Source organism: Apium graveolens, chromosome 1, assembly GCF_009905375.1.
Source record: "Apium graveolens cultivar Ventura chromosome 1, ASM990537v1, whole genome shotgun sequence".
NCBI classification, from domain to species: domain Eukaryota; kingdom Viridiplantae; phylum Streptophyta; class Magnoliopsida; order Apiales; family Apiaceae; genus Apium; species Apium graveolens.
In genome coordinates this window covers 174,662,804-174,734,892 of record NC_133647.1, presented here as the reverse complement: position 1 = coordinate 174,734,892, position 72,089 = coordinate 174,662,804, and the positions used below count along the sequence as shown (strand labels likewise).

The following is a 72,089-nucleotide window of genomic DNA, read 5'->3' as shown; positions in this document are numbered from 1 at the left end:
AATAAAAGTCCTATAATTTTATAAAAATAAAAATATGATTTTTGTGGGGTTTTTAACACCCAATGGGGTCCGAAAAAGTCATTTTTCGCAAAACGAGAAAATTTATAAAATACCTAGATGTTCAAAATAATGGAATGGTAAAAGCCGTTTGATAAAAAATAAGGCCCATTATTTTATTTGAAATACCTTCTTTAAAATCATGGTTCAGGTCGTAAAACGTTTGAAATGAAAGCTATAAATGAAAAATAAAATACCTGGAAAATACCTTAAAAATACGTGGATGACAGAGAATGCACATAACACATGACAATTAGGGTTTGACAGTTAATTCCACATAAATGACACATTAACACACATAATTTATTATAAATATGATATAATACATACGTAAATTTTCCAAACGTTACATCCCCACCCCCTTAATAGGATTCCGTCCTCCGAATCTTGCTACGAAAATAAATGAGGATATTTCTCTAACATTTCACTCTCAAGTTCTCAGGTTGATTCTTCAACCATAGGGTTTCTCCACAATACTCGCACTAAAGATACAGACTTATTTCTCAACACATTCTCTCGCCGATCTAAAATTATTATCTGCTGTTCTACAAAAGACAAATCAGGTTGGATATTTATCGGTTCATACTCTATTACATGCCTAGAATAAGGTTTATATCGCTTAAGCATCGACACGTGAAACACATTGTGAATATGTTGCATATGAGACGGTAAAACTAATTCGTATGCAACTTTTCCTACTTTCTTCAAAATTTCAAATGGTCCGACGTATCGTGACTTCAATTTACCCTTGTTGCCAAATTTGGTCAATCCTTTCCATGGCGATATTTTGAGTAACACGTGCTCTCCTTCCTGGTAGTCCATATCCTTCCTTGCTTGATCTGCATATTTGTGTTGCCTGTTTTGTGCTGCATCCAATCGTTTTCGAATAAGTTCTATCTTTTCTTTAGTCTGTTTCATTAATTTTGGACCCAAAACCTTACGTTCTCCAACTTCATCCCAATATACTGGTGATTTGCATTTTGTTCCGTATAACGCTTCATCTGGTGGCATTCCAATGCTTGCGTGATAACTGTTGTTGTAAGAAAATTCAACCAAAGGTAAATGCTCATCCCAACTGCCTTCGAAATCAATCGCATAAACTCGTAGCATGTCTTCAATTGTTTGGATAGTTCTTTCACTTTGCCCATCGATTTACGGATGATAAGCGGTACTCATGTTTAATTTAGTTCCAATGCATTCTTGAAATTATCTCCAAAATCTTGAATTGAAATGAGGATCTCGATCAGATACGATAGATATTGGAACTCCATGTCGCATCACAATTTCCTTGAGATACAATTGCACTAGCTTGTCGAGTGAAAATCTTTCGTTAATCGGTATAAAATGTGCCGACTTTGTTAATCTGTCAATGATTACCCATATCGCATCATGATTGGCTTTAGTTCTTGGTAGTCCTACCACAAAATCCATCGTTAGATGTTCCCATTTTCATTCTGGAATATCTAATGGTTGTAGTAATCCACTTGGTCGTTGATGTTCCGCTTTAACTCGCTAGCATGTGTAACATTTACTTACCCATTCAGCTATCTCCTTCTTCATATTTGGCCACCAAAAGTTTTCCTTCAGATCATGATACATTTTTGTACTTCCTGGATGAATGGAATATTTCGAACTGTGCGCATCTCGCAATATTTCTTCTTTCAGTTCTGCCACGTTAGGGATCCAGATTCTTGATGCAAAGCGTAGGATTCTTTCGTTATCCTTCTGAGTTGTGATTTCTTCTCCAGTTAATTCATCATCTTAACTCATCACTTTTTCTTGACAGCGGCGAATCTTCTCTAATAACTACGGTTGAAAAGTCATAGCGTAGATAACTTCTGTAGATTCACTGGGAACACGAATTTCAATTTCCAACTTGTCAAATTCCTTGGCTAATTCTTCGCATGAAGTTAACAAATTCAATCTTTCTTTCCGCCTTAGCGCATCCGCCACAACATTTGCTTTCCCTGGATGATAACTGATCGTAACATCGTAATCTTTAATCAATTCCAGCCAATAGCGTTTTCTCATGTTCAGTTCCTTTTGCGTAAAGATGTACTTCATACTTTTATGATCCATGTAGATTTCGTAATTTTCACCGTAGAGATAGTGTCTCCAAAGTTTCAATGCAAATACGATCGCTGCTAATTCCAGGTCATGCGTAGGATATTTCTATTCATGAGGTTTTAGCTGTCTCAGAGCATATGCAATGATATTACCGTGTTGCATCAGTAGACATCCTAATCCGCGGTATGAAGCATCACTGTAAATGACAAAATTCCCATGCTCGTCTGGCAATACGAGTACCGGTGTGGTTACTAATCGATTTTTCAGCTCTTGGAAACTTTCTTCACATTTGTCATCCCATACGAACTTTTCACTTTTTCGAGTTAACTTGGTCAACGGCGTTGCTATTTTCACAAAATCTTTGACAAATCTTCTATAGTATCTTACCAATCCCAAGAAACTTCGAACATCTGTCGGTGTCTTTGGCCTTTCTCAACTCAACACAGCTTCAATCTTCGCTGGATCGACTTGAATGCCTTCTCTACTGATGATGTGCCCTAGAAATTGTACTTCCTTCAACCAGAATTCACATTTTGAGAATTTCGCGTACATTTGCTCTTTCTTTAGAATTTCCAAAGCAATCCTCAAGTGCTCAGCATGCTCTTCTTCCGTATTTGAGTAAATCAAGATGTCATCAATAAATACAATCACGAATTTATCCAAGTATTTCTTGAATACCCTATTCATCAGATCCATGAATGCTGCTGGCGCGTTGGTCAAACCGAATGCCATTACAAGAAACTCGTAATGTCCATATCTAGTACAGAACGCAGTATTGGGAATATCTTTAACTTTAATCTTTAATTGATGATAGCCCGATCGCAAATCTATCTTCGAAAACCATGCGGCTCCTTTTAGCTGATCGAACAAATAGTCGATTCTCGGTAAATGATACTTATTCTTGATAGTGAGCTTATTCAATTCCCGATAGTCAATGCATAGTCACATGCTGCCATCTTTCTTCTTCACGAACAATACCGGTGCACCTCACAGAGATACACTAGGTCTTATGATGCCTCAGTCTAGAAGATCTTGCAGGTGTGTTGACAATTCCTTCATCTCGACTGGAACCATTCTATATGGAGCTTTCGAAACTGGTTCTGTACCTGACGCTAAATTAATCGTAAATTCAATTTCTCCATCTGGCGGTAACCCTGGAAGCTCGTATGGAAAGGCGTCCGAAAATTCACATACAACTGGAATATCTTCTATTTGGGACTTCCTTTCTCAGTATCTAACACGTAAGCTATGTACATATCACATCCCTGTCGAAGCAATCGTTTGGTCTGCATCGTAGTCATAAATTTCTTTTGCTGTTTTCCCCCCTTTAAGATTACCGTTGTATTTTCCGCAGTTCGCAATTTGACTTTCTTGTTCGCGCAATCGATCTGAGCATTATAGCAAGCTAACCAATTCATTCCCTAAATGACGTCAAACTCTCCTAACTTAAAAGGAATCAAGTCTACGGAGAAATGATGTCCGGCTACTTCTATATCGCACGCAGGACATACTCGATCTACTGAACTTTGGTCCTCATTCACTAATTTTATAATTAACATCTCGCCCAACCATTCGAATTCTTCAGAAATAAATGAACGGGTAGCTCCAGAATTAATTAATACTTTTGAATTTACGGAATTCACCAAAAGCTACTTACAATTACACTAGAACTCGATACTGCTTTTTTCATTGTCATGTTGAAAGTTCTTGCTCTGGGTTGATTAGGTGGCGGTGGAGGAGGTAATGCCATCACTTTCGGAATACTAGCTGCCATTGCTAGTCTTTTTTAATTCCTAGCGATATGCCCTTTCTTTTCTCACTGAAAACAAGTAATTTCTGCTATTTTTCATGTTGGAAATTTGTTAGAATAGTGCCCTTTTTGCTTACATTTGAAACATGTCACATCTGCTTTGATACATACGCCGGTGTGTTTTCGTCCACAAGTTCTGCAGTACGGCATTGGGACTCTGACAATTCCCTGTTGACTGGGGGCTTAGAAACGATTACCTGTTTTCTGGATACCTTGTTCCATCCTTTTGAAATTTAAATTTGTTCGGACTTGAAATCCCGGCTTCCTGCTGGAACGGTCTTGGAAACTTCCCTGTCCTCTATCATTTTGAGATCTTTCGCTTTCCCCTTCAATAACCAAGGCTTTCTGGACCACATCGATATACGTCGTTAACTTAAAAACAACAACTTGTCCATGGATCCACGGTCGTAACCCTTCTTGAAACCTTTGGACTCGTTTTTCTTCAGTATCAACTTGTTTTGGAACGAACCTAGCCAATTCAGTAAATTTGGCTTCATACTCTGTCACGGACATACTTCCTGCTTCAGTTCCAAAAACTTAATCTGCATTTGATTTTTCACATAGCGAGGAAAATGTTTCTCTAAGAACAGCTCTTTAAACCTATCCCATGCAATAACATCTTTACCCTCTAAAGCCTTTTTAGATTCCCACCAATAATTTGCTTCTTCTTTCAACAAATAACTAGCAAAGCTAGTCTTCTGGTCTTCACCTACCTTCACTAGCGCAAATGCCTTCTCTATTTCTTTCAACCAAGTGGTAGCCTTAATAGGATCAGTATATCCCTCAAATTCTGGAGGTTTAGCCAACTGAAACTGTTTGAAAGTAACAATAGGTATAGCTGGTGGTATCTGGGGCTCAGGACGAGGTGGCTGTTATAACATTTGATGTTGAATCTGTTGCTACTGTTGCTGCATCTGTTGTTGCATCATTACCATCTGCTGTTGCATCAGATGGAACATTTGGTTCATGGTATCATTGGTCTGTTCTTCAGAATTGCTGTTGGAAGTCTCAATCCTAGTCTTTCTCTTTGGTGCCATTTGCTGATAATAAAACAAGTGATGTTTTTTTAACAGTTTATTAAATAATTGACAGCAGATAAAAAAACAATTTATCATGTATTAACAAAATTTACATAATGGTTCGAAGAAAGAAAACAGTTTGCTTAATATAAAAACAGGAAATGTAAACAGTTAAATGAAATGTTTGTTCTTCTCTCTCTTTTTTTCCCACAGAATTTAAAGTACGAAAAGCTGTAAAATAATAAAGTAAAGGTAAATGCTGTAAAACTGTAAAGACTGGAATTTTAAATGAAAGAAATTTAAAAAAGTTCATTTTATATATATGACACCAACCTCAGGTGTAAGTGTTTGGTACCAAAAAGTCTCGCTCTGCTGGTCATCACTGCGGCTACAAGTCAAACTAACTGCTACCAGTCAAACTGCTACTACAAGTCAAGCTACTACTACACACATACACACTACTCACTATGTCATACTAGGCTGCATCTATATACATCTGTCCTCTGAAGTCAATATCTCAGAATCCTGGCGGAATACGCCTCAACTCATCCCCAAGTATCTGAACCAAAGTTTGCGCCAAACGGAATATCCTGTAAAACTCCGCAAAAGAAGGCGGTCCTTCATGGGTCAAATCATCCAGCTCCCATGTAGCACTCATCAAAGCAGACTGTAACCTCTGCCTCATCATGTAATCTGGCTGTAAGGTGGCTAACGGTCCTCGGTCTCTCTGATCAAATAAATGCATAATCTCCCTACACTGAGCTCTCCAATACTCCACATCATCTCTCATAACCCTGTACTTATGGTATGGTACCATATGTGGCTATGCAACCTGACCCACTGGCTCCTGTGATGGAACCCTCGGTATCCCTGCACCCTGCTGTGGTAACCCCAACTATAAATCCACATCATGCTCGCCCATCCCCTCAACTGGGATCATCTGGAATATGTCAGGCTCTAGGGCATGTACTGGTATAGGAGGCAATACTGGTGGTGGTGGAAGCTCCGGCTCAATCTCCGGTATAAACTGATGCTCTACCGGTAGTGGGATCATCGGCTCAAAGAACTCCAATGGATCAAACATCTCTATAGGGTCATGGACTATCCCCTATACTGGAGGTACTGGCTCCTGTGGCAATGGTGGTGGAGGTGGAAGAGGAGGAAACATGAACTCAGATACTGGTGGCATAACTAGTGCGATTGGCCCGGTGACTGTCCTCTCAGAAGAAGCCGAATAACCTGACGACGCCATCTGATAATATACCAAAGAAATAAAAAGGTCACTAAATCATCCCTAGAACTAATACCTTCCTATCCTAATTTTATCTAAATCCTAACACTACTCTTCCTATTTGACTACTTCTATCCTATGTGATCTCCCTATCTTATCTTAACCCTAATGTTCTTGTTTTCAGGGACCAAACCTACATCTCTGATGCTAAACCTGTAATGCCCTCCAGACCCGGGGTATAAGCCTGGGGGTTACTAGCTAATCACCAAACCTGTACAATCTGATTAATAAATAATAAAGAAATAAACCTAAACCCCTTTAACACTAACCAGGATCTTTTTAGGTTGAAGTATGAAAACAAGAACCACTAACTATTTTATTACAAACCAAATTCAAAATCTTATAAACTCTCTTTATTACAAATCATTGTCTAACCAGTTTTAAACTAAGTTCATATTTTATTCAAACACACACTAACCATCTACACTCCACCTGTTCGGGCAAATCAAAGCTTTCTTCCTGGATTGGGATCAACACATTGGGCATGAGAGGATCCTGAGGCTTGACCCGCTTCTATACCACTCGAGTCCTGATGGGTTTCATATTCCTTCTTAACTGGAAACAATAAGGTGAATAACAACAAAAAGGGTGAGCCGAAAATTGTTTAACAAGTCCGCAAAATATAAGCAGTATTTAAGCAGTTTAAGTGAAACGGTAACCTGAGTATATCTCCAAAGATATAGCCCCGCGAGAATAGAAAGAAGGCCATTACTGGCGAGTACAAACGAACTAAACTAGACACAAGTTCGCATCTATACCCTGCTGATCAGCCAGAATACAGTGCAAATCTATATCCCACTATATAGATCCCGTCGGGCACCCAGGCACTACGGCCCATCTCAAGGATCCGGTTATGTCCCGGTCCTTAGGATTAAGTAAACTTAATCCCCAAAAGTATCACTATCCAGTCCATGGAGTAACAACCGGAACAATCGGTATGCTTTGATATATTCTAATCACCTGAATATATCAATATTTGTGAGTAACAATTGGAATATAAACAATGAATTCAAATGAAAAGGAGAAATCAAGAATCAAAATGAAATATGAATAAGAGAATCAAAAGAGTGCAAGCGTGATAAGAATCTGAAGAAATATCACTATTCTGAAAGTAGAATAGGGGAAAACTTGCCTTATGCGCGACTCACTGCAAATATGTCACCTTCGTCTATCACCGTCTCAACCTGCCTTGCTAGCTTAGCTTCTGTTAGAGAAATAGACTGTTTTAGTCATTTCGTACTTCAATTGCGTCTTGAACCGAATTCACATCATTCCTATTGTCTACCCATGCGCTTATGACTGACTCATATATTACATATTAGCAAGTAAGACTCGATTAACCACATAATACACATAATCACATAAGCACATAATCATTTTTATAGCTAAAAATAATTTTTAGAATCAAAATCGAGTCGCTGATTGCTCAACTGATCATTATCTGACTCGTTTCCTATTTTTCGGACTCGTCTCGGCACGCGACTCGACTGATAATCAAACAAATAACAAAGCCAACTAATTTCTAGAAGAAATTAGGTCTTAATATTATTTTTAATGAAAAGAATTCATTTTTCTGAGTTAGAAGGCTTTCATTTCGTTCGAATCGGACTAACGGTCTAATTAATATCAATTAAATACGGATAATTCAATTTAATATTCAACATAAATAATTATTACTAATTTTTAAACCCTAAAATAATTTTTAAATCATTATTTAAGAAAAATCAGAATTAAAAATGATTTTTTTATAATTTTTAGAATTAAAATGAATTTATTATGATTTATTAAAAATTATTTGATTAATTATCAAAATAATTAATCATTTTTTAAATAATTAATAAATAATGAATAATTAATAAATAATTAATAAATAATTAAATCTGATTTTTAGAAAATATTGCAGAATTATTTATAATATAAATCCATTAATTAATAATTAATTATCTAATTTATAAAATAAATAAAACTGATTTTTATAATTAATAAAAATTAAAATTAAAATTAAATCCAGAAATAATTGTCAGAAAATGAATTCTGACAATAACGGATCAAAGGCAGGTTGAAGTTAGGTCAGAAACCGGGTTGCCAAGAACAATCCGGGTCGGGATGAACACACCAAAAAATTCCCAGATTCCGGTGAGTTCCCCGGACTCCGGCAACCTCGATTCAGGCCAAAATCAGTACCATTTGTACTTATTTTTACAGGGTTTCAACTCAAAACAACATCCCCAATCTGATTCATGCCAAAACAAACCACAAACATCACGAAATCACTATTTCCGGCCACAACCGTCATGAACTCCGGCCAAAATACGAAATCACAAAATCGTACATAAAATCAAACGTTCTATAGTGCAAACTGAAGCCAAGAACACATACAATCGAAGCCCTAACATTTTAATAACCAAATATTCACAGAAATTACAGAGTTGTGATTTGAAAATCGAACATAAACCTTAATAATCGTGAATCACTATCCAGACATCGTTCATTCGATTAAATACCATGAATCGACTGTAAATCATCTAACAAAGCCATATCAATCATCAAAATATCATAATAACCCTAGAATCAAAAAGTCCTAATTCGAGTATAAACCTAGAAATCTAAAATCAAAAACTACGAATCAAAACATGAAATTGATACTAGAAATGGAAAGAACAGATCAAGACCTTCAATTTTAGTACTTGAATCACACGATTTGATGAAGAAATCAGCTGGAAATCTTTGATTGATTCTTCGACCCGACTTGGTTCTAACCGACCCGGTTTGCAGAGAATTTTGATTAATTTCTGATTTTTAATTAATAATTATAGTTAATTAAATAAAAATTAGGCTATTTATAGTAGTAAAATTAATACTCCTAAATAAAACCACGGCCCTAATTCTACACTTTTTAAAATTAATAAGCCCCTAATTTTATAATTTTTGAGTATTAAAATTTAATTTATAAATATTTATATATGCAATATATATAACAAAATTTCCTAAAAATTGTGAATAATGCAAAAATACAAAGAAATGCTATAAATAAAAGTCCTATAATTTTATAAAAATAAAAATGTGATTTTTGTGGGGTCCAATGGGGCCCGGAAAAGTCATTTTTCGCAAAACGAGAAAATTTATAAAATACCTAGATGTTCAGAATAATGGAATGGTAAAAGCCGTTTGATGAAAAATAAGGCCCATTATTTTATTTGAAATACCTGCTTTAAAATCATGGTCCGGGTCGTAAAATGTTTAAAATGAAAGCTATAAATGAAAAATAAAATACCTGGAAAATACCTTAAAAATACCTGGACGACACAGAATTCACATAACACATGGCAATTAGGGTTTGACAGTTAATTCCACATAAATGACACATTAACACACATAATTTATTATAAATATGATATAATACAGACATAAATTTCCAAGACGTTACAGATAATCCACACTGAACTTCAACGGATAATTCCACATTGTACTTCAACGGATATCCATCAACGGATACTAAGTTCTGTGCATCAAAAGATGTTGATTAACAAATCAACTCTGTTATACAGATTCAATATTCATCATAAAACAATATAATAAGTCAATAAATATTTTAATTAAACAATAAGTGAAATTCCTCTTTACTTAATTAATGTGGGACATAACCCACAAACCCATTTTAAACTACTAGTTTCAACTCAATATCTATATGGATTACAGTAAGAAAATGACTTAGATCCACATATAAAAGTTTAAGTCCTCATTGTAAGGAATAACCTCCAACAATTAGTTTTAGGAAATTACATCAAGAACATGTATAAAACATGCCTCAAACTTTCCATTTTCTAACAATCCCCCACAAATCCATACAAAAATGCATTTAAGATTTTATCATGACTTGCTTTTCAGAGTCGGTACTCTCCCGGGTTTGAACCCTCCTAAGTCCCCTACTTCGATGGCTACCAGATATAAATGGATTTTTTCACCTTGAATCTCTATCCGTTTGGTGTAACCACACTCCATAGATGACGACAAGTCAAAAGGCTATGGTGCAGATCTACGGCTTTGAGACGTTATGGTCTTGTCTCGATCCTGTTCGAATGTTTTGAGGAATAACCCTTTCCTCTAATTGTGACCTCACAAGTGCATACGTTTAGCTGGGCATCTCCAAAGATGTACTGCCAACATCTCGTCTTACGACTTGACCCATTCGGAGTTTATAAATCCTGACACAGTATTTGGTCCATCAGGATTTACCAAATCCTGATCCAAAACTGTTTTCATTAGAGTTTATTAAATCTCTTGTTGACTAGCAGTTCAAGTACCTCTTAAGGTTTACAGGGGATAAACTCAGATACATTAGTATCTAAAATTATATGGTAGAGGTACTACCAATTCATCCTTGCAACTTGTTATTACCACATTAAATACACTTCGAGGGAGCTCCTCTCAGGTGTATTGGGTTCCCGTTGTTGATGAATTATGATGGGTTATCAGTCTCATCCCCAACCTCGACTTAAGGACAACAACATGCTCAAACCCCTTAGTAAGCGGATCAACCATATTATCTTGAGTTCATATGAACTCTATAACAATAATCTTATCAGACACAAGACCCCTTATAGACTTCAGTCTAACTTGGATGTGTCTCTTTGTTTTAGCATTATACTTAACACTTCTGATCTTGTCGATAGTTGTACGACTATCACAATGAACAGAAATGGCAGGAAGCGGCTTGCTTACTACATGTAACATTCTCATGAGTCCATGTAACCATTCAGCCTGCATCCTTGTGGCATCAAGTGCACACAACTCAGCCTCAAAAGTAGACCCAGTAATCAAAGTCTGTCTATAAGACTTCCAGGACACTGCTCCACCCACAAGGGTAAACACATATCCAGTCACTCCATTGGAACTGGATTTCTTAGCTATCCAACTTGCATCACTGTACCCCTCGAGTACCCCCGGAAATCCCGGGTAATGCAAGCCAAGGGAAATAGTTTTCTTGAGATATCTTAGAACTCTATCCAGTGCCTCCCAATGAGTCTTATTTGGACAGCTTGTATATCTAGCTAACTTAGACACGGAATAAGAAATATCAGGTCTAGTCACATTAGCAAGATATTGCAAACTCCCAATAATCTAAAAATACCTTAACTGAGACACATGAACTCCTGAACTATTCTTGACTATGGCAACTTTTAAATCATATGGTGTACTAGCGATTCTATAATTTGAATAACTGTACTTCTCAAGTATAGATTTTTCTATGTATTGAGACTGTGACAATGTTATTCCATCAGTTGACTGAGTCAACTTGATCCCAAGAATCACACTAGCCTCACCCATATCCTTCATTTCTAAGTGCCTCTTCAAGAAACTTTTTGTCTCGTTAATAATCTCAATATTGGTTCCAAACAACAGAATATCATCTACATACAAGCACACAATCACACAATCATTACCTCTAACCTTATAGTAGACACACTTGTCACTTTTATTAACTAAAAACTCGAAGTCTAAAACAGTTTCATCAAACTTTTTATGCCAGTCTATTGGTGCTTGTTTAAGGCCATATATGGACTTGACTAGTCTACATACTTTCCTCTCATTACCAGAAGCAAGAAATCCCTCAGGCTAATCCATATAAATCTCTTCCTCAAGGTCACCATGAAGAAAAGCTGTCTTTACATCCATTTGATGGATGATAAGACCATGTACGGAAGTCGATGCAATGAGCATTCTGATTGTTGTCATTCGGGAAACAAGAGAGTATGTGTCAAGATAGTGAATGACTTCCCTTTGCCTAAAGCCCTTAGAAACTAGCCTAGCCTTGTACTTATCTATTGAGCCATCAGGGTTTAGCTTCCTCTTGAAGATTCATTTACATCCAATAGTAGAACACCCAAGAGGGAGATCAACTAACTCCCATGTTCCATTAGAAATAATCGAGTCAATTTCACTCTTCACAGCGCCTTTCGAATGCCTTGACTCCGAAGAATCCATGGCTTGACGGAAAGTTAAAGGCTCATCCTCGACATTGTAAGTGATGAAATCACTTCCAAAGTCCTTGATTACCTTTGCACGCTTACTCCTTCTAGGTTCCTCTACTTTATTAGGAGTAGAGCTACTACAGGATCCACCCCCACATTTGTTATCTTTTCCACATGATCAGGAATACAACTCGATTTGTGAGTGGGATCATCCTTAGAATTATTCACAGATATACCAGTCTTCATAGGGAATACTTCCTCCAAGAAAGTTGCATCATGAAACTCAACTATCGTATTCACCACAATACCATCTATGTCAGGATTTAATACTAAAAATCTCATAGTAGTAGTGGTTTCATGATAGCCTAAAAAGATACAGTCAACAGTTTTTAGACCTAGTTTCTTTCTCTTGTGTTCAGGGACAATTACCTTAGCAAGGCACCCCCACACACGAAGATAACTCAAACTTGTCTCACGCTTTCTCCATAATTTATAAGGTGTCTTGTCCATATATTTAGAGGGACTCTATTCAGAATATGGCAAGCCGTATTCAGAGCCTCTCCCCACTTGTACTTAGGCAACCCATAATTAATTAGCATATTTTTAATCATGTCTTTAAAAGTTCTGTTCTTTCGCTCTGCCATCCCATTAGACTCAGGTGTGTATGGTGGAGTAACCTCATGAACTATACCATTGCTTGCGCAAAATTCAATAAACAAGGTACTCGTATACTCACCACCTCTATCAGACCTCAAACGTTTAAGCACTTTTCCTGTTTGTGTTTCAGCTTCATTTTTATACATAATGAATTTATCTAGTGCTTCATCCTTATGTTTAAGCAAATAAACATAACCGTATCTACTACAATCATCTATAAAAGTAATGAAATATCTATAGTGATCCTTAGTCAACATACCACCGAATTCACATATGTCCGTGTGAACTAAATCTAAAAAGTCTGAATCTCTAACAACATTATAAAAAGGTTTCCTTGTTTGTTTAGCAGTTACACACACTTGACACTTAGATTTCTTATCAATGACATGTTTTGGAATCAACTCTAAATTCATCATATTTTTTAGAGCACCAAAATTTAAATGACCAAGTCGTAAGTGTCACAAGTCAGATAATTCTACACAATTACCAGAAGGTGCAACACTGTAATTAATAAAACCACCCAAAACGGGTTAAACATTTATTAAAAAAAACCATCAGACAAATAATCCTTGCCAAAAAATGTACCAGTATGATTATTAACTATTTTATTACATTTCAAAGAAAGTTCAAAGTCGTTCTTAACTAAACAACTTCCACTTATTATATTTCTACGAATTGAGGGAACATGATGCACTCTAGTGAAAGATAGGATCCGCCCAGAAGCAAACTTCAGGTCCACGTTTCCTATTCCAAGCACTTGTGCTACACTAGCATTTACCATCGTTACTGTCACTCCATGACTCTGTTGATAAGATACAAATAAACTAATATCAGCACAAATATGCACATTAGCTCCAATATTAATCAACCACTCATGTGACAGATAAGTGGAAAGTAGTACAGGGTTGTAGGAAACATACCCGTCATCGGTTCCAGAGGAAACAACCTCACCAATGACCATGTTAGCTACAGGCCCACTCGTGGTTCCAATTCCAAGCACAATATTTGCTTGAGCTACCACTCCAGCTTTTTTAGCTTTCTTACTTTGACAGTCCTTACTCCAATGGCCAACCTGTCCACAAGACCAACATAGTTTGTTCGCCTTTGATTTCTTAGCCTTGTTCTTGTCAGGTTTAGTGTTAGCCTTCTTAGTGACTACCTTTCTTTTCTGTCCTAGAGTCACTTCATTCACCTTCGATCTCCCATGTTTTGCAGGCATCGCATGTCCTTGTTTGGACTTGTGCTGCTCCTACACAGAGATGTCCAACATCAAGTTAGTCCAAGTGATCTCTCATTTATGTCTTTTCAGGGAGGGAGCATACTCTTCCCAAGACTAAGGGAGCTTTTCAATCACAGACATAACTCGAAACTTCTCAGGCAAGACCATACCGGACTCACCCAAAGCATGAACTAACATCTCAAACTCATGAACCTGTTCAGTCATGGATTTTACATCCACCAGCTTGAATTCAAGAAACCTAGCCACAAAATACTTCTCATGTCCTTGATAATCAGTATTATGGGTTTGGTCCAGCTTATTACATAAGACCTTAGCAGTATAGGCATTTGATGAATAAACATCGAATAAGGTGTTCTCCAAGGCTGCCAATATGGCTGCCCTAGCCACCCCATCCTTCTCAGCCCATAAAGCATATGCCTTAATAGATTTAGCCTTCTCTTGATCCAACACATGAGGATCATACTGTACCACTGGACATAAACCCTTAACCGTTAACCATAGCTTCATATTTTTCTGCCAACGAGAAAAAGAAACTCCACCACTGAATTTATCAGGCATACCCGATAAATAAATTGGCTGGGGAAAACGATATGTAGTCTAATCAATGGAAACAGTACCACCAGAACCAGAACCAGTTTCAACAGTCTTAGGAACATCTTCAGTTTCGTTAACCATCTTGATAACTAACAATATAACAAATAATCTCTTCAAGATTGTTGGGTATAATTAACACTACGCGCAATAATGGGACAATTATATATATCATAATTAACAAGAACAAGCAAAATAACCAAGTAACGAAACAAAACACGAAGGCAAAACAACAAGATAAATTAGTAACTGAATTGAAAAAGAGAGGATAGAACACTTAGCTCTAACAGAAGCTTTAACAAAACTGAAATCTGAAAGAACTATGAACAACTGAGGCGCCTAGCCTTCGAGAAGTCTAGACTGTTCTTGAAGAGATTATTGCCTCACTTACGCTGTGTTGGGTTGCAACAATATCACTTCCAGGATACAACAACTCAGAGTAATTCGTCCACAGATACGTAGCACTCAACAGCGACTTGTACCTCATTTTGCCCAGAAACCTAAGCTATATTTTGTATATTGTGGTGGAAAGAAAAAGAGAGAAGTAGCTGCTAGGGTTTCTCACGTATCTCTATTCCCTAATGTTTTGTAATATATATTTGAATATATAACCCAAAAAGTAACTGAATATATTACATTAGTTAAAATAAACATTCATACTTAAATTGCATTTAATGAATATTTCCATAAATGTAACATCCAGCCCATCAGGATTTGCCCATCAATGGATAATGCACAAGATCAATCCATCAACGGATAATCCACACTGAACATCAACGGATACATCCACACTGAAATTTAACGGATAAATCCATCAACATATAATCCACACTGAACTTCAACGGATAAATCCACATTGTACTTCAACGGATATCCATCAACGGATACTGTGTTCTGTGCATCAACGGATGTTGCTTAACAAATCCTTACTGTTATTCAGATTCAATATTCATCATAAAATAGTATAATAAGTTAGTAAATATTATAATTAAACATTAAGTAAAATTCCTCTTTACTTAATTAATGTGGGACATAACCCACAAACCCATTTCAAGCTACTAGCTTCAACTCAATTTCTATATGGATTACACTAAGAAAATGACTTAGATCCATACATGAAAGTTTAAGTCCTCATTACAAGGAACAACCTCCAACAATTAGTTTCCTAGAAATTACATCAAGAATATATATAAAATATGTCTCAAACTTTTAATTTTCTAACATTTATGACGAGAGAGCGTGAAATGTTTGTTGGACGATAGCCTAAATTAGGTTTGAATTGTTAAGTAGAAGCGGAAATATGATATGTTTATATTTTTGTGTTGGTGGTTGATTGAATGCACAACTTGTTCAAGTTTCAATGGTGAAATGAAATTTGAGTTTGTAGTTTATTTGTTGATAAATGTTTCAGTATTTATAATCAATTGTTGCTGTTATTTTTAGTGAAGAAGATGAGTAAAAAATAATAAAATTCATTCATTGAGAAGTTAAAGTATAAACTAAGTGTTTCTCCTAATATATACAAACTAATTGAGAAGGTTGTATAGACCTAGAAGAATGTTTAAACACAGGAACGGGTTGAGAAAGAACAAAACTACTAATATAATTATCAACAAGGCTACTATCAGAATTATCAGCAAGAATGGGAGACTTAGTGTCAAGAACAATATCATTACCAGTTAAATCAGTAATACTAGAATGATGATTTGAGAGAGTAGGAGGGAGTGATCGAGGAGTATCATGTATATCAACCTCAGATGAGTCCATAGCAGTAGTAGTATGCAAGAATATATCAGTATGAATAGATGAACTCAAAGAATCTGAAGAATTGAAATGATAGGGAAAATGTGATTCATAAAAATGAACATCTATGAACACACTCAGATTATGATAAAGAAGATCATAAACTCTATAACTATTCTGTGTATTTGAGTATCTTAAAAAACACAAGCAGTTGCTCTTGCATCAAATTTAGTTCTATTGTGTTTAAGGGCAGACACAAAACATAAACATCCAAAATTCCTTAAATGTTCTAATGGAGGTTTTGTTTTGTACAATTAAATACGGAGTCCGAAAATCTATACTCTTGAGTGGCATTCTGTTAATTAGATAAATTGCACAAAGAATAATATCTCCCCAGAATTTATAAGGCAGTTTAGCACCAATGAATAAAGCTATAAAAGTATCAAGCATGTGCTAAGGAGAAGATACAACAGATTTAACATCCTAATGATTGATATCCAAGAAGATACATATACTAATTATAGATACCAATTTATAGAACTTATTACCCGTAATCATAAAAAGTTTGATTTATTTGTCTTTCTGACATTCCGGTTGCAAGAAATTGGATTTTAATCCACCAACTTGTTGCTGCTCCATGAAGACTTTTGAGAGGAAAATGAGGCTTTTCATAATCTCCACAAAGTTTAGCTCTCTTTCTTTGAGCAGATTCAAAAACTCCCTTTTAACCTCCTCAAGTAAATTGTAATTTAAATAGGAATAAAAGATTTTACGATAATAGCTACAACCCTATAAAAATGTATATTGCAAAAAATAAATGGTGTTGAAACCTACTCAACAAAAAGGTAATATTTTGAGATACAGGACATTAAACATCAATTCAAGAAGTAGATTCAATATCAAGTAAATGTTTAAATTGAAGACGTAGTATCTTGTATTAAGTAACAAGTGGCACTGATGGTGGGGGTTAGTAGGTACTTCAGCATAGATCATCACAAAACTTTAAAGTAAAATAAAAGTCTGCAATTAGTAATCCTTTACGATGGCAACCCAATTATATCATATGCCTAAGCAATTTCTTACGATGTCTTAAAGTATTTGAGAAAAACAAAAGACTACATGCTCATAAGATCATCTAGAAATCATTGGATATTCAAATTCTGATTTTGGAGGATGCAAATATGAAAGAAAATCTATTTTGGACTATGTTTATCTATTGGTTGTTAGAGCGATTTCATGGAGGTCTTCCAAATAGACCCTCATAATTTCATCCACCATGACTGCATAATATATAGCATATTTTGTGGCATCTATTCAAGCTTTATGGCTGCGAAACTTTGTCACTAGTTTGCGTATCCTTGATGGTGTTGAAAGACCATTAAAGATATTTTGTAATAATACAACATCAGTGGAATATTCTTAACAATAGGAGCACTACTGAAGCAAAATATATAGATATTAAGATCATAGCCGTTAAAGAAAAGATTCGGAGTTGACAGATTTCGATAGAACACATTGGGACTAGCTCCATGATTGCGGATCCGCTCACTAAGGTGTTAACATTTAATGTTTTTCACGAGTATGGGATTTACTGTTGTGTATATGTTGTGTACTTGATGATTACATGAACAAAACATCTTGGTAGATTTTACTTAGTGAAATAATGTAGCACTCGACGAATAAGGTTTATAGTCCCGACGGATGACTTAATATAGTCCCGACGAATGATGACTTATTATCCATCGAGTGAGTAGCTTATGAAATAATAAGTCTGAAGCACATTTCTGCATACACATTGTTTAGAATCTGTAGTAGTACTTAAGTCATGTTGACTTTAGTTAGAATGCAGAATAGGTTGATTAATTGTACATAGATGATGTCTTGTAATTCTGCATAAGTAAAATGAAGTCAAGTGCCTGACTGCTACCTGACGGATAAACTACAACGAATTTGACGGATGATCAACAACCCGACGGATGATCAATGAATTCGACGGATGATCAACAACCCGACGGATGATCAATAACTCGACGGATGATCAATAACCCGACGGATAAAGAATTCAAATATCTGTTGACAGTGACAACTCAGTCACATGCGTCGAGTGGATGCAAATGGAATGTGGTAGCCTATTTAACTGGGTTTTCGAGAACAAAGAAGCATTACCATTTCCATGCTATTATGAAGATATTCAAAAATGCTGGAATAGAGTAATGAAGTAGCATTATAATAGACTAGATAGTTTTGTTTTATTATCCTGTCTCATTACTTTTTAATCTTGGTGATATATAAACCAAGAAGTAGCAACTAAGAAAAAATACAATCTAAGAAACATTTGTAAGTAGTTTTCTTAACATTTGTATCCCTTTTCTGGATAAAGATAATTACCATCATTGGAAGGTAAAGATGCATCTTCATTTGCTTTCTCAAGATAAGGCTTATGTTGACTGCATAGAAAGAGGCCCTCATGTTCCAATGAGAGCTGCAACAGGAAATGAGCCATCAGTCCCCAAGCCAAGGCATGAATGGTCTGATCCTGACATTGAACAAGTCATGAAGGATAAAAAGGCCATGAATATCCTATTTAATGGAGTTGATGGAGATATGTTTGGCAACATTATCAACTGCAAAACTGCCAAGGATGTTTGGATACAATAAAGATCATCTGTGATGGCACTGAGCAAGTTAGAGAAAACAAGATGTAGCTCCTGATTCAGCAATATGCGCATTTTCATAATGAAGAAAGTGAGTCACTCACTGACATTTTTAGTAGGTTTCAAAAACTACTAAATGCTCTAAAGTTGCATGGAAGGGTCTATCAGATAAAAGACTCCAATCTAAAATTCCTTAGATCTCTTCTAAAGGAATGGAAACCAATGACAGTCTCATTAAGAAACTCACAAGATTATAAGGAGTTTACTGTGGAGAGACTGTATGGCATCCTGAAAACTTATGAGCTTGAAATAGAGCAAGATGAGAGGATGGAGAGAGGAAAGAAGAAAGAAGGATCCATTGCACTAGTTGCTGAGTTGGAAAAGGAGAAGGAAGTGAAGATGGAAGATGTTGAGTCAACTTCAAGGGTCTGTGAAAGCAAGGGCAAGGGGCTTGCAGCTGAAAATGAAGATTCTTTGAGCCAAGATGACATGGAGGACATTGATGAACACCTAGCATTTCTTTCCAGGAGATTTGCCAAGCTCAAGTTCAAGAAGAACTTTGGAGCAGCCAAGCCAAATAGAAACATAGTGGATAAATCAAAATTCAAATGTTTCAAATATGGCTTGGCAGGGCATTTTGCCAGTGAGTGTAGGAAGTTAGATTCCAGTAAGAAAAAGTTTGAGCCTGTGGATTATAAGCAAAAGTACTTTGAACTGATCAAACAAAAGGAAAGGGCTTTCATAACACAGGAGAATGACTGGGCAACAGATGGTCTGGATGAAGATGAAGATGTCAACTATGTTAATCTAGCCCTAATGGCCAAGTCTGATGTGACAGAAACAAGCTCTTCAAGTAATCAGGTAATTACTACAAACCTTGCACATTATCTAAAACTGAGTGTAATGATGCCATAAATGACATGTCTACAGAGTTATATCATTTGCGTGTTACACTTAAGTCTCTTACTAAAGAAAATGCTAAAATCAAAGAAAATAATTTGTTTTTGAGTGAGAGAAATAATGTGCTTGAGTCCCAGTTCATTGATTTTGAAAAATTAAGAATTGAGTGTAAGATTGCTAAGGAGGAATTAACTGAGTCCTTGAAGAAAGAAGAAATTTTAAAGAAGCAGCTCGAGCGTGAACAAGAGGTAATTAAGGCATGGAAAACATCCAGGGATGTCCATGCTCAAATCACCAAAGTTCAAGGAATTGAGTCTTTCTGTGATGCATCCTGGAAAAAGAACAAAGAGAAACTAGAACCAAATATGGTAGATGGAGTGCTAACAGATGTAGACTCGACGGATGATGAGGATCATCCGTCGGATAACAAAAAGGGTTATCCGTCGAATGATAAAAATCCTCATCCGTCGGCTGTGAGCAAGCCTATCAGTAAAGCCAAACTTGTTAAGCTGAATGAAAAGTATGGGTCTGTTTCCAAGGACTTTGTTTCAGGAGAATCGAGTCAGGTGAAGAAAGGGAAAAAGACTAATGTTGGTCACATGACTGTCAAACAGTTAAGTGACAGACTTGAAAAGATAGAGGTAAAAACAGAGACTAAAAAGAAAAACAATAGAAATGGTAAAGTAGGGATTAACAAACACAATAACTACACACCTGATAAATATGCTCCTAGAAAAATCCGTGTCAAGTGTGGTAGTGTAAATCATCTGTCTGTTAATTACAAATCTGCCATGCCTACTACCATGTCTGTGCCACCTCACTTTCCAAACATGAATGCCATGTCTCCCATGCCTATGAATGCTATGTCTACACAGAATATGAATGCACAGTTTGCTAACATGCCATTTGCACCTAATCCTTATTATGCTGCATTTAGTATGCCACAAATGCCATTTAGCATGCCATACTGGAATAACATGTTTACTAATAGCATGTCATTCCCTGTTAATAATAATATGCATGATAATTTTGTTGCAATGAATGGTTTCAAAGGCCCAACTCAAATGACTAATGATGAATCTAATATCCCCAAGTCAAATGAGATAAAGCCCAAAAAACAGAAAAAGAAAGCTAACAAGACAAGACCCAAGGAAACTTGGGTACCAAAATCAACTTGATTTGATTTTGATATGTGCAGGGAAAGAGAAAGAATCTTTGGTACTTGGATAGTGGTTGTTCAAGACATATGACTGGTGATTCTACCCTGCTCACAGAGTTTAAGGAGAGAGGTGGCCCAAGTATTACTTTTGGAGATGACAGCAAGGGTTATATTGTGGGATATGGCTTGATTTCAAAGGACAATGTCATCATTGAGGAGGTTGCCTTAGTGGATGGTCTCAAACACAATCCGTTGAGTATCAGTCAGCTTTGTGATAAAGGCAACTCAGTAACCTTCAACTCAGAAGCCTGTGTTGTGACTAATAAAAGAAGCAACAAAGTCGTTCTCACTGGTGTGAGAAAAAGAAATGTGTACCTAGCTGATTTCAACTCATCTAATGCAGAATCTGTTACTTGTCTTCTCAGTAAAGCAAGTCAAGATGAAAGTTGGCTATGGCACAAGAAGCTATCCCATTTAAACTCCAAGGCCATGAATGAGCTAGTAAAGAAAGAACTGGTTAGAGGCATTCCTCTAGTGGAGTTTTCTAAGGATGGACTGTGTGAAGCCTGCCAAAAAGGGAAGCAGATTAAAGCATCATTCAGGAAGAAACTTGATTCAACAATTGAAGAACCTTTACAACTGCTACACATGGATTTATTTGGACAAGTCAATGTATTGTCCATCTCAAGGAAAAGATTTTTCCTAGTAATTGTAGATGATTTCTCAAAGTTCTCTTGGACATATTTCCTAAAGTCTAAAGATGAGGCTAGTGAAATCATCATCAATCACATAAGGCAAGTCAACAATCATCCTAATTTCAAGGTTAGAAGAATCAGGAGTGACAATGGAACTGAGTTCAAGAATTCTATCATGAGAGCATTTTGTGAGGAAAATTGGATTCTGCATGAGTTTTCAGCAACAAGAACTCCACAACATAATGGAGTAGTGGAAAGGAAGAACAAATCACTTATTGAAGCTGCAAGGACAATGCTTGAAGAATCTAAATTGCCAACATATTTCTGGGCTGAAGCTGTTAATACTGCATGCTACACTCAGAATATTTCTCTGGTTAATCAAGCAAGATGCATGACTCCATATCAATTGTTCAAGAATAATAAGCCAACTCTAAACTTTCTTCATGTCTTTGGCTGCAAGTGCTATATTCTGAGAAATCAAACTGATCAAAATGGGAAGTTTGATGCTAAAGCAGATGAAGGAATTTTTGTTGGATATGCTGTTGGTAAAGCATATAGAGTCTACAATCTAAGAACCAACATTGTTGTGGAATCAATACATGTTGTGTTTGATGATAAAAAGATTGAAGGACTGCAAGATGGAGATTACCATGAGAGCCTAAAATTCGACAATGTGGAGATGGTTAGTGATGATAGTGATGATGAAAGTGATCAAGAAACTGTATCTAAGGATAATGCAAAAAAAATCCACTACCAATGAAGCACAAAACTCAACATCTGTCGAGTTGCATAATGCTTCATCCGTCGGGAGGCAATCTGCGTTATCCGTCGGGAGACAACCAACCTCATCCGTCGGTACTCAAAACTCACCATTCGTCGGGTCATCAAGAGAAGCTGGAAATCAAGATAGATCACCTATAGAAAGTTCCTGTTGAGTTTTGTGCTTCATTGGTAGTGGATTTTTTGCATTATCCGTCGGGAGACAACCAGCCTCATCCGTCGGTACTCAAAACTCACCATTCGTCGGGTCATCAAGAGAAGCTGGAAATCAAGATAGATCACCTATAGAAAGTTCCCCTTTCTCAAATTAAAGATCCACAAACTCAGGGGGAGTTTCGAACAATCAAAACTCAATCACACATCAAGACAACAATGAGGCCTCTTCATCCAGAACTAATCTACCTCAACAAATAAAATGGACAAAAGATCACCCCTTTGAGCTTATTATTGGTGATTTTCTTCTAGAGTTCAAACAAGAAGCGCAACTTAAGAAGAATGTCTATACAACATCTTTCTTTCCAAGGAAGAGCCAAAGAAGGTAGAAGAAGCTTTGTTGGATCCTGATTAGATTTTAGCTATACAGGAGGAGCTAAACCAATTTGAAAGGAATAATGTATGGAAGCTGGTGCCCAAGACCAAAGGAAAGAATCCAATAGATACCAAATGGGTATTCAGGAACAAGATGGATGAAAATGGCATAGTAGTTAAGAACAAAGCTAGATTGGTTGCTAAGGGCTATTGTCAACAAGAAGGAATAGATTTTGATGAAACATTTGCTCCTGTTGCAAGACTTGAAGCCATCAGAATCTTCTTAGCCTATGCAGCTCATGCCAATTTCAAGGTCTATCAAATGGATGTCAAAAGTGCCTTTCTGAATGGAGATTTGGAGGAGGAAGTCTATGTCAGTCAACCTCCTGGTTTTGAAGATCCAAATTTTCCAGAACATGTCTATTATCTTTTGAAATCACTTTATGGACTGAAGCAAGCACCTAGAGCCTGGTATGACACTTTATCAAAGTGCCTTTTGGAAAATCACTTCACAAGAGGTACTGTAGATAAAACTTTGTTTTTCATAAATGTTAATGGCTCCAGTATACTTGTTCAAATTTATGTAGATGATATTATTTTTGGCTCTACAGATGAGAAACTTTGCAAAAAGTTTTCCAAATTGATGCAAAATAAGTATGAAATGAGTATGATGGGAGAACTGACTTACTTTCTTGGTTTACAAGTTAAGCAAGTTAGTGATGGAATATTCATTAGTCAAACTAAATACATTTTTGATCTTTTAAAGAAGTTTGATCTAATGTATTGCACATCTGCAAAAACTCCCATGGCCACTGCAACTAAGCTTGAACTAACCACTACTGAAAAGTCTGTGGATATTTCTAGTTATAGGGGTATGGTTGGCTCCCTTTTGTACTTAACAGCTAGTAGGCCAGATATAATGTTTGCTACATGTTTATGTGCTAGATTTCAGGCTGATCCTAGAGAATCTCACTTAATAGCTATTAAGAGAATCTTCAGATATCTCAAGGGAACACCAAAGCTTGGCATTTGGTACCCTAGAGATTCTGGTTTTGATCTAACTGGTTATTCAAATGCAGATTATGCAGTTTGTAGAATTGATAGAAAGAGTATAACAGGAACCTATCAATTTCTAGGAAATAAGCTTGTGTCCTGGTTCAGTAAAAAGCAAAATACAGTTTCCACTTCTACAGCTGAAGTTGAATATATTGCTGCTGGTAGTTGCTGTGCACAGATATTATGGATGAAAAATCAATTGCTAGACTATGGTTTGCAAGTTGTGAAGATTCCTATTTTTTGTGATAACACAAGTGCAATTGCCATCACTGAAAATCCAGTACAACATTCAAGGACATAGCACATAGATATCAAGTACCACTTCATAAGGGAACATGTAATGAATGGTACTGTAGAACTACATTTTGTTCCAAGTGAGAAGCAGCTTGCAGATATCTTTACCAAACCACTGGATGAATCCACCTTCTCAAGGTTGGTAAGTGAGTTAGGTATGCTTAATTATTCTTAAATCTATATGAGTTAATTTGCAAGTTGAAATGCAGGCAGAAATTTAATTGATCTCTAAGTCTAGGATGAAATTTTGGCTAAGTCAAAATTTACATCTCGACGGATGATCTTTATCCATCGAGTTTGATCATCCGTCGGTATACTATTTGCAAATAAAAATCAATTATTTTTCTGGAATATTTTATGACTCGATAGATAACAGTCTATCCTCATCCGTCGAATTGTCTTAATCTCAGCCGTTAATTCCCTGTATGGGTGGAATTTTTACAATTTATTTTTAAACGTCTATTTTAGGCAATTTCTATTGGTTACTTTATTTTACTTTATTATTTTTAACAGTTATTTTCTGAGACAGTATAAAAGCATATTTCATTTCAATCGCTTTTCTTTTATCATTCTCAATTCAACTGCTCTAAGTTCATTCTCTCTCAAAGCACTTACTCTCTTTCTCTTCAAGCTCTTATTCTCTAACAATGGCACCTATTGTAAAGATTATGTCTCAAACTGGGTTCATTTATGAGAATAACAATTTCACTGCACTGGTTAACAAGGGTATTCAACAATCTGGTGACTATCACAAGATGATGGACTTTGTGAAGAATTGCAAGCTCAGCTATGCCATGCTGGAATCACCCGCAATCTTCTGTGAAGTTGTTGAAGAGATGTGGACCACTGCTACCTACAACTCAACAGATAAGACAATCACACTCACCATTAAAGGTAAAGAGTTTTGTATTAATAGTGATGTTATAAAAGCATGCTTCAAGATTCCTGATAACACTGTGACCTCACCACACACTGACACTGATATAATCAATATGCTTAATTCCATGAACTATGCTCTTTCTACTTCTAAGTTAAGTGACATTAGGAGAATAGGTCTTAGGAAAGAATGGAGTTTCATGTGTGATGTTGTGACTAAGGTCTTTTCAGGTAAAGTCAGTAATTTTGATTCAATCAATATCTCAATGCTTAACATGCTCTACATGCTAGTTACAGATAAATTCTATAATTTCAGTGATCTTGTCTTGTTTGAGTTAGGCTTTAAATTAGGAGAGTTAAATAAAAGAGGTAAAAATGTGTATTACGCTAGATTCTTTATGATGTTAGCTAACCACCTCCGTGAAGAGATTGTGCTTGAGAACCCTAACAACAAACTAGATTGTTGGGTTCAAGAGAGAAGGCTCATTGCAGATTTGAACAGGGCCAATCATCACAAGGATGTGCCATTGTTCTATTTTCCTGTAATGCAAGCACCTCAGGTAAATGAGGTAAGTTCATCTATCTCTACCACTATTCCAACCTCAACAATTTCTTTGAGTTCTAGTGTGGCTATGGCAACTGTGTCTATGACCAAACAGTTTCCTACCCAAGCCACTATACCTGCAATTATTTCAAAATCCAAATCTAAGAAAGCCCCCTCTGGTATTTCTCAAAAGATGCCAGTTGCAAAATCTACTAAAACTAAAGAGGGGAGTGTGAAGGAGGGCAAGGTAGGTGAGGGAAGGGGTGAACATAAAAGAAACCCCAAGAATAAGGTTGGAGAGTTGAGTGGATCCCAGCCTAGCCACACTGCAGTTTCCCAACAAACTGCAGTGCTTAAAAAGGATAAAAGCTCATTTCTAGCTGCATCCTCCCAAAAGGATGTAGTTATTGAACAAAGCTCTCAACCAAGAGCACATGCCAAGAGGGTTAGGGACACAAGCTCACCCCAAGCTTATGCCAGAAAGAAGAAGTCTAAAATCCTTGGGATGCACAGGGTACACATAGTGCAAACTGGTGCAACAGACACAGTCACTGTAACACCCCCAAATCCGGGGTCGGGGATCCGAGTTGTCACGAGTTCCATTTCCCTTAATAATACTTAATCTTAATAATCAACCAACTACTGCGTACTGTGACCCCACAATATACACACACACCACAAGTTATAGTCTCAGAGATGAATACCCAAAAATAACACAAGTCATTTTATTCCACAATTATAAACCATTTCACCTTAAAAAGGGTTTCTTATTAATTTACATATTCCTTGCCATTATTACAATTCATAAATGTACATAAGTCTGGTACATCAAAAGTTGAAAGCTTAGCCTATTGGTAGTTCCTACCTCAGGTACAACGGCATCAACGCCTACAAGAAACTGCGGAACGTTTCCTATCCGCTCACGAATTGGGAGCTTGGTCATGTTCATCTTGTCTATCTGTTGTTGTGTGATGAAAGAAGAAAGCAAGGGTGAGCAACAAGCCCACCAAAATAATATGTATAATGATTTACAATATGTGAGCATCCTCATAGTACTCATGAAAGTCTTGGTCAAAAAGGAATGAACCAAGTTTGATATCTTATCACGACCAAGTCGCAAAATATTCAGTATATATGTATATATACTTTTCAAAATCTTGGAAGTCCTCTTCCATGCATAATATACACAGAGTTCCAGTTTATAACTGTATAAAAATATCGTTGCAAGGTGATCTCATATATCTAATCTTGTCTCAACGTTTTTGTGAAAATCTTTGTCATGCATAAGATAATAATTAACCAGATATAAGTTGAAAATATGAAGTTACAAGATACTCCAATATACTTATATCTTTTCCGAATACTACTTGAACTACCACCGTTCAAGGTATAATTAGTTTCAAAAGTTCATCACATAGATGAGACTACAAGATAAGACTTGAATAGATTCAATCTTTGGAATATTATTGAATGAAATGAAGTTATGAGATACTTCATTAAGTCCCGATATATATATATATATATATATATATATATATATATATATATATCCATATATATCTCTCATACATTTCCTGAAAACCTCTGTCATGACAGAGTTGCAATATCCAATGAATTTGGAAAGAAAATAATTTTGACATAAACCCGATATCTTGCTGATCAGGCAAAGATACCAATAAGTAACCTTTTCTACTAGTAGATGGATGAATCCCCCACCGGTCATCACCCTGGCCGTATTAGGACCTTGTGCTGGACCGCCACCCGGCCTCTTACGCGTTGATGGACTGCCACCCAGCCACTTACACTTTGATAGACCGTACCCCGGCCTGTCGCTTATGCCAACTCAATTAGATGGACTTCTTCCCGAACGTTGGGTAAGTAATCAATTCATTTATCAAAACAGCAACCTTGTTGCGAATATAAAATACACCACAGAGCCGGATCCCTCAGGTTTTGAGCGAGTATTTAAATCCCCTTCGAAAGGAGGATCTTAAATATAAAAATGAGTTTTGGGATCCGCCGGAACTTTTAAAAATCATTTTGAAGACTCGAAACATTTTTAAGAATGCTTGGAGTAATGCTGATTTAATGAAATAAATCAGTCCCGATATATTAGAAAATATCTGAATATTATTATTCAAATAATATTCCCATAAAGAATAATCTTTATAAAAATAATTGAAGTAGAAGTTTTAAAACTCATACTTGAAATGAATATTAAATAACCAAAGATATACTTATACGAAAGTACGATCTTTATTTGAATAATCGAAATAGTATGATTATCGAAACATTATTCTCTAATAAAATAAAGAATATTATTTAGTAAATAAGCGGAGTCATAAGTCCTCGAATGAATATTCAAAATAATATTCATTAAATAGAATAAACGGAGTCATAAGTCCTCGAATGAATATTCAAGATAATATTCCTTAAATAAAATAAACCGAGTCATAAGTCCTCGAATGAATATTCAAAGTAATATTCATTAATAAAAATAAAGTTATCGAATAAACCTTATTCGATTAATAGTTTTGAAAACTATATCTATATATGTATATATATGTGTGTTATACTCGGGAACATCGACTCCCGGTTTAGAAAACGTTCACCTTTGGGTCCCCTATACTAAGGGTATACACAACTACTGATTATCTCTAGCATAGGTATTATGCAACTTATAAGCATGAATCAACAATTAGATATCAATATTATGAAACACGCATGCATATAAACCATATCAGCATGCTCCAATATATCGCAAGATTTTGCTAATAACAATCATGCATCTATCACAAGATAATGCATATACATATATACATCACAACAACAGTATAACGGGTAGAAAACTTGCCTGAGCGACTGGGGGTGGTGAAAGGCTTGGGACGAGTCTGGTAACCTATGAACAACATATAAGTTGGAATTAAACCAAAGTCGTTTAAGAATCTATACTTTAACCAATTAGACCCTAACGTTCGCTTTTGCGATTAACGATTCACTTAAGTCGCTCGAGTCCCTCGGCTCCACCATTTTTAATAAATTAAACATTAAGAATTTTAAGGCAATTCTTTTGCGAGTACCCTACCAACTGCCTAATCCACTTTACATAATTGTTTCATACTCCAATTAGTCATTTAAGGGCCTTAACCAAGGTTTCAAAGTAAGGCGAGGGGTAATAGTTCATTCGCGAAATGCCGTTACTTAAAACGGTCGTTTCTCCTAAAGCGTACATCGGATTCAAGCGAACCACATATCAAAACGAAGCTCGTAACATGAACTATCTAAACATGGTAATGGTCAGTTCATGGCAGTGCGTGTTCGGGTGCAAAAGTTATGCACAAAACAGTTTAAGGAAAATTGGGCATTACGACGGCTATAACTTAGAAATTCCCAAAATTTTACCAAATCAATTCAACATCAAACCACCATCAATCAACACCATTCCACCATCATTCAACCACAATACAAGATCATTTAACTATAACTCAAGATCTCAACTTATTCATCTAAATCAAGTCAAAATGTGACCAAGAACATCAAATCCAACAAGTATCAGTCCTAACTCCAAAATCAACAAAACCACTTACTAAACAAAGCTCTAAACATGAGTACACACCCATTACACTAACCCATCATCTAAACATTATGAAATCCAAACCAACAAAACTTAAGACTAAGGGTTTGAGAAGTTATACCTTCCTTGGAGAGTGGAGAATCACTTAGGAAGCCTTAAATAACCACTAACTATCTCTACTAAGCTTGGATCTTGAAGAAAACATAAGAAAACACAAAGTTAGTTTCTTGAAAACACTATTCACCAAGAACTTTGATGAATTGATTAGCTATGTTAAACATGGAATCTTGAGCTTAAACTTATGGCTCATCTAAGTTATGAATTATGGAAGCTAAAGAAACAAACACTACAAGAAAAATGCCCATAGACATCGGTTTTTGGCCGATGTCTATGTTGTTTGGCAACCGATGTTGATGTCGGTGATGTCTATTCTACACATCGGCCATAACCCGATGTCTTTACTTAATTAGACATCATTTCTGGGAAAAAAAGTGATGTCCATGCATTATTTTTTACAAAAAAATGTTAGAAATAAATAATTTAAAAAATAAATTACACCTATTACAACAAATTAAACATATAATGGGCTATGTTTTTTTCCACATAGACATCAAATATTTTCATATAGGTGATGTAAAATCTGATATTAAACATCGATTTATTTAGTAAAAGGTGATGTCTATGTTGGAACTTAGACATCAGTTGTATCCCAAACAAAGTGATGTCTATGTTCCTTTTAGAGTTGAACATGTTAGTCTTTGACATCGGTTTTTTAGGAAAAAGCAATGTATATCAACTTTTTTGACATCAGTTTTTCTTCACTAAAACTGATGTACAATTGCATTTGAGACATCAATATTTATATATTAAAAGTGATGTACAATTATTTTTTTGACATCAGTATTTATTCATTGAAAGTATTTAAATAATGAACTAACTAAACACTTATATTCAGCAACATAAATATCAAGTATCTAATTTTATTACAGAATCGTTCAAAACCAAACTATTGTTATATGTTTGCTAAGTCATCCCTGCTAACATAAATATCGAGAATAATTTCTTCAACCTCCCTCTGTACTGAGTTGATGCCTATCTTATCAAAAGGTGGAAAGGGAGATTCAACCTGCACGATAACAAAAGGGTAAGAGGAAACAAAAATTTATAAACTTTACAGCACTACAATCAAATTTTCCTAAAAGCAGTAAGTTTAAAAGACGTGAGTTGGGTGACAGTTAAGAGTTACTTTCCAAACAAAAAGTACCACTGAAATTTTATGCAGCTTGAGATTTCAGTATTATGATTATTGAATATCAAGTAAACCCTTTTAATGTACTGTTCTGTAGTGAGCTCTAATATAGTTCTGAAGTACATTACTTTATTATCTTTTATAATCATGTATAGTACACTACATTAAGAAAAAAATCACAAACTTACAAGTTCAAAAAATGGAACATGATTTGAATCCTCACAATATTCACTCTTTTCGTATCAACTAATAAACATTCCTATAAACTTGTCTATTGACATGCTATCATTGTTATACCCAATTTACACTCACGAAGAAGATACAACCACCTACTTGTGAATAAAAAATCTAAAAATTACATGTTTTTAAAATCTATTAATGTTCTTTATATGTATAAAGATAGAAAATAATCGACTTTTATCAAAAAATATTGCAACAGTTAGTCATGAATGATAAACAAGGGATAAGATCAATTTTTTTCCAATACTGTGAATATATGATCCATTCAGAAGAGACTCATTACCTCAGTGTCATCTATCCTGAACCAACTGCCTTGCATATCTTCAGCATATTCTTTATGCTTCAAATATAGAATTTCAATCACCTCATGCAGATTATTAGCCTCCTCTTTCATCATATTGTCAATCTTAGACAACTGCACAACAGTATCTGCATACTCCAGATTGTAACAGAGCACATTGTCAATGTTAAATGGTTATAAAGAACAACAATATCTAAGATTGTAATAGAGCAGATAGCCGGAAAGCAACAAGAGGAGTTCCATAATCTAGCGAATAATAATAATAAGCGATGTTTATATATAGTATTACTTAATAATAGGCAAGTTTCCCGACCTGCTCCGGATGGCTTCCCATGCAAAACCTGCCTTATGCTTTCAGCTTTGTCTCTTTCCACAACTCAATTCTAATATTCTACAAAGAAACATCTCCTCTGCAGGACATGATGGAACTGAACCTAAATTACAGATAAGATACAATTAATCAATGCATTTATGGGATCACCAGTATTATGCAAAGTAAACTAATATCGTTAAAAACCTCTCACACGTTATGCACGATCCAACATCTGTATTGTACTTTTTCCAGCCCCAACACGTGCGCCAAGAAAAATAAAATCATCAACCAACTACATCAGAAGAGCAAGGAAAATAGTTAAAATAATAATAACATAAATTATATAGTGACAGCAGAATAATGAGACGTGCAAAAGATGAAGCAACCTGATTCCATTGTTGGTTCACTGTGATTAATATCTCATCATATGTGGACTATTTGTCCTTAAGTTCTCTTATTCTGCCTTCAAGATTGTGCAACTCATGCTTCTGCACGTCTAACTGCTGAACAAGTTTCTGATTCTGATACTGGAGAACTGTTGCGTCAAAGATTCACAGTATTGGAAAAAAAATTGACCTTACATTAAGTAGGTAATGTAATGCCCAGAGAAAGATGTATTAAGCATATCTATAGGTAATGTAATATCATCTGCTACAGTCATAAACGAAATCAAATCCAACATCTCTGGGAAAGTAATACACTTGTTTATCTTTCCATAATTTCCTTCCTGAGAAAGCAAAATCATGATTCTGAATAGACTATTAAAGAATAGAGAAACTCAACAAATTTAAACAGAAAGAAGCAATAGCTCTGCAACTAGACCAGTTAGTAGGGAATTTAAATAGAATGTTAGCCTTAATGGCTTCACAATATATTTAGGCTACCATGTTGATTAAACAATGGATAAAGATAATAACTAAAATGTTGAACTGCTCTTACCAAAAAAAAATTGCCAATGGGTATCACTAAGGACACCTTAAATAGTAAGCTGCTTATATTACACGCTAAACCTACCAAACTGCTTTTTTTGGTGGACAAAAATCTGGATCTTTATGGCTAAACCTCAAACTCAACGTGTAGAACAAGGGATTTAAGGATCAGTACATGAGTATTTTAACGCTTGTTGCTTAGACAACAATTACCTGAAATCTCTTTAGGACTATCGTCAAGATATTTGGAGCTTCCTGTATTCAAATCTTGTAAACAAACCCAAGTTTTTTACTGGAAGAGACAATATTAGTTGTCATTTACACACCATCTTCAATCGCTTAGCAGAGTGCACAAACCCCGGTATGACTTGCAACTCGTCCAATTGCTTCACCAACAACATATAAATTGTTTAAAGTCAATACATATATGTAGTATATTACTAGAACTTTAAAAGGCAGAAAGCCAAAACTAATATACTAAGAGTAGCAGTAACTAACAAGTTATTATTTGGTTAGAAAAATCAAGCATACACTATATATCAGTTGCCGGAACAATCTTATGACTGGTCTAAATCTCAACACTCTTAAACATGAGGAGAGTTTTGGGACAATATTTATATTATTTATATAATGACAGTTAACAAGTTCACAATTTAAAAAGATTATTACAGAAAATGCATAAATTACCATCATCATGAAATGCCTCTGAACTACATCAACCAGTTGCTCTTTGGTTGGGTTGGAGACTTCATCCGCCTAAAATACAAACCGCGTTATTACATATAAGTATACAATCAAAGGATATTCGACCAAGTTCAATAATCAAGTTCTTTATAAAAGCACAAGTTGGATAAAGTAAACACCTTAAGCAGCTGTAGAGTTTTTGGAATGATTCCAAACCCTTTCCATGAATAACAATTTTTGGTCTTCTTGGTAAGAAGCTGCATATCAATATCAAAATCAGAAAATTCCCCTAAACCAAATAATATAAATGGAAGAAAAGGCGAGAAACTATATATCTTACACCAATGCTTTCAAGAACATTAATAATACCATAGACCTTCGCTTCTCAACACCTAAAATTAAACCAATTACAAAAAAAATCAACACGATATTCATTACAATTCACATATAAACAAGAATTACACAATTCAACACACAAGACCTCTCCAATTAAAGTAAAAAATCAAAAAAATTATTCTAAATTAATTTAATAAAAATTAAATCGAGAAATAAAATAAAGAAAGGGGGTATCAGGAAGAATACCTAGACGGGCAACAACATCATCAAGAAACTATAATAAAATTTAAAAAAAAAACAGATGCATATAGAATTAAATTAAGGATGTTGTGTATACAAAGGGAGGTGGGAGAGAGATTACTTTGAGCATAAGAGACCAAGAGATTTCTGTTTGCGGTAGTAATTGGATTCTCTGGATCCAGAAGGAAGTGAAGATGAATCTTTTGAATTCGATGAAACCAGCGCCATTTGACCACCTATATATCTATTCAAATTCATGAGAGAGAGAAGGGGAGAGAGAGGGATGGGAGAGAGAGATGGGAGAGGGTGAGAATTTTGGGATTGGGGGGAATGTAGAAGGGGGGAGAATTTTGGGATTGGGGGGAATGTAGAACTAAAATCTGAATGAAAATTTCACTAACGGGGGAAAGAAAAGGTGGGCGTGAATTTTATTTTTTTTTGGTGAATTTTAGACATCGGTTTAATTATAACCAATGTCTACAAAGAACAAAGACATCACAAAAACACGGGGTGATGTCAATACTTTTTTTAACATCAGTGGCAAAGTTAACCGATGTCTAATGTGTGATGTCTATTGACATTATTCTTGTAGTGAAACCTCTTGAATTATGATTAAGTGGAGCTTGGGTTTTGGAATTTTCTTCCTTGCTTTTCTTCAAAAAGCCGAGGCAAAAAGACGGGGGAAGAAGAAAATGTGTTTGTTTTGGTTGCTTTTGATTTTTGTGATTAATTGAATTGTTACCATGGAAAATTTTGTGTGGTTTATAATCAACCAACACTTCCTTCCCTTTTGGTCATGCTTATGTCATCCTCTTATGTCATCTTCCCACACTTGTCCTCTTCTTGTTGGTGTGATGACATCATCATCACTAATCTCTTTGATTAACTCTTAATTACTTGGCTAATGACCTTTGATCTGTTATACGGTTCGCTTAACTTTCATTCTCGTTTATCTTTTGAGGGATCATACCCGGGATCTTATTACTTGGGTTTCCTTAACCTTTCTCAATACATTATATTCCTTTTATGATCCTCTCTTATACTCCTTGAATTTAAATCATTTTTATCATGTTACCTTATACTCAATTCTTTCGGTTCCTGGTGGATTTTTGGGAAAAATCAAAGTGTTCGAATTTGGATTCTGACGATCTTTACATACACTTATATACCATATAGAGTACTAATAAGATCTCAGAATAACAATAAAAGAACCTCTACAAAGTGTGGCATGAAAAGTTTTCTTATTCAGCATAATCAGCAAAATCACTATTCATAAGGGTTACAAAAAGTCCAAAATTTTTGGGGTTATTACAGTCACTGCACCTTCACAAATTCAGTTTGATGTGGATCCAATAAATGTGGAGTCACAGCCAAAATCCCTAGTTATAGAAGCACCTCAAACACCAAACTCACCAAAAATTCTTTGGATGTAGATATGATAAACACATCAATTCCTGATTCCCCTTCTTTAACTCTGTTGGGGAAGCCAAAATTTAGTACAAGTGAGCATCATCTTTTAGATAATTTGTTGGCTCACTTGCCAATTCTTTCAGGAACTGTTGTATCATCTGTGCCCAAAATATCTTCAATCAGCACAGAGTCAACAATAGTTTCTATTCCCAGTTCATTCATTTCTACTCTCTCGACGGATATTGCTCATCCGTCGAGTAGTGATCGTATCCCGAGGGATAAGCTTAACAGCAGTTATCTGTTAGATAACAAAACCACTCACTTGATGGATATCACTCATCCGTCGAATATCTCTGCACAACTTCAAACTTCATTTATTTCAAGTGCAGAAGATCTAGTGGTTGTACAGTCACTCTTAGGATTGAGAGAGAAGAGTGTTTTGAGTGAGAGTCTGGGTTGCTCCCAGGAAAAAGGAGAGGAAATGAGTGAAACTATGCAATCCATTTCTTCAGGATTGGCAAAAGAGAGTGAGAGGAGTCCCACCTTAGTAGGTGAAGGTGAGGGTGTGAGGGTGGGGAGCCAGGGTGAGACCCTGATGCAACAAAAGAGAGAAATCGAGAGAAATGCAGGTACTGGAGCTATAAGGATGGATGTCATTGCTAGCGAGTTAATAAATATCCAGGATGCAGACAGGGAGGGACTATCTCAGCATCCTAAAGCTATTATAGATTCCACCTCCCTTGATGCTGAGGCATTTACTCACCCTGTTCCAGCTTATCAACTTCTAGCTGAACAGGGCAATGACAATACAGAAAGGATGCTAAATTTGGTGCATACCACATATTCTATGATGAGAACTAAGGATGCCATCACAACTTTGCCTTCTATAGCTGGTGATGTGGACTATAAGACTGGTGGCTCAGCTGATTTCTTTGGTGATGGGAGTGGGGATAGTGAAGATGAGGCAATTGACATAGGGGAGAAGTAGTCTCAAGTTCAAGATCAGGTATGCCATCATGTGCATTCTCAAAGCACTGTGATGAGCACTACTTCAAGACCACCCTGATCCAACTAATCAATCAGACAAATACTGCTCTTCAAACCACTACTAATGCAAGTATCAAGAAGCTCCTTCAGGCACATCTAGCCTCCCTACAACTTCAACAAATCCAGGGCTTCCAGCATGCTAGGGATGTAAACACCATGAAGGGTGATATTGAGGAGATGAAGAAGGCTATTTCAGACAAGCTAGATTCTAAACTTCAAGAAGCTACAATGCTTGACATCAAGAGGCAATTAAGGAAAAATTATGATCTTTCAAACAAGATAGATGCCTTGGACACAAGAATGTCAGCCATGGAAGCATCTTTCAGCCATTCATCTTCATCAAACCCAACAGACAGATCTACTTCAAAAATTGGTGGCTGCTCAAACCTTCTCCTCTACTCAACTTGATGATAACAAAAAGGGGGAGAAAGGACCAAGTGAGGGGGAGAGGCTTCAGATTCAAATCAGTAAAGTAATTGTGCCTTCAATTACTATCTCAAAGCCAGCAGTTACAAACAGTATAGATCTGATCAATGCAGCAGCAACCAACATAAGAGCAATTGATAAGGAAAAGTTGAGTTTAGTCAACTGGGAGAAAATTGACGAGGAAATACAGAAGAAGTTTGAACTTGTCAAGGAGCCAGTTAAGTCAGCCATACATCACTCTCAAGTCAAGCAAATTAGTGTGAATGAGATGAGCATGAACCATCTGGAAAGAGGACAGCCATCCTGCATCAAATCTCCAAATGCTGAATTTATTATGAAACCAAGGGTAAACTACTCAAAATCATTATTGAAGAACCCTTTGGATACTGTGTATGAGACACCTAAGCCTGATGAGAAAAAGCTTCTGTCAAGATCAATTGCTTTCTATAAAGATCCAACTGATTCAGCTTCAAAAAGAAGAATTGCTAAAATTTTCAGAAATGGGAAAGAAATTTGTGTGGTGGCTGGACATCCTCAATTTGCTCAAGTAAAGAGAGAAGAAAAGGCTAGATTAAAGCAGGAAAAGAAGCAAGCTGCTCTGGATGCTAAAAAGACTAAACAAAAGAAAGAGCAAATTGCTATCTTGGCCAAACTACATGCTGTAAATTCATCACAACAAATCCTTTCTCATCCATCTGAAGTTATTGAATCAATAAGCAAGTTGAACAACAGAAGAAATCTACAAGAATCAAGGAATTGGCTAAAAGAACTAAAAGGAAACTGGACATGGTTGATAAGGAATTGGAAAATTAGTTTCCCAAGGAATCCACTCCAACTACAACTCAAGCATCAAAACCCTCTGTGGTATTTGAAGATATCAAGGTGGTGGATCCTTACAGGAATATCCATGGTGAACCTATTGTGCCTAAGGATGAACCAGTAGAACGGGAGAACATACCAATTCCTGACTTCTATTTGTCAATCCTTAACAAGCCAAGAAGAACAAAGTCAAGAGCAGTGAAGAAAGTGAAGTTGTCACCTCTCAAATCCAAATCTCTAGTCAAAGCTCAATCTAAAGTCAGTAAGGGAGATTACATGTACTTGTGTGACATCAAAGAATTTTCAGATCTAAACCTCTATCTAGATGAACTAGATGAAGTGAAAGGAATCGATGCATACAGAAACCTACCTGAAAGGTTAGTGTTCAAGTACAAAGGAGGAAATGAGATTCAGTGGCCACTTCACAGGATCCTTCAAGAAAGCCAAGCTGTACTGATTAAAGTCTATTCATCCTTCAAGAAGAACTTTGGGTTCAATATTACTGCAAGAAGATTGGTACTGAAGAAGATTGAAGAGCTGAGGAGTGTTAGAGCTAAAGATGCCTCCCAAAGACTCTAATCATTCCTTACACAGGGAGAAGAGTGCATCTAAGGCCCTACTGGCTGATGGAGTTCATGGATGACAAATGAGTGAGAAGATTTTTCAGATTAGAAGACCAATTGAGCATCTCTAGCAATGAGACTCTTTTGGAAATGCAAGGAAAGCTAAATCTCTCAGAATCTGATGAACTGGAATTTCACAGGCAGCTCCAAAATCAGATTGAGGAAAACAACAGAAAGCTTGGAAAAAGATCCAGACCTTCAAGGAACTAGATAAATCTGCTCAGGCTAGAGGAGCATCTTGAAAATGACTGTGAGCAAAAACTTTGTACATTTTGTTAATTGAAGCACTTTTCAGTAATATCTACTTTCTTTTAAAGTTGTATTTTTAAGATGTTTTGTTATCATCAAGTGTCTCTTAATTTATGGCTACAATTCCAGTAGACATAAATTGGGGGAGATTGTTGTGTATATGTTGTGTACTTGATGATTACATGAACAAAACAATTTGGTAGATTTTACTTAGTGAAATAATGTAGCAGTCGACAGATAAGATTTAAAGTCCCGACGGATGACTCAATATAGTCCCGACGGATGATGACTTATTATCCATCGAGTGAGTAGCTTATGTAATAATAAGTCTGAAGCATATTTTTGTATACACATTGTTTAGAATCTGTTGTAGTACTTAAGCCATGTTGACTTTAGTTAGATATACAGAATAGGTTGATTAATTGTACATAGATGATGTCTTGTAATTCTGCAAAAGTGAAATGAAGTCAAGTGCCTGATTGCTACCCGACGGATAAACTACAATGAATTCGACGGATGATCAACAACCCAACGGATGATCAATGAATTCGACGGATGATCAACAACCCGACGGATGATCAATAACTCGACGGATGATCAATAACCCGACGGATAAAGAATTTAAATATCTGCTGACAGTGACAACTCAGTCACATGCGTCGAGTGGATGCAAATGGAATGTAGTAGCCTATTCAACTGGGTTTTCGAGAACAAAGAAGCATTGCCATTTCCATGCTATTATGAAGATATTTAAAGATGCTGGAATAGAGTAATGAAGTAGCATTGTAATAGACTAGATAGTTTTGTTTTATTATCATGTCTCATTACTTTGTAATCTTGGTGATATATAAACCAAGAAGTAGCAACTAAGGAAAAATACAATCTGAGAAACAAGAAGAGAAACATTTGTAAGCAGAATTCTTAGCATTTCTCTGTATTCTTAGTTGTTCAATTGTTGGAAGCAGCTGTTAGCATTTTGCACACAGGGTTCTCTCGATATATAATATATATCTCTTGTGGAATCATTCAAATCCACCAGAATTTTTTTAAAGACTCTTGTTTTTAATTACTTGTGTTTTGATTCATTTAAGTAAATATTCCGCATTGTACTAATCAATTCACACTTATATACATATTCGAGTTAGAACATTTTTATTTCACCAAAAAGTTTCAAGAATTCCATTCACCCCCCCTTCTGTAATTCTTGTCATATTGTTAAAGGACTAACATTTACCTTATTTGATACTTTAGTTTAGTGAGAGTTTGTATTTTTGGTGTTTTATGTAATAAACATTAAGTTGTTTATGTTTTGCATAATACAGTTGATGAAATTTTATTTTATTAAATGTCACTCTACCTTTGTTCAATTTTCCTACTGTGGTTTAACATTGAGTTGAGAAAAATTGGAATCAATCTCATTAAATTTCCATGTCACTTATCCATGCATTAATTCATGTAGTTGAATATATTTGTGTGGTGACCACAGAAGGTTTAGTCACACAAAGTTTATGACGGATGCCGCCAGAATCTCATGCACGTATAGTAGACAACCCGAATTATTTTGGTAATCTCTACGGACGATAAATAGCATAAAGTTGCACATTAAAGATTTGTATAATTCTTTATCGATTAATATGAAGCCCAAGTTGGAGATTGTTATTATTATTTTATTAATAATAATTAATTTATGGGCTACATATAAATATATCAATTATATTAGCTATTTATTTTATTGAGTTAAATTAAGTGATCAAATAAGAAACCAAATTAGATTTTAATTTTTTGTATGAACCTAATAAATGGATAATCAATAACAGGCCCAATTAAATTATAATGAGATATTTAATTATGTGGTATATAAAAAAGGGTTACAGTCCCCAACATATAAAGTACATTACAAAGTTTATCTTCTATGCATTAGAGAGAGCCATTGAAAAACCCTAATGAGTACTTGGTTGAGAAAGACAATAATCAAGAACATTATACAGATTCAGATACCGTCACAATTATCGTCTTATGAATTCAGGTACGCTTCCGCCTTCAGTTTAATCTCGATAATTAGATATGATGATTACGGTCCTTGTCTCTATTTTAGAGAATTATGTGTGTATAGAATTGTTAGATTCCATCACAACCCACCAAAACCCATTCACTGATCGGTTCTTTTTTGTTTTTGATGGTTGAGAAACCAAATGAAGACAAGAAGCCACAATATTTTGATGGGCACTATGGAAATGCATAAATGATTTAGTTTTGAATCACCGTGGTTCAGAAGTTCTAGATGTTGTAGTATCAGCAAAAGTGGTACTTAACCAATGGCAACAAGCTAGCTCAAGATAAAACATTCGATAATATTCCTGGTTATATGATCAATGCGGATGGTCATGAGCACTTGACACTTTCACGGGAAAATACGTTTAAGGTAAATTCTAATGCTGCAATCTTCGAAACTTCTAACAGCTACAATTTGTCTATGGTTGCGAGAAATCATTTGGGTGAATTACTTTATACAAATCGAAGTGTTCCATGTGAATATTAATATGGAGAATGCAGAGGCAATGGACGTGCGAGAAGTTTTAAGCCGTGTCAAAGAACAATAATATAACAGTGTGGTGGTAGAGACAGATTGTCTCATGGTGGTACAAGCTTTGAGAAGCAATGGGGAGCTTTCGTCTTGCTTTGGCAGATTAAAAGGCGATTGCAAAAAATCACCAGAATAACTAAAAGATAGAGATGTTTGTATCAATTTTATTAAGTGGTATGTGAATAAGGTAGCTGATTTTTGAGTTAGGGCTACTTGTTACATAGCTGATTGTACTTGACAGATGTGTGATAATCACTCGGGGTTCATTGATGTATTGATGAACGACTTGATTTGTTTAATGAAATCATCTTTCATCTGGGCAAATAAAAACTACTTACAATTTTGTTTACAATGAAATAAGGGGTCGTTTGGATCAAGGTTTGGTATCCGGTTGTAATCAGGAATCAGGTTAGAGTTGTATGCGTATCTTGTATCATATCTGATATCATGTGTTTGGTTGAGTACTGCAATGAATATTTTTAATTTAAAATATGCTAATTCAATAATTTTATTTTAATTAAATATATTACTTCTATTATTATTTTAATATATTTTAGGTTCATAAATTTCTTTTAATATTAAACATATATATTTAATTGCTTAAATATAAATTAAAATAATAAAATTAAAGTTGACACCCATACCCCTCCCTTATACCCACCTCCCTACTTGAGTATGTAAAACCCATACCTTGGGGATTTGATGAAAGAGTTTGAAATTTTATTTTTTTGAACCAAATATCAGGTATGAGGTGGGAATAAACCCATACCTAATTTTAGAAATTGGCGAATCAAACAACCCCTAACATATCTATTACAATTATTTTGTGATTCGTTTGTAAACTCAAATTTTTTTGTTGACGTGGATTTGATAATTCATAAAAATGACATTTTGGAAAGTAAATTAATTTTAATCGATTCGATTTCAAAATATACATATATAAAATACGTACCACGAGAAATTGAGAATTTGTTATTTCAAACATTTTCTTGAAATGAATTTCATATTTCTGAAAAATCATAAATGAATGTCCAAATAATAATAATTATAGATATTAAATTAACTAGCTTAAAACCCGTGCGATACACGGATCGCGCCAATTTTTTTTAAGATTATATCATTTTTAATTTTTTTTTAAAATTCAATTCTTAATTATTTTCATTTAAAACTTTAAATGATATGACTTCATAATAATTATATTAGTAGACGTATATGTTCATAACTTTTTAGAACATTTAAACTTATTTAAAGTGATAGAATTGGTAAGGGAGGAATGTTATTATAACGAAATTATCATTTTATTGAGGGTAAAATATAATGTCTCTATTATTATTTCATCTTAACCCGATTCACATGATATATCAACTAAATCTCAATAATTATATTTAGGTTGCTTAAATTTAATATAGCCCGAAGTAACAAATTAGAATAATATAGAACTCGATATGGATTACAATATAAATTGGTAGAAAAAGTTGAATTTAATATAAATTATAATGATATAGAGTTCGATATATAATAAAAATGAAATTGGTGAAGCAATAGAGTAAGTTGAATTCAATATCAATTAGAATTAGAATTGATCGACCCAATAATTAGAATTAGAATAATTAAATGAGGGTAATTAAGTAATTTCAGCAAGTACCGACCAACCGACTACCAAACTTTTAATGTTTCGTATATTATAATATAGTATAGTATAGATATAATATAATATAGATAGATAGATTAAGAATATTGTTGTTAATTCTGACTTGCAATGACATTTTCTTGTATAAAATTTCAAAACAACCGTAAATATGTCGATTCTTAAAAATCTATACAATTTTATTTTCACGGGGTAATTCCTTGAGGGTGAAGGATAAATTTAGCCTATTTTTAGGCAAAATTGACAAAAATAACCAATTTCTGAAAAGTTGGCCAACTTTGGCCGATGGGATACCCAATTGTCAGTGGAGTATCCACTTTATATAAGATACCCAACTGGCAGTGCAGTATCCCATATATGAAATACCCAACTACCAGTGGAGTATCTTATACAAATTGAGATACCCAACTGACAGTGGAGTATTCAATCGGTCAAAATTGACCACTTTTTTCAGAATAACTATTTTTATTAAATTTTTTTAAAAATCGGCTATTTTTGTCATTTTTTCATTATTACTTGATTAGTATACTTTTTTCCAAAATTTAACCACAAAAAATAGTGTAGCAAGTATAGCAAATTCTTAGAACTGTACTAGTAGTAGTCTAGTAGGGTTATGGACAGGAAGAGCAGTACTGTACTACTCCTATATTCCTATGATGATGTTCCAGTAATCCTAGGGAAGTAGTAGTAGGGGTAATGATAATTAGGTTGTTCTAGATATAGTGTCCCCCCTAATCTCGGGAACCTAAATTCTTAATCCTACGGTCTCACGTTAAACCCCGCCCAATCAAGTCATCCAAATGAGCGGGACTCCTCAACTCCCCCACCTTATTTTACGCTTTCTTTCCAAGTCCTCCTCTTACACTAGTCTTCTACTTGCACTTATCATCTTCTTTTTCAAATCTACATCCTTTTCTTCCTTGTGTTTTTGCTTTGTTTTGGTGCATGATGAAGCGGAAGAGTATCAAAAGTTTATTAAAAAATCAGAAAGATGATCATGATTTGAATATTCATGATGATAAAAACAAGATTAATGGTGATTTGAATATTCATTATGAAAAGAACAAGATTAATGGTGGTGGGAAAGAGAACAAGATTGATGAAGAACATGCAGAGAATGATGTTAAGGGTTTGAATGATAATATTGGTAGGGTTAGAAGTGATCATATGGATGTGTTGGTGTATAAGAGGAGAAAAGTTAAGGAGATTGTGAAAAGTGATGAAAGATTTGACTTTGTGGTTAAGAAAGTGAAGAGTATTAATGATCTAATGATTGATGATTGTAAAGTTGTTAATGGGAATGGTAGGGTTACAACTAATGGCCAAGTGGAAGAGTATGATGATGAGGGTCATATTCAAGGTGTATTGGAGAAAGAGGAAAAGAAGGGATTTGTTGGGATTGATGAGAAGTTTGTGATTGGAAATGGTGGTAGTGAGAAAGGTCAAATGGCAAGGGAAAGTGAGGGACTTTTGGGAGATAATATCAGGTTGGTTCCCAAAAGAGCTGCCATGGTAAAAGCTGAAACTTTCATAAAGCAATGTCTTGCTACAAATGATTCAAGGTTAATACTTGGCAAGACTAAGAAAAGTAAGGAAGAAAGTGAAAAGAAATTGACACAAAGAGATAAGGTGGTAAAGAATGATGGAAATGGAAAGAGGTTTTACAGAGGGAAGGATAAGGTAGTTTGTTTTGTTTCATTTGTTTGCATTCAAATGACGTTAGTATGTAGTTTGTTTTGATGTCATTAACTGAATTTTGTATGTGAATTATAAGGTAGTTTATTTTGTTTCACTGTTTTGCAGTTGAATGAGGCTGTGTAGTTTGTTTTGATGTCATTAACTGAATTTTGTATGTGAAATTATAGGTACAGGTGAGTGAAAAATTGTCAAACTCAAATATGTGTCATCAGTGCCAGAGGAACGATAATGGCCGGGTTGTTGAGTGCATTACTTGCAATAGGAAACGATATTGTGAGCACTGTATGAAAAGATGGTATGATCTTTTTATTATGTTATATGTATATTGTTACTGCATTAGAAACTTTTGATTATATGACTATATGGGGAGGGGAGTGAGGATCAAACATATGACCTTGGTCACGGGGTGGTGGAATTAGGATTTAAATCCAAAATTGATGACCTTGGGCATGGGAAGAGCAAGGAACTTGGCAATATGGCTCAACACATGTTTTAAAGATCAAATATCTTTTGATACTACAATGTTTACTTTGTAAATACTAGTGGTTTTGTTGGTTATCTTTAGGTTTATTTTGCAAAAAGATGATGGATTTGCGATGACAATCTTTCTGGATACTTGTATATATTTATTTGCTAGTTATCTACCTTTTTGATGTTTTCATTAAAGTATAAATGCTTGTTCTTATATAGGTACCCTAAGATGACTGAAGAGGATTTTGCTAGAGAATGCCCAGTATGTCAATTTAACTGTAATTGCAAAAGTTGCTTGCGTTTAGAAGTTCTGGTCAAAGTATGTTTCTTCTCATTACTCTTTGTTTGTTTATATATGCTTGTTTGATGCCCTTCATTGAGCAATAACATAGGTTATTTTTGGTGCGTTATAGGACAGGGAGAGGTTCAAGTTGAAATTCAGCCCAGAAGAAAAAAAGCAGCACTCCAAATACATCTTACCCATGCTTCTCCCTTTTCTTAATCAATTTAACGAAGAGCAACTGATGGAAAAGCGTATTGAAGCAGAGAGTAAAGGTATTTTCTTTAGTTGCCCACTTGGCCTGTTTGTGGGGCTTAATACTTCTCCCGTTCTCTTTGGCTGCATTTCATTGCCTATAGAGTCAACCTAAGTTGAAGCTATGCTCAAATATAGATGCTTGCATCTAATATGTCATTGAATATTAGGGCAAGTTACTGCATTGGGATTGGGGAGTTCTTCAATCTTTGTTTTCTTGAGAAAGTAAAAATATGATAGAAAGAATAACTGAATAATAGATGCTAATAGAAGCAACAGTGAGTATATTGTTACTATAAAAGAATAAAATTACATGTTTTTTATGTCCTCAAGAGGATGCTAATAACCCATAAGCAAGGTGAATGGTTTTTTGGTATGTTAACTGACCATCTCACTCCAGATCTCAACCAATCCCCTCCCCTGCCACTCTACTAGATATGACCTATTGCGATTTTATATTTTATTTCTGATTACAAATATAATTAGGTTTGAGTTTTTTGCTCCAGAAATGATGTGATCCTTGTATACCAACTAAGGTGACGAATATAATCTTGATCTTGCCTGATGTATTTGTGTACACTACACATGTATTTACACGATTGTGTAAATACAATCGTGTTGACAATAGGGCTCTATATCTCCTATGATTTGATAAAATCTTATGGATTGTACTGACTTTAAAATTTTACTGGGCTAATGTGATAAATTGGTAAGATTAAATAGTTAATTCATTGCCGAGACGGGGCTTAATTTTCCTGTTAATGGTGTTTACACTACACATGGATATAGTCAGTCCAAATCTATAGTTTGTAGAACTTGGACCTACATAGCAGAGAATTACATCCAGGATTATACATGGATGTTACTGATTCCTATCTGTTTTGATAAGCAGGACTATCAGTATCCGAGATAAAGGTGCCAAATGCAAACTGTCAATCAGATGAACGCATGTTCTGGTATGTTTGCGAAATCTGTAACTCTGTCATTATCTTTTCTTGGTTCTTGCAAAGAAATTGACCTTGCCAATCTGTGACATGCAGCAACAACTGTAGAACTTCTATAGCTGACTTTCACAGAAGCTGTCCATACTGTAGTTATGACCTCTGTCTCACTTGTTGCCATGAGATACGGGATGGAAGCTTTCGAGCGTGCAAGGAAAAAGTGAATATGCAATTCACATACCCCGGAAAAGATTATATGCATGGTGGAAAGCTTCCTTCTTTCCAGTCGCTTCCTGAAGACACTAGTGGTAGAGATCACAAAAAGTCGGAAAACGTATGGAAACCTGATGAGAATGGTAGCATCACTTGCCCTCCTAAGAAATTGGGTGGCTGCGGTCGAGGAATTCTAGAATTGAGATGTATATTAGGAGATGATTGTGTCCAAAAATTATCTAGAGATGCTGAAAAGCTTGCCAAAACACATAAACTTAATATCTGTAATACTCAGGAGCAGCGATGTTCTTGTGTTGACACTATTGGTAGTGATAAAAAGAATTTACTAAAAGCTGCTTATCGTGAAAGTTCTGATGACAACTATCTGTACTTTCCTAAAGCTGTGGACTTAAAGCCCGGAGAACTTGAGCACTTTCAATGCCACTGGTGCAAAGGTGAGCCGGTAATAGTCAGAAATGTTCTTGCAACTACATGTGGTTTGAGCTGGGAACCAATGGTTATGTGGCGTGCATTCCGACAGATAAGACACAGAAATCATGGTCAGCTCCTGGATGTAATGGCCATCAATTGTTTGGAATGGTGCGAGGTCAGTTTAATTCCTTTACGCTGTACAGTTGGTTCTTCCTTGATAATCTCTAAGAATTCCAACCCCGTGTTTGTAGGGACTAGGGAGTGATATACTGCCCTGCACATTTTTACCTTGACTACGGGTGTCTAATTATTAACTTCATATAAGTCATCCATTCAATCTATATAATTAATTAAAGATATTTGCTAGATGCAGATCAACATTCCGCAATGCTGAGGTTAAATCAGTAGAAGTTTGTGTAAAATTAGGAGCTAAAGGGTAGAAGCTTGCATAAAATTAAGAGTTAAAAGTAGCTTGATAAATTTTTGCAACAGTTGTATGTTGTGTTTCAGAAAGTAATTATTAAACGATAAATAGTCTGCTTACTACTCTTTTCTGTTATTTACTAGTAGTTTTTTCTTTTTTTACTTTTATCGTCTGTATTTTCATCACACAAGTAGAGGTGTTAATACATGTTTAAATGGTTCATTTTCTTTTATTTATTTAGGTGGATGTTAATGTACATCAGTTTTTCAACGGATACTTGAAGGGCGTATTTGACAAAGCTGGATGGCCCCAACTTCTGAAATTAAAAGACTGGCCTCCATCTAGTTCATTTGAGGAGCACTTACCACGTCATTGTGGTGAGTTTCTCAATAGTTTGCCTTTCAAAGAATATACAGATTCACGGTCAGGGTACCTGAATCTCGCTGTTAAGTTGCCCGAGAATTCATTAAAGCCCGATATGGGACCAAAAACATATATTGCTTATGGATTTTCTCAAGAACTGGGTAGGGGAGACTCTGTAACCAAACTCCATTGCGATATCTCTGATGCGGTATGCTTGTTCTTAGATAACTCTTTGGTTGTGTGGTACACTTGTTTTTTATTTCTCCTTAGTCTTGGAGATAATATCTATATTGAAAACGTTTTCAACATTCTCTTAACGTTCTTTTAATTTGTAACTGTTAGAATTAGCTTCATAAGTCAACTTAAGCGTCATAGTTTTAAACTAGATTCATAACGAGCCAAGGTGTAAGGCACTTTCACAGAAAATATTAGATGATTTTAACTGTATTAAGAATGTAGCCTTCAAGGTGCAAGAAAATAATGTTTGCTATGTTGCTTATAGGTTACCTTTCATTCCTTTTAGTGAGGGGATGCGGGCTATTTTCTAGTCCTTTTTAAGATCAAAAGTCCCCCACTGAACCCTGGTGACTTTATAGTTTTGAAAGTCAATCAAAATATTAATTTCTGATCTTACTAATTTTGTGGTGTATTCATATATCCTTATTGCCATTTGTGTTGTTTTACCAAAATTTTAGAAGGCTGTAGTAAAATCTGTTAAGGGTGGTTTGTTTTTCACCAATGTGTCTAGTACATTGCTTCAGCAAAAAGTGGCAGACACAATTTTTGAGCAACCTTTTTGCTTGAATTAAAGAGAGAATTGCATTTTGCACCCTTATATTTAGCCAAAAGTCAATTTTGTATACCTATTTTCATAAATTGCAGTTTGCATCCCCCTACTTTGAAATCCACTTCAAGTTGCACCTTTTTTGCCAAATTTTGTCAATTTTTTTGCCCAAACTATTGTCTTCAACAACATATATAATCTATTATTGAAGAAAAAAGATGAGATATATTGTCGGAGACAACAATTTGGGCTAAAATATTAGGCAAAAAGGGTGCATGTTGAAGCGGATTTCAAAGTAGGGGGATGCAAACTGCAATTTCTAAAAATAGGTATACAAAATTGGGTTTTGGCTAAATATAAGGGGTGCAAAATGCAATTCTCTCAACTAAATTGGTTGCAAACAGTGCTGTCAAAAAAGTTTATATCTTTATTTCATGGAATACATTAGCTTTCCTCTAATATTTGTCAATACCATCACAACTTCAGATTGCCCAACTATACCAATATGCTATTACCATCAGAAGTTTGTAACAGCTTACAATTGTTATGCATAAGTATGTTTTATTTAAACATGTCTTTTCAAATTCAACTATCTACAAGTAACTGCTTCTACCTTCTGCAAGTATGCTTCAACTATAGGATCTAAACCCTAAGTTGTAAAACGTGAACAGTAATTTAGATGTGTATCTGTTTTTCTGAATGATGCAACAACTCTGTCCAATTGCATCTTCAGATTATCAGACTCTTAGGGTTTCATTTAGTTCTTGTACTTATTTCAATTTTAATTTCTTTTGTTGCTTATATGTTAAATTTGATGTCTTGCAGGTGAATGTGTTGACTCATATCAAGGAAGTGGTTCCTACTTCTAAAGAACTTGCGCAGATTGAGAAATTGAAGAAAAGTCACCGTTCACAGGATCAAAAGGAAATTTTTGGAAATGAAAGGAAAACGAAGATGGAGAATGGTGTTGAATCTGCCGGTAACCATATAAAGGATTTGGACTGCTCAGATGGAGGTGCCCTCTGGGACATTTTTCGGAGACAAGATGCACCCAAGTTGAAGGAATATCTAAGAAAACATTTCAATGAATTTAGGCACATATACTGTGTTCCTCTGAAACAGGTTGGTTTTATGCACGCGCATGCCAACACACACACACACATAAACTGTTGTGTGGAGTCTACCATAAAACAGTATTTAAAATATGGAAAGAAGATATGTACGTACTTTGGATTAGAAGTGTGACTGTGCGGGTATGAATTTACAAATTGGTTCACAAAAAGTTTGAGGCTAGTTGTAAAGCTTTACTGTTCTACTAGACAACTAGTAGTAGCTGTATTTGTTTTGTCTAATTGAAGTCTGATTCCACGGTCTCTTTTATTTAATTGGCAGTTCATTTTATTTTTTTTGTTGCAGGTGTTCGACCCTATTCATGACCAAACTTTTTATTTGACCGCGGAGCATAAAAATAGGCTTAAAGCAGAATATGGTTGGTTTTCATGTATTGGTTGCGTTATGTATTGCTCCAAAGTCTCCTTTTTACTGATATTTTCATTATCTAGGAGTTGAACCGTGGACATTTGTACAAAAACAAGGAGATGCGGTATTTATACCAGCTGGCTGTCCGCATCAAGTCAGAAATTTGAAGGTGATCATTTTTTTATGCTAAAAAACAGATATGGTATGTACATATACATTTCGGAACTCTATATTATTTGAATCACATCCCTGAGCACTGTGGTGCCATTTTGGTTCAGTGGATGTAGCCATAAAAAAATGAGTGATCTTAAATTGCCAATCATAATTAAGAGAAAGGGTGTGGACCATGTTATCCGGTGAGTAATTATTTAGTGGGTACATTTATCACCTTATAAATCTATCTACTTCGGTGATAATCATACTCAGGTGTTCCGGAAGGGCCTTTAAATGCATTGTTAAAAGATAGTGTAAATTTTTGAAATTTTCGGAATTACTCATGGATTCTTAGGTTCACATGCATTAGAAAGCTCATGAACATGCATAGAATCTAACTAGGCAAATGCATTTAATATTAGAATTTAGCTAGGCAAATGCATTTAATATTAATATCTAGCTAGGCAAATGCATTTTATATGTAGCATGTTCAGGTTGTACTAGTACCATAGTTAATGAAGCAAATCAGATTTCTGAGACGTGACGCCAAAGGACGCGTGGGCTACATTGGAGAAGTTTTATACCAAGAACACTGCTAGTATTAAATTACCAGAAAACAAGCTAGAAAATACCAATCAAGGGAACATATCAATTGCTCAAAATTTCCTGAAAGTGAAGAGCTTAGGTGTTGAGATTCCAGAACTAGATTTGGATTAGCCTATGAAGGAGGTACTGCTGTGAAGATATCTTATTCTTTGTGCAATGTAGTAAACCTTGTTCTTGACAGTGTATCAAGGATGGGTAAATCAGCTTAGCATTATCGAGTTGGAGAATCTACTTGCCAATGAAAAAGTTGATTATGTAGATGTCGGAGGCTCCTAATTATAGAACGACAGGTTATTGTTTGCTGGAAGAAGTCCCTCATTAGGGAAACTAATCTAAAAGGAGGATCAGATGGGAAGCAAAGAATTTAAAGGCGTATAGAAGAGGGTGTGGTCATGAAATAATTTAAAGAGTAGGAGACAAGTGTAGAAATTACACAATAAAAGGCCACAAAAATAAAATATTAACAAGTGTATGAAACCTGGACACAAGTTTTATAGAAGGAAATGTAAGCATTTCTCTACATGATAACATTTTGCTCTTTGGGAAACTTACTATTCATGTGAGACAACAAATGAGGGGACTTTGTACAAGAATTTGCACTGAATTCTATTGTTGGAGGCGTTTAGAAGGTCTTCTGGCTATTCATAATTTTGAAGATTTGTCTTTTAGCTAAGATAAATGTGGGGAACTTTGTACAAGAATTTGCACCAGCTTCTATTGATGGATGCACTCTCTTTTACCAATTGATTATTCAAAGGTCTGGATCATTGATTTCGAGTTCCCTCGTCATTTAACCGGTGATTGTTTTTTCCCCTCGAGTATAGCTTATATAAGCTAATAAGTAGTATCAATATCCATGCTTAAATAAATTTTGGGTGAGCTAGAATCAAACCCAATATTTGGTACGGCAAGAGATGTGCCCTTACCTAGGTTTTTTACTTTCATTACAATAAGATTACATAGGTTTTTTACTTTCATTACAATTAGAGTACGCGGGATAGAAAACAATTGTGACATTCGACAACCCCATTCATTGTGTTAGAATTTAGAGGAATGTCATGGTAAAGGCAATGAAGGGAATTGTAAATATGACTGGTGGAGGCTATGTTCATCATGTTAGAATGTTTACGATGTACCCGGTATGATAATCTAATTTTTGTCTCTGTGGACAATATGTTTTACTTGGTCTAAATGTTTTTTAAATTTTCAAAATATTGTTGCTAATACTTGAAAGGAAGAGAACTAATCTCTTTATGTTTTGACAAAGTGATGCGGAGTAAGGAATTAAAATATTAGTTTGTATTTATTATATAAATAAGTATAGATTTGACTGCAATTTATCAACTATTAATTATATTAGATAAATAGATTTTTTTTATTATTCTAATACTATAATTTAGTATATTCTTAATCATCTAGTTATCAAATATAACTAATGCCTTATAAATTACAATTAAATCTATTCTTAATTTATAAAATAATATATAAACAAATTAATATTTTAAATCATTGTTCCTCATCACAAAGCTCTTGCGGAGAAAACAAGATGACAAGATAATACATGTCACTGGTGTGGCTCAATATGAAATGCACAAATGTGATGCTGGATCAACCATGCAGTTGGTGCTCAAGAAATGGTGGGAAATAACTGATTGGAGGCATTCATATTCTGGAAACTACTAGTAATCACCGGAAGTTAGGGTTTTGTGGGCATTTGGGCTAGTTGCCAACTCATAGATAGGCCCTTTATATATGTAATCTGGATCTATTGTACAAAGGAATTAGAATTTTGCATCTGTATGATTTTTGCTAGGCGGTAGGAGTCTATCATCATAAGCTGTACCCTGGTTATATTGTATGGTCAATAAAATGGTGGGCATTTGGGGGCATGTAATTATCTCAAGTTTTACATTTGTTTGATAATTAAACACAACAAGAACCCGTTTATATAGTTTCGTTGTGTTTGGTTTAATTGGCTTACCAGGCGAAAGGCGAAACCTTTTGGGAAGGCTGACTGGCGAAAACCACTTGGGATGGCGAAAACCACTTGGGAAGGCTGACTGCTTGGGCTTTTGGGGTGACTTGGGCAAGCTGCACAAGTTCAGTAAATTTGGATTTAAAATCCTTCCCGAGTTTTGAAATTTGAAAACATTTCGGTAAACAATTTGTAATGGTTGCCAATGTGAGAAGGCTCATTGTTTCCCATTTGAAAATTCTTTAATGGGAAGTAAAAAACCTTTAGAGTTGATCCATCAAAATAATATATGTATGTTATAGTGGCTAGCCATATATGATCGGTGGTCGATGACTACACAAGGTTCACTTCGCGTAGGTGTTTTTCAACAATATCAATATAAGTTCATTCCAAGAGAAAGTTTAATGAGAAGTTTTAACGGAGAGTACAATGTTTGTGCACAAAGAATGGAGGATAATTCACATTAAAAGAGTTTGCTAAAATTTGCAAGAAGACCAATGTAATGTCTAAGAACATCGAAGAAGTGAAGTTGCTGAACGGAAATTAAGGCATTTAGTAGCACGGATCCAGGTTTCAAGATTTCAACACAAGGGGAGTCGTTTTTTTGGTAACTAAATCAACACGGCAAAACAACGAATGCCATATATTAGAATAATCAATAATGTAGTATTTACAAGGTCATCGGCCTATCTTTCATCTTTCATACCCAGTAATTGTTTTATAATTTTTTCATTTTCAATTGTTTGAAAAACATCTCTCTCAATATATGTTTCCAAACAATCATTCAACCAAATATCTATCTTTCTATTCCGAAGCACAGTTTTAACAAGTTTTTTGGTTGAGAATCCTCTCCCAGCTGTTGTAGTTGCAACCGGTACTCTGGTAGAGTCCGTGATAATTTTATCAACATATAAACCCAAAGAAATATAATATCTTTGTGTTTTTTAACCATCTTTTGAGAAAGATCATGCATTGCTTCTCGTGTCAACTATATAGTTAGAAAGCTTGTCTTCAAGTGATAGAAGACGGATTTGATCAAATTCCGAAGGATAAAATCTTGCAAGTTGGATTAATTTTTGCTTATCAAAAGCTGAGAAAGAATTATGTGGATTAAGGCATAATTTGCATGAAAGTAACTCCATATTATCTCTATCAAACGCTCGTTCATCTCTTGTAATTGATAATGAATTATAATATTCAGCAAACTAACCTTGAAGTGGTGCTGGTCAGAAACTTTTTGTAGTTTTCGTCTTGATCTTCCACGAGGCATAAAGATAGCATCCATATCCGGGACATTGATCTCAAACTTTTCACAGAATTTGGAAGCATCAACAAGTAACTCTTTCCGTCCATCTCTAAATGTTTGTTACATTTTCTTTGATACATTTTCCAACCTTAAAGCATTAGCTAGACCTGATCTTTTCTTTGTAGTGCTTGTGATAAGTCATTACTGATATTTCTAAAACTATTCTCATCAAATGTAGTAGGAAAATAAACTCAAAGTCATTTATGGCTTCAATAAGTCTATAAATCTCTCCTTATTTTTCATAAAGGAAGGCATATCTTTTATTTCATCAAGCACATCAAGTACCAGTGAAAATAAAGAAAGACCACTTAGAATTGTATGATAATGTGAGTCCCATTTTGTGGATTTATATATATATATATATATGTATATATATATATATATAACTAAACAAAAAATAACCCCCCCCTCTTGCCTCCATCAGGATCCGTCTCTGTGTATCAGATGAGATTGAGAGCTGGTTGCCTGCAGAATGTCTTCGAAAGGAATTATGGTCTGAATAGTTTGATCTAGTCAAAGTTGATACACGTGAACAACTTGATGATGTATAAACTGAGGCCTTACCTTGGGAAATATTTGAGTTTATCAGACAAACAAAGAGGGTGTGAATGAGAGTGGTTGTGAAAATATTACTGGATTAGTTTAAATATATTTAGTATAGAGATGAACAATATATTTAGTTACATATTTGGTATATGTGGTGCTAGTTGTTTGTCAGTGTGTAGTAGTTTATCTTTTTAAGCCCAAATGTTATCGCGCCTCATTCCTTTAGGTTATTTTATATTCCCTTATAAGTAGTGTAATCCTCACTGATTATGCAATATTAGTGAATATCAATTGGGTCTCTTCTTGGTTTGCGGTCCATAATAACTATCTATTCAGTTGATGTTTTGGATGTTCTGCTGTTAATCCGCCCAAGTTTTTCATATTTTTATGTCATTTATTCATCTATTTTCTCTTCCATGGATGTTATGGATGTTCAAAATTGTACAAACTTCTTGATTAATAAACAAGCATTTTTAGGTCCTTGCATTGGTAAGTTTATCTGCATTTAATATCAATTAATAGCATCTGACTAGGCACATGCATCTGATACCTGATCGAGAATGTTTACCTATTGCTATAAATTGTACCTAATATAATGAAGCAGATCAGAGTTAAGAAATTAAATTTATTCAGAAGTAAATATCTTGATCTCTCAATGATTTAATCAATGTTTAGTACGTGATTCTGTCCAGTATTCCTTAATCTGATCTTGGGCCTGCTGTTGGTGTTTCTAGCTGCTGTTTAGAGATTGTTTGTAATACTCTTAACTGTATTAGGCACAAATGCAACAATTTTCTAGTTTTTGGCTTGCATTTGCAGCTGTTGCAACAAGGCCCTTGGGAAAACTTTCCTTGAGATATTGCACCAATTTTTAAAGTATTGCACAATTAACTGCTATGACAACACTTTAAAGGCTACAATACTTTTTAACGTAATGCCCTGGCAATACTCTAATTTGTCTACTTAGCTCGGACGTTTTAATGATTTTTTTTTCTTGTCGGAATTTTAATGATCTTTTGAATACTTGTATTTTATATACTACAACTGATTCCTTTTACTTAGAAGAATTTTAAGGATCCTATGAATTCATCATTTATTCATATCACTACCTCTCGTCAACCTCAATGAAGTCACAACAGAGTCATAAGCTTGATGAATTTCGTCCTTTTTTCACGTATTAGAATCTTGTGTCTATGAAGAACAAATTAGTCCTACCCCTTACCTAAAACACAAACTTTCCCCTGCATATATGTATATCATCTTGCAAACTGTTGTGTTGCGGCGATTACATCAAACCTTTCTGCTGGATCGATGCAAATGTGTACCTACAATTCTCCAGCTCTCCTTTATCCTTTTATTCTTGGTAAAGATTGTCGTTTAAGCTGGAATGTACCTCCAGAGTCTTAAAAGGTCCACTCTGTAGAGTGTATGAAATCTAGTATTGTTGACCTCTGGAATTTAAGTTTTATGTCTTGCCTCCATAAACTTATGAAGTATTCAATCTTGTCCAAAATTGTACTGTGATGCGCATTCCTTTTTGATATGAAATGAACTGCTGGGTTATTTTGAAAATTTGGGACATCTTCGTATTAGTTGTTGAGGGTTTCCATTTACGGCTGTATAGTCTGGTTACATGAATCTCAATTTTAGCTTAGAAGACATTTAACCTTTTTGTTGATAAACTGTCTTCTTTACACAATTTTATCCCATGGCATTCTTCAGATTATGTGACACAGTTCCAATAACAAATTGTAGTGTTAATATCTAATATGAGTTTAAATTTCCAAAGTAACATCTATTTCGTTTACTGCAGTCATGTATAAAGGTTGCCCTTGACTTTGTCTCCCCTGAAAATGTTAATGAGTGTATCCGATTAACTGAGGAGTTCAGGGCTCTACCTGAAAATCACAGGTCTAGAGAAGACAAATTAGAGGTATGCATCAATTTTATTTATCATATGTTTCGAATTAGAGCTGAATCTTGAACTGTTCTCAGATTTCCTTTGACACCCTTCTACTTTGCTATATTTAAATCTTCATTTGTATAACCTATAAATAAGCTATAAATCATTACATATTATATCTACTACATACAACATAATTAGTGATTTAGTTTAGTGATATAGTTTTGTTATATATATATATATATCAAACTATAAATGTTGTAGAGTACAAGGGTGTGACATTTTCTTTGGACAAGCTTTAATGATCTCGGGCATGTGGATTTAAAATACAAATATCCTTAGGTTCTTAAATTTTTTAACAGGTGAAGAAAATAACAATTTTTGCAATGGAACAAGCTGTTGAGGATTTGCAGAATTTGAAGGTACTTATTTTCATTTATTTTAATGTTTTCCATGTTTGAAGCTTCCATGCCTATTGATAGATATTTCTATATTAAATATCATTACAATCTATGCAATTAAGGATAAGTATGTTAAGCCTGTGCCTCGAAAGTTGATTCATTTGATGAAGTATATTGGGTCTTTTATTTGACTCTCATGTCTTATGGTTGGTGTCGATTCCAATGCAGTTTTTACAATGTTTTGTATATAAGTAGAAGTTTAGATCATGAAAAAACACTCTTTTCTCTCGTTTTGCCTGGACATTGTTGGTTCTATTGTTATTAGTTTTTATCTTCAGAGCCACACGTCTTCAAGGGATTATTGAATGAAGCGAACCAAGAGAAAATCACAACCTAAGGCACCCTGGTCCACTCCATTATGGATTAAATCGTACATTAACGTCACTTTCTACATTAAAAACTTTCACAGATGGGCAGATAAGATTGAAATTTTAAGCAGAGGCAAATGATTTGTGGAAGCTGTTGAGTAAGTTCTTTATATTTGACAGATAATTTAGTTTCAAGGCTTTGAGTATGAGTTGTGAGGAAATGAAAGCAGGAAGTGAAACACAAGCTTCCTTGTTTGTCATTGTGTCTAATTAATAATATTTACAAGGACAAAGATTTCAACATTTAAATCCTGAAATTCTCTTTTTAAAGTGACTATGAAGTCAGTAGGGATCTTTATAAGGGTCATCACCAAGAAATTACAAGGATAATCAGAAAGGTTTCAACATTCAAACTCTTTATTTCTCTTAATGACGAAAAGCAAAGAATCAAAGGAGTGCTTGCTGAATCTAGTCAGAGAGCTTTAGGTGTGACAGATTAAAAAGTAAGAGACGATCCAAGCACATATGGACAAGCTTTTTAGAATCCGCTTGTGATTGTTTCCCAGATTCTCTGGTCAAAAACGGTGTTTAGTAACACAATTGTTTTCCTTCTTGGTTTACCCATATGTTATTCTCCTCACCAGCTTTAACAAGTGTTTGGTAATTCAATTGTTTGGGTAAATTTAGGAAAGCTTTAAACGTTGCTTCAGCGAAAGGTTACAATGTGTAACTTTTGTGTCGAGCAGCTTTTCAAATTTGCGTGAACAACTGCTGTTAACATTGTCATATAATAGTAATCTTAATTTTTTGAACATCTCTACTTGACGGGTTTGTCTATATAAAGTGTGTGCTCACATCAATAGATAGGTCTGGTGAATAAGTTCCTCTGTTTTGGCATTTCATTAAATTACTACTACACGTAGGGAGTCAATAGGATTTTGAAGTTTTGTAAATTGGTTTGGAACCGAAAAAGGGGATAGATAGGAGTATTATGTGTAAAAATAAAATGAATACCCAATCTACATATGAGCCTAATCTGCGTATGTGTATCCTACACGCATATATGAAATACAGATTGTGTAATGGTCTTCATCTTCTGCAGATGATTATACATACATAAATGCACATAAAAAATGTATTGCGCATAGGGATGTAAATGTTCTATTAACTTTGTTATGTTTCACTTTACATTGATAATTTGCTGGTGTGTATGTGTGGCAGGCTGGCAGCAGAAGAAAGGTTGGAGAGAAGTTGATGAGCAACTAATATGCATTTGGGGAAGGGGTAAGAAACGGTGGAATTGACCATTTTCGTACTGAATGAATTAAATGGGTATTCCTGTCATTTTTTTTTAATGTGGGTACATTTTTCGGGTTATTGGCAATGTAATCACATTTAGAGTTGTATACAAGATTGTGTTCTTCAACATTGCAGTAGCTTACATCGGTTCTTGTACTGTTTTACAGGTCTCAACAGAAGTTGAGGGTTTGTTGGAAGCTTTTGCCATTATGATTTCGTTGAAAATATTTTGAACTGTTTTTTTTTGTCTGGTGCTTGCACCGTAACTGAGTCTGATTCTAGGGTCTCTTCCTTTCATATTACCCAAGAATTTATGTTTCTTGATATGACGGGTCTCCTTTTTGTAGTTGTACTTATCTGGTGTTATCCTCAGAATCTTCCCGTGTTGATTTATATATGCTTTTAGGCGTATTGAACTATATGTGGCTTCGTATCATGCCAAATTGTCAAATTTAGAAGAGACAGATTTTAAATAAATCATTAAGAACAACACAATTTATAAGTGTCGGATTTTAAATAAATCATTAAAAACAACAATGGCTGTATAATGCTTTCACTGATAAAGAAGATAAGAGCAAAAGATGAATTCAAAGTTGTAATGTCTTAACAAATATGAAAATATTACAAAGTTTAATATAGCCAAATAAAAAACTATTGCACTACTAAAACTTGTACCACGTGAATACTTGACAACTTTGACACCTGGCTATTTTGTCTTCATCGCTAACATCCCTCTTCAAGGTAAGGTAGGAGTTGCGAACATGTTGAATATTCCTAATTTGCACTATTAAATCCGGGACCACCTGAATCCCTACCAACTTTGACACCCGACTATTTTATCTTTATCAAGTTGGGATTTCATACCGGGCTGAATGTCAGTGAGTTAGGCTATAGTATTGCTAACATTCCTCAAGGTAGGAGTTGAGAACATGTTGAAAACTCCTAACATGCACAGTAAAAAATTTAGTTGAGCAGCTGAAATGGCTTTGATGAACAAGTCAGCAGGTTGATGATGAGAAGAAATGTAGCCTGTAGAGATAAGACCTTTAAGAATCTTTCTCCTGAATATGTGACAATCTATCTCAATATGCTTAGTACTCTCATGAAAAAGAGCTGACCGATTGTCACAAAAGAGTTGAACTGGGGACTTAACTGATACATCTAGCTCTTTGTATAAAGTGATCAGCCAAGTGAGTTCACATGTGGTATCTGCCATTGATCTATATTTTGCCTCAGCAGAAGATCTAGAAACTGTAGTTTGCTTATTGCTCCTCCAAGAGATGAGAGAACTTCCTTGCTGAATACAGAAACCTGTAACTGACCTTCTTTTTATTGGACAACTACCCCAGTCAGCATCACAATAGATTGTGATGCTGAGCTTGCTGTTAGATAGTAAGAAAATACCTTCTCTCCAAGTTGATTTGAGAAATTTGAGAAGTTTAAACACGACTTGAAGATGTTGAGATTTGGGATGAGCCATGAACTGGGATGGAATGTGTACTGAATAAGAAATATAAGGCCTAGAGATGGTTAAGTAGATTAATCTGCCAATCAGTATTCTGTAAAGGCTGCTATTGGAGATGTCAGGTTCATCAACAAAGGTGGCTAACTGATGATTTTGTACTACATGCAATTGAGATTCTCTGCAGTTCGACAGATTAACATCTTTCAACAAGTCAGAGACATACTTATATTCTGCTGTAAATAAAGACCATCACTTGACCTTGCAATCTCAATACCTAGAAAATACTTGAGATGTCCAAGATCTTTTATATGAAATCTAGTACTGAGAAAATCTTTAACATCTTGGATCACTCCAGGATTACTACCATCTAGCACCATATCATCAACATACACTAGCATGACAGTGGCAGAAGTTGAAGTTCTATGTATGTACAGGCTGTGATCACTTTGAGTCCCGATGAATCCACAATCCACTATGCAGAACCTAATTCTGAGACTAGTCCCTTGGAGTTTGTTTAAGTCCATATATGGACTTAACAAGTTTACATGCAAGAGATTGATTAGGAAAAACAGTAAGAATAGTAGAAGATGGATGATATCCATGAGGTAAAGCCATATAAATTTTTTCTTGAAGATCTCCATTTAAAAAGGCATTAGACACATCCAGTTGAGTGAGAGTTCACTTGTAGATTGAAGCCAAATATAAAATAACCCTGTGAGTGGTCATTTTGCTACTGGAGAAAAAGTGTCAAAATAATCCATTCCTTCAGTTTGAGTGTACCCCTTTGCCACAAGTTTGGTTTTGTATCTCTCTACTTCACCATTAGGTAGATATTCACTTTGTATATCTACATGCATCCTACTAACTTTCTATTTACAGGAGCTGGAACAATTTCTCAGCTATTATTGGTCTCAAGAGCTGCTAGCTCAACAACCATAGCAGTGCGCCATTCAGGATAGAAAACAGTCTGGTTGTATGAATATGGTTCTGGAACTTGAGCCACATTAGCTAGAAAATGAGTATAATTTGGTTGAAAGGTAGAATCAGCTTGGATGATGGCATTACTGGAGTAATTTTTTTATAGAGAGGGAATATTGGTAATCTGAGTATTTTGAAGGAAGAACTTTGGTTCTAACAGGTCTAGCCGAGACCCTTGAGATATCCATTATTTCTGCTTCATTATGAGTTTGAGAAACCTCAACATTATCAGGACTGTCCTCACTGAGGTTATCAGGAGAATCATTGAGACTTTCAGTTTCACTGATATGATGTAAGACTTCACTATCATCAACAAAGTTAGTGATGGCTTTTTCACTATGGTGATCATACTCATAGTTTGATGAAGTAGAGGTAAATAGCTGAGCCACTGGAGGACTGACAATCTGATTGAATGGAAAAATGTGCTCAACAAACAGTACATCTCCGGACAGAAATACCCTTTTGGTCTCTAAATTCAGGATTTTGTATTTTCTTGTACCATAAGGATATCCTATGAGAACTCCTTTAATTGCTCTGGGAGCAAACTTATCCTTTTGATGAAGAACAACAGAGGCATATCAAAGGGACCCAAACACTCTCAAATGATGGTATGAGGGAGTTCTCTTGAACAACATCTCATAAGGGGAGTGATCATTTAACAGAGGTGTAGGGGTTTTGTTTATAAGGTCAGAAGGCAATCTCCCTAGAAATGAATGGGAAAACTAGCCTGAAATCTGAGAGCTCTAGCAACATTAAAAAGTTGTCTATTTTTTCTTTCAACCTTGTCGTTCTGCTGAGGTGTATAAATACAACTAGTTTGATGGATAATACCAAAAGAGGCTAGAATGTCTTTAAGAGAATGATTAATGAAATCTGTGCCATTATCAGTTCTTATAACTTTTATGGTTCTGTGAAACTGAGTCTTAATATGAAGAATAAATTGGTGAATTATGGATGAAACTTGATATTTATCAGAAATAAGAAATACCCAAGTAGTCCTAGATTTATCTTCAACAATAGTAATAAACTGCTTATAGTTACCTTGAGTAGGACATCTATAAGGTCCCCATAAATCCACATAAATCAAATCAAACACATTAACACTTTTAGAATCACTGAAAGTAAAAGATAATCTGGATTGTTTAGATAAATGACATATTTCACAATCTTGAATTTTCTGAGCACAACATTCAAAAATGGGTAATTATAAAACAGAAGAAGGGACATGACCCATTCTAGCGTGCCACATATCAGCAATTTTATTTCTAGAATTAGTCCGAGAACTACTACTAAGCAGACTACAGACTTGAGGAGTGTTGGATTTGACTTGAGAAGAGGAACCGGAAGGAAGAAACTCTGGATTCAACAGATATAAACCTTTGCTGACTCTACCAATCCCTTTGTTCTTCTTCCAAGTGAGGTCCTGGAAAAAGCAAGAAGAGGCAGTGAAATGAACACTCTTATTGGTTTTTAAAAGAAGTTTAGGGATAAAGATCAACTTATAGGTAAAGGTACGTACACAAAGAACTTGATAGAGAATAAGATCAGAAGAGAGATGTACATCTCTTATAAGAGTAACAAGGGCACATTGACCATTTGGAAGCTGTAAAGAAGAGTTGCAAGACTGAATATTATGAAGTATTTTACTAGAACAAACAATATGATCAGTGGCTCCTGAATCAAGGATCCACTGATTGAAATAATTACAACATTGATCAGTTTGAGCATTAATGCTAATTTGTTGAAAAGTACCTTCAAACTGGATAATATTGGCAGATAAGCAGCCACCACCATGACTATCTGCACTTTCATAGTTTTCTGAATCATTTTGAGAAGCTGTTGATAATGATCTTTAGAAAAACCACAAATATCCCTCGTTGGGTCACCTTGACCAGGTACATTGATCTGAGTAGATGTCTGATCTTGAAGCATAGTCCCTTTAGACACATTGTTGGCTTTAGCAGGGTTTAAGTATTTTGGTTTTAGTTTGGGTTTTCCATAGAGTTTATGCCAGGTTATATATCCTTGAACACAAAAACACTTATCCTGAGTATGTCTAGTCATGTGACAATACTCACAGTAAAGGGAAGGGTCATTGTTAGATTTTCTTGTGGTATGTTAGGTCTTTTGGTTGGACAAGTTTGAACCATGAAAGTGAGCAGAGTTTTGATAATTGTGTCCAAACACTCTTGCTGACATAGCCATATTACCATTAGTTAGGTTAGAAGACTAATACACATCTCTTTGATTTTCTTCTTATAATAACAAAGCATAACATTGACTCAATGAAGGCAGGGGTTTCATTAGCAGAATCTGGCCTCTAATAGCAATAAATTGATCACTTAAACTCATAATAAAATGAGATAGTTACACAGATTGATCATAGAGCTCATATTGATAGTTGATATTACAAGTACATTTAGCACAAACACATCTGGGCCTAGACACTAGACTATTAAGCTCATCATTGAGAGTTTTATCTTTTGTGTAATAAGCAACAATACTCATGGTACCTTGGGTTAACTGAGAGATTTCTCTTCTCAAACTAAATAACTTGGGCATATTGCTCTGAGAATATCTAGTTTCCAAATCTTTCCAGATCATACTAGCAGTGTTTAAGTAAACGACATTATTTCTTATATCATTATAGATAGAGTTTAAGAGCCAAGAGATTACCATATGGTTACAACGTACCCAGTGCATGAGAAGAGGAGATGTAGAGGAAGGTTGCTCATAAGACCCATCAATAAAACCCAACTTGAGCTTGGAAGAAAGAACAATAGTCATAGATCTGCTCCATTGAGAGAAGTTCTATTCATTGAGAACCACATTGGTTAATGTCATCCCTGGATTATCTGAGGGATGAAGGTAATAAGGATGGTTTACATCAATGATAGGAAGGGAAAGGGTAGTATCTGTATTGTTTGTGTTACCGTTTGTATTATTTGTATTGTTGTTTTGTCCAGCTGTAACATTGGCATAAGATGGAGTAGCAACCATTAGAGCATAAAGAACAACTACTATCAAGAAATAGAAAATAAAACAGAAGATGATACGAAAACAACCTTATGCTATGATACCATGTCAAATTTATAAGAGATAGATCTTAAATAAACTAGTAAGAACAACAATGGATGTATAGAGCTTTCATTGATAAAGAAGATAAGAGCAATAGATGAATACAAAGTTGTAATGTCTTAACAAACAAGAAAATAATACAAGGATTAACATAGCCAAATAAAAAACTAATGCACTACTAAAACCTGGACCACCTGAATCCCTAACAACTTTGACACCTGGAAATTTTGTCTTCATCAAGTTGGGCTTTCATACTGGGCTGAATGGTAGTAAGTTGGGATATACTATTTCTAACATAAATTACTTAAAAGCCTTGAACAATGTAAATGAATAGATATCCCTAGTTCTGTTAAGATCACAAATAGTTCTTTAATTTTGCAAATTACATGTTTCCCAGGATCTTAAAAAATCCAGGTAATCACCAGTTTAATAAATCAGAAACACCTAATCACAAAATAAACAAAATATGATCTCTAATACAATCAGTGAGAACATCACCAATCAGGACGAGACACGTGGAGCTGAGTTGACAATAGAATGTGACAATGGTGAAGGAAACTGGTCCTCCGATATCATCGAATACTTGTGGAAGTCTTCGATGTAGTTGATGCTTTACTGGTCTATTTCCCCCAACATGCCAATATTGGCACGTTTAAGCAAAAAAGGAGGAGACCGGGAGTAACCAACCACAAACAACATATGCTATATTTCTTTTAACATTTTAGTAATTTCTATTTATGAATTATGGGACAATGATTGGTTAGAAAATGAAGGGAATGTATTGATAAAATAACCAATGAATATTATTCTCTTTACCTTTCTATCTCTCTATCTTTATCTCTTCCAATCAGTAAATCATAAATATAGTTATATTTCTCGAGATGGCTTTTCTTTCTCACTGGCTTGTCTACCGACCTGAGCTAGATATTACCTTCATTCTAATCATTAGAATCTGGTAACATCATTTTTCTGTTAAATAAGTACAATCAGAGCTTAGTCGATTCTTGGCAACAATGGCACTGCAGAAGGGCAGTAAAAGCAACGACGGAGACGATGCAAACCCAGATCCTCATCGGTTAGAGGTAATCCATAATGACTTGTTAGAAGAGCAGAGTAGTAAGCTCGATAATACTTATCCACAACAAAGGGTTACAATCGCTGAAAATGCTAAATCTATATCTAAGTTAAATGACATGATTTTAGGCATCTCTGTTCAGTTAACAAAACTAATATCTGATAAAGAAAAAAGTGTAGATATAACTTTGATAATAGGAACAACTTCTAGTTCACAAAAGGAAAGCATATCTGAGAAAAACACTCACCAATAATATTCTGCTAGACTTACCAAGGTAGATTTTCCAAAATTTGATGGCACCGATTTAAAATCTTGGTTGTAAAAATGTGTTCAATTTTTTTGAGTTAGATGGGGTAATGGACCCAGACAGGGTTAAACTCATTGCTATTCATCTTGAGGGTAAGGCCCTTCTATGGCATCAGACATATGTCAAACGACAGGGTCAAGTTTTACTTATGTGGACTCAGTATGCGAAAGATATAACTGCTAGATTTGGTAAATTATATGACGATCCAATAACATATTTGAAAGCGTTAGTTCAAAAGGGCTCTGTTCAGGATTATCATGATAGCTTTGATGCATTAACGAGTAGGTTAAACCTTCCTGAAGAGTATCTACTCAGCTGCTATGTCGGAGGGTTATAGGGAGGGATTTAGTTGGCTATATGTATGTTCAATCCTAAGATGGTGCAATATGCCTTGTGCTTAGCTAATATGCAAGAGGCAAGTGTTAAGGCTAGACGAACCAAGACAACATCAAAATCAACCTTACTACCACCACAACATTCTCTAAAAATCCCATAACCCTAAACATATTTAATAGAAATAATACCTATCAAAAACCTCAGACATCAAACACTTCCAGAAAAACCTTGACCTTGGCTGAGTTTTATGAGAAACGTGCTAAGAGGATATGTTTTTGGTGTGACGATAAGTATGAGGCGAGGCACATATGCAGGGAAAAAAACCCCAATTGTATCACATCAAAGTTGAAGAAACAGATGATCATGAAGAAACTGAAATGATGAAAGTTGAGACTTGTGAAGAACATGAAGATTTAAAATGTGCCCAGATATTTGTCCAAGCTTTGAAAGAAATGAATGATTTCCAAACAATGCGAGTTGAAGGCCACCATGGGAAGAAGTCACTCTAGCTGCTGTTAGATACGGGAAGTATTCACAATTTTATTGACGCATCTAAAGCTATGAAATTGGACTGTAAAGTAGAAGCTAATGCGCTAGCTATAATACAATACCATGATCAGAAACTTCACCTAGAAAATGCAAGGTTTGGAGTTTTCAGCTGATGTGATGTTGCTTCCCTTAAGTGGGAGTGGATTGGCTCTTGGAATACAATGGTTTGCAGTGTGAGGACCTGTTCATTGGGACTTTAAGAACCTGTATATGGAGTTCCAATATTAAAAGATGAAGGTCAAATTGAGAGGAGCTTCAGGGAAGAGGTTAAAAGGCCTACAATCAGCAAAACTCAACAAGTTGATGGCATGTACCGGAGAAATATCAATGCTTCATTAATTCCACAAGATCCCATTGGGTTTACCTTGTTCACAGGTCGACCCCATGGCAGCAAGCTGGTCTAAAAACAGGCATGTCTAAGAGTTCTGACCTCTCTTTAGTCAAGTTATTAGACTCTTATGCGCCTATTTTTGAAGATCCAACCACCTTACCACCTGTTCGACCTGGTTTTGATCTCCGCATACCCTTAAAAGAAGGAACTAACCTCATAAACCTCAGATCATATCGATACCATGTGGTGCAGAAAATGTAATTGAAGAGATGGTGGAAGAATTGATAATGCAAGGGGTAAGACGACCTAGTAACGGCCCGTTCGCAGCTCCTGTTGTGTTAGTGAAGAAAAAAGACGGACGATGGCGGATGTGTATCAATTATAGGAACCTTAATAAGGCAACTATGAAAGATAAATTTCCCATCCTCATTATAGAGGAACTACTAGACGAACTTAAGGGTACACGGTTCTTCTTCAAATTTGATCTCAAGCCGGGATACCATCAAATCTGGATGAACCCGTTGGACATTCAGAAACAGCGTTCAAAACATATTTTGGCCATTTTGAATATTTGGTAATGATGTTTCATCTTACAAACGCACCCTCAACGTTCCAGGCTCTCATGAACTCCATTTTTAAACCACTTCTAAGGAAATGGGTCGTAGTATTCTTCGACGATATCTTGATTTATAGTCCTAGTTAAGAAGACCACTTGAGAAACTTGCAATAAATGTTGGAAATTATGCAAAGCAACTCGTTAACACGCCAATCTAAAGAAATGATTATATGGAAAACCCAAATTCACTATTTGACTGACATCATATCGGAAAAAGGCGTAGAAACCGAACCCGAAAAGGTCCAAGACATAATCAGGTGGCCCCAACCTGTGAATTTGAAACAACTAAGAGGTTTCTTGGGTCTTACGGGGTATTATCGCAGGTTCATTAAAGATTATGGTAAAATTTGCAGGCCCATGACTCAGTTTTTGGGGAAAAATGCGTTTGAATGGAATGACAAAGCCAACGTAGCATTTGAGCAATTAAAAAGGGTCATGACTACCCCGCCAGTGTTGGCACTTCCAGATTTTAATGAGCCTTTCTTGATTGAGACCGACACTTTAGGTCAATGCATGGGTGCAGTGCTAATGTAAAGGGGGCATCCTATTGCATTTGTAAGTAAAGCTTTTTCTGGAAAAACAATGCAGTTATCAGCATATGAACGTGAACTTATGGATGTGGTTTTGGCGGTGAAAAAGTGGTAGCATTACCTGGTTATGCAGCCTTTCATAATCAAAATGGACCAACAAAGTTTTAAGTACGTATTAGATCACAAATTAGTGACGCCATTCCAACAAAAATGTCTCTCAAAACTTGTTGGATTCAACTACACGATCGAGTACAAGAGTGGGACTGAAAATAAAGTGGCAGATGCGTTATCACGGATGCCTAACTCTCAGATTCTAATAATGATTGTCAGTGAGGTTCATTCCACTTCACTAGAAGAGATAGTGAGTACGTGGAAAAATGATCCCAACATCCAAAAAATACTTGTGACACTACAATCAGACCCTGCAACACATCCTAAATACTCTTGGGATGGTAACCACTTGAGAAGAAATGGAAATTGGTGGTTGGGAATAATGATGTGGTAAAGCAGAAAATTCTGGACTGGATGCACAACTCAAACGAAGGAGGTCACTCGGGGGTTGAAACAACTTATCAAAAGATTAAAGCTCTGTTCTATTGGCATGGTCTTAAGAAAGCAGTCATAAATCATGTCAAACATTGTTCATTTCATGTTTAGATAGTTCATGTTACAAGCTTCATTTTGATATGTGGTTCGCTTGAATCCGATGTACGGTTTAGGAGAAATGACCGTTTTAAGTAACAGCATTTCGCGAACGAACCATTACCCCTCGCCTTACTTTGAAACCTTGATTAAGGCCCTTAAATGACTAATTGGAGTATGAAACAATTATGTAAAGTGGACTAGGAAGTTGGTAGGGTATTCGCGAAAGCGTCGCCTTAAAATTCGTAACGGTTAATTTATTAAAAATGGTGGAGCCGAGGGTACTCGAACGACTTATGTGATTTGTTAAGCGTAGAAATGACCATAAGCAAACATTAGGGTTCAATTGGTTAAAGTCTAGTTTCCTAAGCGACCGTGGTTTAATTTCAGATTATGTTGTTGTTCATAGGTTTCTGGACCCACTCTAAGCTTAAGTCTACCCCGGAGCATTCAGGCAAGTTTTCTACCCGTTATACTGTTGTTGTGATGTAAATATATGTATATGCATTATCTTGTGATAAGTGCATGATTGTTATTAGCAAATTTTGCGATATATTGGAGCATGCTGATATGGTTTATATGCATGTCTGTTTCGTAATCTTGATATCTAAATTGTTGATTCAAATGCTTATAAGTTGCATAATACCTATGCTAGAGATAAGCAGTAGTTGCGTATACCCTTAGTATAGGGGACCCAAAGGTGAACATTTTTCTAAACCGGGAGTCGATGTTCCCGAGTATAATATATATATATATATTTTCATATATATATGGATATAGTTTTCAAAACTATTAATTGAATAAGGTTTATTCGATAACTTTATTTTATTCAATGAATATTAATAGTTGAATATTCATTCGAGGACTTATGACTCCGTTTATTTTATTTATTGAATATTCATTTGAGGACTTATGACTCCGCTTATTTATTAAATAATATTCTTTATTTTATTAAAGAATAGTGTTTCGATAATCAAACTTATTTTTGATTATTCAAATAAAGATCTTACTTTCGTATAAGTATATCTTTGGTTATTCGTTATTAATTTCAAGTATGAGTTTTTTAAAACTTCTACTTCAATTATTTTTATAAAGATTATCCTTTATGGGAATATTATTTAATAATAATATTCAGATATTTTCTAATATATCGAGACTGATTTATTTCATTATATCAGTATTACTCCAAATATTCTTAAAAATATTTTCGAGTCTTCAAAATGATTTTTAAAAGTTAGAGCGGATCCCAAATCTCATTTTGATATTTAAGATCTTCCTTTCGAAGGGGATTTAAATACTCGCTCAAAACCTGAGGGATCCGGCTCATTGGTGTATTTTACATTCGCAACGAGGTTGCTGTTTTGAGAAAAAATCTTGATTACTTGCCCATCGTTCGGGAAGTAAGTTCATCTATTTGAGTCGGCATAAGCAACATGGGCTCAGTGGGCGTCCATGAAAGTGTAAGTGGCTCAGTGAGAGTCCATCAAATGTGGAAGTGGCTGAGTGGCAGTCCAGCATAAGGTCCTATTGCGGCCAGGGTGATGACCAGTGGGGAATTCGTCCATCTACTAGTAGAAAAGGTTACTTATTGGTATCTTTGCCTGATCAACAAGATATCAGGTTTATGCGAAGGTTTTCTCCTTTCCAAAATTCATTGGATATTGCAACTCTGTTTATAATTTTCATAACAGAGGTTTTCAAGGAGTGTATGAAATGTATATATATATAGGTGTATATATATATCGGGACTTAATGAAGTATCTCGTAATTTCATTTCTTTCAAATGATATTTCAAAGATTGAATCTATTCAAGTCTTATCTTGTAGTCTCATCAGTGTGATGAACTTTTGAAACTAATTATAACTTGAACGGTGGTAGTTCAAGTAGTATTCGGAAAAGATATAAGTATATTGGAGTATCTTGTAACTTCATCTTTTGAACTTATATCTAGTAAATGATTATCTTATGCATGTCAAAGATTTTCAGAAAAATGAACGATATTTTTATACAGTTATAAACTGGAACTGTGTGTATATTATACATGTCAGAGGATTTCAAAGATTGTGAAAAGTATATATGTATGTATATACTTAGTATTTTGTGACTTGGTCGCGTTAAGATATCAACTTGATTCATTTCTTCTTAACCAAGACTTTCTTGAGTAATATGAGAATGCTCATATATTGTAAATTATTATACATACTATTTCGGTGGGCTTGTTGCTCACCCTTGCTTTCTTCTTTCATCACACAACATCAGATAGACAAGATGAACTGGACCAAGCTCCCAATTCGCGAGTGGATAGGAAACGTTCCGCAGTTTCCTATAGGCGTTGATGTCGCTGTAGCTGAGGTAGGAACTACCAATAGGCTAGGCTTTCAACTTTTGATGTACCCGACTTATGTATCTTTATGAATTGTAATAATGGAAAAGAAATGTAAATTTATTCACAAACTCTTTTAAGGTGTAATGGCATATAATTGTGGAATAAAATGACTCGTGTTATTTTTGGATATTCATCTCTGAGACTATAACTTGTGGTGTGTGTGTTTATTGTGGGGTCACAGTACGGAGTAGTTGATTGTTTATTAAGATTGGGTGTTATTAAGGGAAATGAAACTCGTGACAACCCGGATCCCCAACCCTTGATTTGGGGTGTTACAGAAATGGTGTCAGAGCTAAGCGTTATAAACCTCAGAGATGATATGACGTTAAAATAATAAGTTCACTAAGATAATAAGAACTCTTTCCAAGTTCATAGTCGGACTACCTAACGTAGTACTGACAGTTAAAACCCTTATGGGAACCCTTATAAATATCGTGATAGAAGCGTAGTTCGTTATCGTATATGGTAGCGGGACTCCGAACCCTGAGGTTGAGGAGTAACAACGCGATGATGTTCTATTGCTTATTGGAGATCAGATTATGGATCCGATAGAGCGTCCTAACGCGGGACCGGATGATGTTCGTATTGAGGATGTAGCGGTTGAGGATGTTGTCCTAGAAGGGATTGTTGCTGAGAAGAATCCCGTGGAGGATCCTGACAAGAATGAATAAAGGACCACTGAGGAATTGATGACTATGGTTAGGGCGACTACCAGAGGTAGGATTGGCCAGTTACTACCGGAGGTTCGTTTAAGTTCGTAAAGATAGTAGCCCCTTTAACGCCCTTACTCGTAAGACTGAGAAGTTTGAATGGACAGAGAAATACGAGAACAACTTTCAAGAACTGAAGCAAAGATTGGTGACAGCCCCTATGATGGCGTTGCTGGATGGAAAAGGAGATTTTGTGATGTGTAGTGACGCTTCACATAAGGAATTAGGGTGCTTCTTATACAGCACAACAAGGTAATCGCGTACGCGTCAAGACAATTAAGGGAATATAAAATTCGATATCCCCACCCATGAGCTTGGGCTCGTGGAAATAGTTTTTCCCTAAAGATTGGAGGCACTACTTGTATGGAGAGAAGTGCAAGATTTACACAAACCATATGAGCTCTAGTACATTTTTACGTAGAAAGAGCTCAACATACGCCAGTGGAGGTGGTTAGAGCTAATCAAGAATTATGATTGGGAGATTCTTTATCATTCAGGAAAAGCCAATGTGGTGGCTGATGCCCTTAGTAAAAAGGAGAGACTCAAGATGATAATGTCTTTGGGAGAGTTTATAAGAGATTTTG

At 35.3% G+C, this 72,089-nt stretch overlaps 2 protein-coding genes across 13 annotated transcripts; one reads left to right on the top strand and one right to left on the bottom strand.

Moving 5' to 3' along the window:
• The first annotated feature begins 43,311 nt into the window (after positions 1-43,311).
• LOC141671373 (lysine-specific demethylase JMJ26-like) lies at positions 43,312-58,938 on the top strand. Of its 4 annotated transcripts, XM_074477597.1 has the most exons (14): positions 43,322-44,285; positions 44,471-44,598; positions 44,994-45,093; positions 45,188-45,329; positions 46,202-46,265; positions 46,350-47,070; positions 47,561-47,890; positions 49,292-49,588; positions 49,883-49,955; positions 50,029-50,114; positions 56,345-56,464; positions 56,797-56,856; positions 58,425-58,487; positions 58,670-58,938. In XM_074477597.1, exons 1-13 carry the CDS (start codon positions 43,551-43,553, stop codon positions 58,467-58,469), a joined length of 2,901 nt encoding a protein of 966 aa, XP_074333698.1. In that variant the 5' UTR covers positions 43,322-43,550; the 3' UTR covers positions 58,470-58,487; positions 58,670-58,938. The 4 variants fall into 4 exon arrangements, 3 of the variants coding, with proteins under 3 accessions (XP_074333708.1, XP_074333720.1, XP_074333698.1); XR_012555122.1 differs by lacking the exons at positions 56,797-56,856; positions 58,425-58,487; positions 58,670-58,938 and adding an exon at positions 53,910-54,014 and having other exon boundaries at positions 43,313-44,285; XM_074477607.1 differs by lacking the exons at positions 56,345-56,464; positions 56,797-56,856; positions 58,425-58,487; positions 58,670-58,938 and adding an exon at positions 52,232-52,682 and having other exon boundaries at positions 43,312-44,285.
• Positions 58,939-61,973: 3,035 nt separating this feature from the next.
• On the bottom strand, positions 61,974-64,678 carry LOC141671334 (uncharacterized). Of its 9 annotated transcripts, XM_074477579.1 has the most exons (6): positions 64,011-64,665; positions 63,879-63,911; positions 63,622-63,800; positions 62,698-62,745; positions 62,465-62,548; positions 61,988-62,368 (listed from the first exon to the last, which is right to left on the bottom strand). In XM_074477579.1, the coding sequence occupies exons 3-6, from the start codon at positions 63,730-63,732 to the stop codon at positions 62,150-62,152; spliced, it is 462 nt and encodes a 153-aa protein (XP_074333680.1). In that variant the 5' UTR covers positions 63,733-63,800; positions 63,879-63,911; positions 64,011-64,665; the 3' UTR covers positions 61,988-62,149. The 9 variants fall into 9 exon arrangements, 8 of the variants coding, with proteins under 8 accessions (XP_074333680.1, XP_074333688.1, XP_074333673.1 ...); XM_074477572.1 differs by having other exon boundaries at positions 61,996-62,368; positions 62,698-63,800; positions 64,011-64,474; XM_074477587.1 differs by having other exon boundaries at positions 61,989-62,368; positions 63,640-64,665.
• Positions 64,679-72,089: the final 7,411 nt, after the last annotated feature.

What these genes read in the sequence shown, in the direction of transcription:
- LOC141671373 (XM_074477597.1), top strand. Translation starts at nt 43,551, where the DNA reads ATGATGAAGCGGAAGAGTATCAAAAGTTTATTAAAAAATCAGAAAGAT. An exon ending in GTTTAGAAGTTCTGGTCAAA is followed by an intron (nt 45,094 to 45,187) that starts GTATGTTTCTTC and finishes GGTGCGTTATAG; the next exon opens with GACAGGGAGAGGTTCAAGTT. An exon ending in ATCAAGTCAGAAATTTGAAG is followed by an intron (nt 50,115 to 56,344) that starts GTGATCATTTTT and finishes CGTTTACTGCAG; the next exon opens with TCATGTATAAAGGTTGCCCT.
- LOC141671334 (XM_074477547.1), bottom strand. Translation starts at nt 63,009, where the DNA reads ATGACTAGACATACTCAGGATAAGTGTTTTTGTGTTCAAGGATATATA. An exon ending in CAATATTATCCAGTTTGAAG is followed by an intron (nt 62,549 to 62,697) that starts GTACTTTTCAAC and finishes TCTTCTTTACAG; the next exon opens with CTTCCAAATGGTCAATGTGC. An exon ending in TTCTCTATCAAGTTCTTTGT is followed by an intron (nt 62,369 to 62,464) that starts GTACGTACCTTT and finishes TGCTTTTTCCAG; the next exon opens with GACCTCACTTGGAAGAAGAA.